Source organism: Pantherophis guttatus, chromosome 7 (assembly GCF_059756535.1).
Source record: "Pantherophis guttatus breed Tessera chromosome 7, ASM5975653v1, whole genome shotgun sequence".
NCBI classification, from domain to species: domain Eukaryota; kingdom Metazoa; phylum Chordata; class Lepidosauria; order Squamata; family Colubridae; genus Pantherophis; species Pantherophis guttatus.
This window is the reverse complement of record NC_142069.1, coordinates 5,645,710-5,703,877: the sequence shown is the minus strand read 5'-3', so window position 1 is coordinate 5,703,877 and position 58,168 is coordinate 5,645,710. Positions and strand designations below refer to the sequence as shown.

Below are 58,168 nucleotides of genomic sequence, written 5' to 3'. Positions count from 1 at the left end.
CAATCAATACAAACTTAAAGTAAACCACTCCAAACTCGATTGCAGAAAATACGACTTCAGCAACAGAGTGGTCAATGTCTGGAATGCACTACCTGACTCTGTTGTTATGTCCTCAAACCCCCCAAACTTTAACCTTAAACTGTCTACTGTGGACCTCACCCCATTCCTAAGAGGTCCGTAAAGGGAGCGTGCATAAGCGCACCAGCGTGCCTTCCGTCCCTGTCCTACTGTCCCCATTTATTCGTACTCATTTCCTGTGTTCATGTCCATAAGTTTATACTTACACCTGTTTTCTTGTACATGTTTGGCAAACTAGATTTATATATATATATATAAAATTTATATTTTGCTGATAAAGAAATAGGTGTCTTGATAGAAAAACACTTAATATACTGTATATATATATTAAGTGTTTTTCTGGCCTTGGAAAAGATCCTGGCGGAGGCCAAAAGCAAATCAGTTTCACACTGTTGCTTAAAAAAGGCATTGATTTGCCCATATCCTCAGCTGAGGGCTTTATATCCCTCTCCGAGCTGATTTACAGAATCAGCATCTTGCCTCCACAATCTGGGTCCTCATTTTACTGACCTCAGAAGGATGGAAGGCCGAGTCAACCTTGAGCCGGTCAGGATTGAACTCCTGGCAGTGGGCAGAATTAACCTACAATACTGCATTCTAACCACTGCCCCACCAGGAAGAAGAATGAGAAAGGGAATAGGAGAAGAAGGAAGGAAGATAAGGAAGATAAGGAAGGAAGGAAGGAAGGAAGGAAGGAAGGAAGGAAGGAAGGAAGGAAGGAAGGAAGGAGATGGAAGGAAGAAAGGAAGATAGGGCAATAGCTCTTAGACTTATCGACTGCTTTTCAGTACTTTCCAACTCTCTATAAGCAGCTTGGAGAGTCAGCCTATTGCCCCTAACAATCTGGCTCCTCATTCTACCAACCTTGGAAGGATGGAAGGCTGAGTCAACCTTGAGCCTGGTTAGATTCGATCTGCCAAACTGCTGGCAGATCAGTGATCAGCAGAAGTAGCCGGCAGTACTGCACTCTTAACGACTGCGCCACCGCAGCTCTTTTATAAATATCAACCTGGTGGGACCGGAAGAAGAAATGACTGGAAGATTGAACTGCAGTAAAAGCAGTTTCTAGTTTTTGTTAAACATTCATGAAATGGAGGTGAACTTAGAGGAGCTATCAGAGGTGAGGAAATATGGCAAGATGGTGAAGTTAAGAATTATTTGCACTTTATTAGTTCCAGTCTTCAATAAGAGCTAGACTATAAGAATTTTGTTGGCCTCATTGTTGACTGCACCTTATATTATATTTCCCCTATTTTTGGTTTTTATTTCGCTCTTGGAAATTGTCTTTTCTTTAGGTTTGCTCTTTGCAACAAGGCCTGATTTCCAAAACCCCTTGCTGATATTTGCTGTCCCCTTCTCTGGAATTGAACGGGACGGGGGCCAAATGTCGAGAATCTGTGGGCTACTTTTTAGTTTCGAGTTGTTGGCTTCCAAAACTGTAACATGAACTGCTTCCTCCATTTACAGACAGAGGCAGTTCCACAGAAATGGCCCTCTAGATCAAGTATCTCTCAAGCCATCAAAAGTTTATCTCGAGTATCTGTCAAGCCATCCAAAAACAGTCAAGGGTTCATTTCTTTAGAAAGGTAACAGGAAATAGCCAAAATATAAATCTTGGAGCAGGGGCCTCGATCTGCATTGTGACTCTCCTCTGTCTACCTGACTTCTTCTGGTCTACAAGCAAGAGACTGGTTTCAATTGTGAGTATTTTGCAGGGTAGGTTACTATGTGATGTTTTTTTTATGGGCTGCAGCCAGTGGTGGGATTCAGCCAGTTCGCACCACTTCCGGAGAACCGGTTGTTAACCTTCTGAGCAGTTTGGTGAACTGATTGTTGGAAAAAAATCATTAGGTCAGAGAACCAGTTGTTAAATTACTTGAATCCCACCATTGGCTCTAGCCACTGTAGAAGCCATCTTGTGCAAATGCTTGAATTACGCTCTTCCCATCCTGGATATCGTCACCTGTTGTTTGCATCTTTGGGTTACTACAACTCGACCTTTGGTCAGAAGCACAAGGATTGTTAAATTAATGATGGTTAACGTAGGCAAAGAGGTTTAAGATTTGTTGGAAGGAAAATCCCTCTGGTTCAGTTCCAAGCTGGGAGAAAGACATTGGAAATAAAATAGAGGCTGGAGGCTGATTGGAAAGAGGGTCCGTGAATTGATGAAGCAGAACAAACCAACGACATGTAATTCTGGGAGAGCTGACAAAATGGAGTTTAGACTGGGTAGGTTTTTATACCTTCTGGATTCCTATGGGGTCATGTAGGGGTCACGAGCCTTCCCTTCCCTGCCCTTCCTTCTCTTCTATCTAGAAATGTAAACAATCTGGTTGGCCTCCATCTGAACATGTGGAAAAGCTGGTCTTTATTAGCCATTGGCTATATTCAACCTCAAACTAATTCTTTGCTAAATTAAAGTGTTTCTTCTTCTTCTTCTTCTTCTTCTTCTTCTTCTTCTTCTTCTTCTTCTTCTTCTTCTTCTTCTTCTTCTTCTTCTTCTTCTTCTTCTTCTTCTTCTTCTCCTTCTTCTTCTTCTCCTCCTCCTCCCCCTCCTCCTCCTCCTCCTCCTCCTCCTTCCCCTTCCTCCTCTTCCTCCTCTTCCTCCTTCTCTCTCTCTCTCTCTCTCAGCAGAAAAGTTCTACTTGAAGGACCAACCGACCAATTGCACAGCCATGTTGCTGCTATGGATCCTCTCCCTGGCTGCCTCCTTTCTCCTGCCTGCAACTGGGGAGGTGGTACAAAGTTTCAGTACATGCAGTCAGTTCTTTTTGGATGAAAAGCCCCCTAACCTGGAGCCAGAGAATTTGGCCAGAATCTGCCAGAGGTATAACAACAGGTATCATTTTGCCACAATGTACGACACAGATCGGCGCATCCCCGTGTTCTCAGCGTATAAATATCAGCCTGGTAAGGCTCCAAGATGGGACGAGTGGATGATTGAACCGCAGGTAAGAGAAGTTCCTATCCTGAAGCTAAACATTCATCAAATGGGGGCCACCTTAAAGGAACAGTCAGTAGTTAGGAAATAAAGCAAGACAGTGCATTTAAGAATTATTTGTATATAATTATTTCCAGGATTCATCCGGTGCTAGGCTGGAAGGATTCTGTTCACCTCATTGTCTACCTTGGCAAGGTCTTACTTCCATCTGATTCTTTCCAAAAATGTTGTGGCCCGTCAGCGGCCAGTGCAGCTAGTAGCTGATTCTGACAGTGAGGAGGTTGGTGTGGTGCTGCGCCAGCAGCCTGTGCAGCTGGCACTCGAATCGGACAATGAGGAGGTTGGAGAAGATGTGGTGCCAGAGGCAGGGATTCAGCCAGGGCCTTCATAACCTCCAGAAGTTCCCTTAAGTGAAGAGGACGAAGAGGAGGAGCCTCTTCTCGATGCACGGGTGCGCAGAGCTGCCAAAAGGCAGGAGTGGCGCCTCAGGAGGAGGTCTCCTCGAGAGTAAGGCTTGGGGCTAATTGGCCACTCCCTTAGCCTATTTAAGGAGGAACGCCGACTGGAAGCAATTTGCAGGGAACAACTCAGTTTACATACCTTCGTGTCTTGTCTTGCTTATCTTATCAGCTTCCTGCAAATTGCTTCTGGGCATTCTGCCAACCACAGTAAGCTTTCAGTATTATTCTTTGAATTCTTGGCGGCTTTTAATGCAGTTAATTAACAGCCGTTGTTGTACAAAACTGGTTTATTTAGTAAACTAAGGTTGGAACGGACTTCGTGTGTGCTGCGTTCTTTGGGGTCCGTAGCTGGGGCAGAACAGAAAAGAATCAAGTTCAGAGATCACCCCAAACCCAATATTTCACGCTCAATCAATGTGTGCTCTCTACTAGAAGATGGTTTAAAGTGGGCTTCTCAAGAGCATCAATCTGGGGTTTCAATTTCCAGAATCCTTACAAACTTCCCTGTGGGCTCGGATGCCTGGAAGATGCCATCCAACCTGCCTTTGCAGAGTATCCCACACCCCATTCCCTGGCTGACTCACTGTAGATCTTTCCCCAGATTCAAGATCTTTGACTCAGTGTTGTGTAAATGCTAACCAGTCACGTTGCTTGTCTTTTCTTATTCCTAGCTTGCCCTGCCTGGGGATGATAATCGAAAGAGCATGGAACTAGAAGCCGATTGCGGAATCGACATCAATGTCCTTGAAAACAGCCAGGCTGTTGAACGGGATTACAAAGACGGCGTTCTTTACGACAAGGGACACTTAACACCACCGTCCCATCAACCGGACCAGGCTAGCAAAGATGCAACCTTCACTTTAACCAACATTGTGCCCCAGTTACGCCAACTCAATACTGGAGAATGGAGATTATATGAGGAAAGTATGAAGAAATCTACTAAAGGGTGCCTTGATACATATGTCATTGTGGGTGTGGTGCCCGGCAATAAATCCATCAATGACAGAGTGAATGTACCCAGTCATATCTGGGCTGCAGCTTGTTGTGTGTTAAAAAACAATGAGAGAAAGTCCTGGGCAGTCCTTGCACAAAATGATAAGAATAAGGTAGTCCATCATAGCTTGGTGGACCTGCAAGCACAACTTGCTAATCTCTATGGGAAGGAAGTTGATCTTTTCGATAATGCTTGTAATGCACCGGATGTCTCGCAAAACTGAACTCACACAGCAAATAAAAGCAAAGTACAAATGTAGTAGCTTACTTGTTCAGCCTATGGAATGAAAGCGGTTAATTGTAATCCTGGCTTGTTCTGTGTGATTGTATTCCTCAGGGTGGCAAAAATCCAGGCCGTTTGATTAGTTTACGGTAATGATTATTATGGGAATCCAGCAAATAAATTAATCCAGTAGCCAGATTAAGGGTCTAGAGTTGACAGAGCTAAAATGGTTATCTCAATTTACAGGTTGTATAGGATTGATCATTTCAACACATGTACAATATAACCAGTGGTGGGTTGCTCCTGGTTTGGTCCGGTTCTATAGAACTGGTGGTAAAACCGATGGGAGGCTCCGCCCACCCACCATGATGTCATCATGGGGGAATCTGCGCATGCCCGCATGTGCTCCCTTTGCGAACTGGTAATAAAGGTACCTGAGTATAAATTGTGAAAAAGGGAAGTGCAGTGAGAAGGAATGAGCACTGATGCTGAACAGGAGTTATGCTTGATACAGATAATCCTCGAATTATGACTGTTAAATGAGTGTTCTGACAGTGCTGAAAAAAAGTAATTTACAACCAGTTCTTGCACTTAAGGACCATCGCAGTGTCAACACAGTCAGCTCAAAATTGGGGTGATTGGCAACTGGCATGTGTTTACGATGGCTGCAGTGCAGAGGTAGGTTTCAGCAGGTTCTGACCAGTTCTGGAGAACCAGTAGCGGAAATTTTGAGTAGTTCGGAGAACCGGTAGTGAAAATTCTGACTGGCCCCGGCCCCATCTATTCTCTGCCTCCCGAGTCCCAGCTGATCGGGAGAAAATGGGGATTTTGCAGTAACCTTCCCCTGGAGGGGGGTGGGAATGGAGATTTTACAGTATCCGTCCCCTGCCACGCCCACCAAGCCACACCCACAGAACCAGTAGTAAAAAATTTTGAAACCCACCACTGCTGCAGTGTCCAAAGATCACCATTTGCAACCATCCCGGGGGGCTCCTGATAGGTAAAGTCAAAAGGGGGAGCTGGTTTTGTTTAATGACCTCAACAACAAAGGTTGTAAAAGCAGGTCTGACTCACTTAATGGTTACATTGCTTAGTGACAGAGATTCTGGTCGCAATTGTGATTGCAAATTGATGCCTTCCTGTATTTACCTGCTTCTGATGCTTTGTCAATAAATGCTTTTTCTTAGTTCTTGCAATAAACTTGCTTATCAAAGATCTGTGTCCTTGTGTCACTTTCAGTAAATCAACCTGGAAAAGCTTGATCATTCTGTTTTATCAGTCAAACGAGTATGGGGCAGGGAGAAGGCGTATTGCTAAATAATTTCATTCCTCCCCCACTATTTTGTCCTTGTTGATTGATTGATTAACTGCCATTAAGTGCCATCAATTTTTTTTTATGGACAAAGGATGGATGTTTGGTGTTGTAATTTAGGTCCAACAGTCCTGAATTCTTGAGTTCTTCACTTAAAAGCCTCTGGATCCAATATGGCTTAATTCTAAATAAGTATTAATTAATTAATTAATTGATTGATTGATTTTTAATTAATTAATTTTTAATTAATTTTAAATTAATTAATTCTAAATTCATTCTAAATAAATAAATAAACATCGAATTGTTAACTAGGGCATACAAAACCTTTGCCAGACCAATTCTCGAATACAGCTCGTCTGCCTGGAATCCACACTGCATAACAGACATTAATACAATTGAGCGAGTCCAGAGGTATTTCACGAGAAGAGTACTCCACTCCTCTGCTCACCATAGAATCCCTTATGCCTCCAGGCTCAAAATTTTAGGCTTGGACAACCTAGAACTACGCTGACTACGGTCTGACTTAAGCGTAGTACACAAAATTGTCTGCTACAACATCCTACCTGTCAATGACTACTTCAGCTTCAACCTCAATAAGACACGGGCAAACAATCAATACAAACTTAAAGTAAACCACTCCAAACTCGATTGCAGAAAATACGACTTCAGCAACAGAGTGGTCAATGTCTGGAATGCACTACCTGACTCTGTTGTTATGTCCTCAAACCCCCCAAACTTTAACCTTAAACTGTCTACTGTGGACCTCACCCCATTCCTAAGAGGTCCGTAAAGGGAGCGTGCATAAGCGCACCAGCGTGCCTTCCGTCCCTGTCCTACTGTCCCCATTTATTCGTACTCATTTCCTGTGTTCATGTCCATAAGTTTATACTTACACCTGTTTTCTTGTACATGTTTGGCAAACTAGATTTATATATATATATATAAAATTTATATTTTGCTGATAAAGAAATAGGTGTCTTGATAGAAAAACACTTAATATACTGTATATATATATTAAGTGTTTTTCTGGCCTTGGAAAAGATCCTGGCGGAGGCCAAAAGCAAATCAGTTTCACACTGTTGCTTAAAAAAGGCATTGATTTGCCCATATCCTCAGCTGAGGGCTTTATATCCCTCTCCGAGCTGATTTACAGAATCAGCATCTTGCCTCCACAATCTGGGTCCTCATTTTACTGACCTCAGAAGGATGGAAGGCCGAGTCAACCTTGAGCCGGTCAGGATTGAACTCCTGGCAGTGGGCAGAATTAACCTACAATACTGCATTCTAACCACTGCCCCACCAGGAAGAAGAATGAGAAAGGGAATAGGAGAAGAAGGAAGGAAGATAAGGAAGATAAGGAAGGAAGGAAGGAAGGAAGGAAGGAAGGAAGGAAGGAAGGAAGGAAGGAGATGGAAGGAAGAAAGGAAGATAGGGCAATAGCTCTTAGACTTATCGACTGCTTTTCAGTACTTTCCAACTCTCTATAAGCAGCTTGGAGAGTCAGCCTATTGCCCCTAACAATCTGGCTCCTCATTCTACCAACCTTGGAAGGATGGAAGGCTGAGTCAACCTTGAGCCTGGTTAGATTCGATCTGCCAAACTGCTGGCAGATCAGTGATCAGCAGAAGTAGCCGGCAGTACTGCACTCTTAACGACTGCGCCACCGCAGCTCTTTTATAAATATCAACCTGGTGGGACCGGAAGAAGAAATGACTGGAAGATTGAACTGCAGTAAAAGCAGTTTCTAGTTTTTGTTAAACATTCATGAAATGGAGGTGAACTTAGAGGAGCTATCAGAGGTGAGGAAATATGGCAAGATGGTGAAGTTAAGAATTATTTGCACTTTATTAGTTCCAGTCTTCAATAAGAGCTAGACTATAAGAATTTTGTTGGCCTCATTGTTGACTGCACCTTATATTATATTTCCCCTATTTTTGGTTTTTATTTCGCTCTTGGAAATTGTCTTTTCTTTAGGTTTGCTCTTTGCAACAAGGCCTGATTTCCAAAACCCCTTGCTGATATTTGCTGTCCCCTTCTCTGGAATTGAACGGGACGGGGGCCAAATGTCGAGAATCTGTGGGCTACTTTTTAGTTTCGAGTTGTTGGCTTCCAAAACTGTAACATGAACTGCTTCCTCCATTTACAGACAGAGGCAGTTCCACAGAAATGGCCCTCTAGATCAAGTATCTCTCAAGCCATCAAAAGTTTATCTCGAGTATCTGTCAAGCCATCCAAAAACAGTCAAGGGTTCATTTCTTTAGAAAGGTAACAGGAAATAGCCAAAATATAAATCTTGGAGCAGGGGCCTCGATCTGCATTGTGACTCTCCTCTGTCTACCTGACTTCTTCTGGTCTACAAGCAAGAGACTGGTTTCAATTGTGAGTATTTTGCAGGGTAGGTTACTATGTGATGTTTTTTTTATGGGCTGCAGCCAGTGGTGGGATTCAGCCAGTTCGCACCACTTCCGGAGAACCGGTTGTTAACCTTCTGAGCAGTTTGGTGAACTGATTGTTGGAAAAAAATCATTAGGTCAGAGAACCAGTTGTTAAATTACTTGAATCCCACCATTGGCTCTAGCCACTGTAGAAGCCATCTTGTGCAAATGCTTGAATTACGCTCTTCCCATCCTGGATATCGTCACCTGTTGTTTGCATCTTTGGGTTACTACAACTCGACCTTTGGTCAGAAGCACAAGGATTGTTAAATTAATGATGGTTAACGTAGGCAAAGAGGTTTAAGATTTGTTGGAAGGAAAATCCCTCTGGTTCAGTTCCAAGCTGGGAGAAAGACATTGGAAATAAAATAGAGGCTGGAGGCTGATTGGAAAGAGGGTCCGTGAATTGATGAAGCAGAACAAACCAACGACATGTAATTCTGGGAGAGCTGACAAAATGGAGTTTAGACTGGGTAGGTTTTTATACCTTCTGGATTCCTATGGGGTCATGTAGGGGTCACGAGCCTTCCCTTCCCTGCCCTTCCTTCTCTTCTATCTAGAAATGTAAACAATCTGGTTGGCCTCCATCTGAACATGTGGAAAAGCTGGTCTTTATTAGCCATTGGCTATATTCAACCTCAAACTAATTCTTTGCTAAATTAAAGTGTTTCTTCTTCTTCTTCTTCTTCTTCTTCTTCTTCTTCTTCTTCTTCTTCTTCTTCTTCTTCTTCTTCTTCTTCTTCTTCTTCTTCTTCTCCTTCTTCTTCTTCTCCTCCTCCTCCCCCTCCTCCTCCTCCTCCTCCTCCTCCTTCCCCTTCCTCCTCTTCCTCCTCTTCCTCCTTCTCTCTCTCTCTCTCTCTCAGCAGAAAAGTTCTACTTGAAGGACCAACCGACCAATTGCACAGCCATGTTGCTGCTATGGATCCTCTCCCTGGCTGCCTCCTTTCTCCTGCCTGCAACTGGGGAGGTGGTACAAAGTTTCAGTACATGCAGTCAGTTCTTTTTGGATGAAAAGCCCCCTAACCTGGAGCCAGAGAATTTGGCCAGAATCTGCCAGAGGTATAACAACAGGTATCATTTTGCCACAATGTACGACACAGATCGGCGCATCCCCGTGTTCTCAGCGTATAAATATCAGCCTGGTAAGGCTCCAAGATGGGACGAGTGGATGATTGAACCGCAGGTAAGAGAAGTTCCTATCCTGAAGCTAAACATTCATCAAATGGGGGCCACCTTAAAGGAACAGTCAGTAGTTAGGAAATAAAGCAAGACAGTGCATTTAAGAATTATTTGTATATAATTATTTCCAGGATTCATCCGGTGCTAGGCTGGAAGGATTCTGTTCACCTCATTGTCTACCTTGGCAAGGTCTTACTTCCATCTGATTCTTTCCCAAAATGTTGTGGCCCGTCAGCGGCCAGTGCAGCTAGTAGCTGATTCTGACAGTGAGGAGGTTGGTGTGGTGCTGCGCCAGCAGCCTGTGCAGCTGGCACTCGAATCGGACAATGAGGAGGTTGGAGAAGATGTGGTGCCAGAGGCAGGGATTCAGCCAGGGCCTTCATAACCTCCAGAAGTTCCCTTAAGTGAAGAGGACGAAGAGGAGGAGCCTCTTCTCGATGCACGGGTGCGCAGAGCTGCCAAAAGGCAGGAGTGGCGCCTCAGGAGGAGGTCTCCTCGAGAGTAAGGCTTGGGGCTAATTGGCCACTCCCTTAGCCTATTTAAGGAGGAACGCCGACTGGAAGCAATTTGCAGGGAACAACTCAGTTTACATACCTTCGTGTCTTGTCTTGCTTATCTTATCAGCTTCCTGCAAATTGCTTCTGGGCATTCTGCCAACCACAGTAAGCTTTCAGTATTATTCTTTGAATTCTTGGCGGCTTTTAATGCAGTTAATTAACAGCCGTTGTTGTACAAAACTGGTTTATTTAGTAAACTAAGGTTGGAACGGACTTCGTGTGTGCTGCGTTCTTTGGGGTCCGTAGCTGGGGCAGAACAGAAAAGAATCAAGTTCAGAGATCACCCCAAACCCAATATTTCACGCTCAATCAATGTGTGCTCTCTACTAGAAGATGGTTTAAAGTGGGCTTCTCAAGAGCATCAATCTGGGGTTTCAATTTCCAGAATCCTTACAAACTTCCCTGTGGGCTCGGATGCCTGGAAGATGCCATCCAACCTGCCTTTGCAGAGTATCCCACACCCCATTCCCTGGCTGACTCACTGTAGATCTTTCCCCAGATTCAAGATCTTTGACTCAGTGTTGTGTAAATGCTAACCAGTCACGTTGCTTGTCTTTTCTTATTCCTAGCTTGCCCTGCCTGGGGATGATAATCGAAAGAGCATGGAACTAGAAGCCGATTGCGGAATCGACATCAATGTCCTTGAAAACAGCCAGGCTGTTGAACGGGATTACAAAGACGGCGTTCTTTACGACAAGGGACACTTAACACCACCGTCCCATCAACCGGACCAGGCTAGCAAAGATGCAACCTTCACTTTAACCAACATTGTGCCCCAGTTACGCCAACTCAATACTGGAGAATGGAGATTATATGAGGAAAGTATGAAGAAATCTACTAAAGGGTGCCTTGATACATATGTCATTGTGGGTGTGGTGCCCGGCAATAAATCCATCAATGACAGAGTGAATGTACCCAGTCATATCTGGGCTGCAGCTTGTTGTGTGTTAAAAAACAATGAGAGAAAGTCCTGGGCAGTCCTTGCACAAAATGATAAGAATAAGGTAGTCCATCATAGCTTGGTGGACCTGCAAGCACAACTTGCTAATCTCTATGGGAAGGAAGTTGATCTTTTCGATAATGCTTGTAATGCACCGGATGTCTCGCAAAACTGAACTCACACAGCAAATAAAAGCAAAGTACAAATGTAGTAGCTTACTTGTTCAGCCTATGGAATGAAAGCGGTTAATTGTAATCCTGGCTTGTTCTGTGTGATTGTATTCCTCAGGGTGGCAAAAATCCAGGCCGTTTGATTAGTTTACGGTAATGATTATTATGGGAATCCAGCAAATAAATTAATCCAGTAGCCAGATTAAGGGTCTAGAGTTGACAGAGCTAAAATGGTTATCTCAATTTACAGGTTGTATAGGATTGATCATTTCAACACATGTACAATATAACCAGTGGTGGGTTGCTCCTGGTTTGGTCCGGTTCTATAGAACTGGTGGTAAAACCGATGGGAGGCTCCGCCCACCCACCATGATGTCATCATGGGGGAATCTGCGCATGCCCGCATGTGCTCCCTTTGCGAACTGGTAATAAAGGTACCTGAGTATAAATTGTGAAAAAGGGAAGTGCAGTGAGAAGGAATGAGCACTGATGCTGAACAGGAGTTATGCTTGATACAGATAATCCTCGAATTATGACTGTTAAATGAGTGTTCTGACAGTGCTGAAAAAAAGTAATTTACAACCAGTTCTTGCACTTAAGGACCATCGCAGTGTCAACACAGTCAGCTCAAAATTGGGGTGATTGGCAACTGGCATGTGTTTACGATGGCTGCAGTGCAGAGGTAGGTTTCAGCAGGTTCTGACCAGTTCTGGAGAACCAGTAGCGGAAATTTTGAGTAGTTCGGAGAACCGGTAGTGAAAATTCTGACTGGCCCCGGCCCCATCTATTCTCTGCCTCCCGAGTCCCAGCTGATCGGGAGGAAATGGGGATTTTGCAGTAACCTTCCCCTGGAGGGGGGTGGGAATGGAGATTTTACAGTATCCGTCCCCTGCCACGCCCACCAAGCCACACCCACAGAACCAGTAGTAAAAAATTTTGAAACCCACCACTGCTGCAGTGTCCAAAGATCACCATTTGCAACCATCCCGGGGGGCTCCTGATAGGTAAAGTCAAAAGGGGGAGCTGGTTTTGTTTAATGACCTCAACAACAAAGGTTGTAAAAGCAGGTCTGACTCACTTAATGGTTACATTGCTTAGTGACAGAGATTCTGGTCGCAATTGTGATTGCAAATTGATGCCTTCCTGTATTTACCTGCTTCTGATGCTTTGTCAATAAATGCTTTTTCTTAGTTCTTGCAATAAACTTGCTTATCAAAGATCTGTGTCCTTGTGTCACTTTCAGTAAATCAACCTGGAAAAGCTTGATCATTCTGTTTTATCAGTCAAACGAGTATGGGGCAGGGAGAAGGCGTATTGCTAAATAATTTCATTCCTCCCCCACTATTTTGTCCTTGTTGATTGATTGATTAACTGCCATTAAGTGCCATCAATTTTTTTTTATGGACAAAGGATGGATGTTTGGTGTTGTAATTTAGGTCCAACAGTCCTGAATTCTTGAGTTCTTCACTTAAAAGCCTCTGGATCCAATATGACTTAATTCTAAATAAGTATTAATTAATTAATTGATTGATTGATTTTTAATTAATTAATTTTTAATTAATTTTAAATTAATTAATTCTAAATTCATTCTAAATAAATAAATAAACATCGAATTGTTAACTAGGGCATACAAAACCTTTGCCAGACCAATTCTCGAATACAGCTCGTCTGCCTGGAATCCACACTGTATAACAGACATTAATACAATTGAGCGAGTCCAGAGGTATTTCACGAGAAGAGTACTCCACTCCTCTGCTCACCATAGAATCCCTTATGCCTCCAGGCTCAAAATTTTAGGCTTGGACAACCTAGAACTACGCTGACTACGGTCTGACTTAAGCGTAGTACACAAAATTGTCTGCTACAACATCCTACCTGTCAATGACTACTTCAGCTTCAACCTCAATAAGACACGGGCAAACAATCAATACAAACTTAAAGTAAACCACTCCAAACTCGATTGCAGAAAATACGACTTCAGCAACAGAGTGGTCAATGTCTGGAATGCACTACCTGACTCTGTTGTTATGTCCTCAAACCCCCCAAACTTTAACCTTAAACTGTCTACTGTGGACCTCACCCCATTCCTAAGAGGTCCGTAAAGGGAGCGTGCATAAGCGCACCAGCGTGCCTTCCGTCCCTGTCCTACTGTCCCCATTTATTCGTACTCATTTCCTGTGTTCATGTCCATAAGTTTATACTTACACCTGTTTTCTTGTACATGTTTGGCAAACTAGATTTATATATATATATATAAAATTTATATTTTGCTGATAAAGAAATAGGTGTCTTGATAGAAAAACACTTAATATACTGTATATATATATTAAGTGTTTTTCTGGCCTTGGAAAAGATCCTGGCGGAGGCCAAAAGCAAATCAGTTTCACACTGTTGCTTAAAAAAGGCATTGATTTGCCCATATCCTCAGCTGAGGGCTTTATATCCCTCTCCGAGCTGATTTACAGAATCAGCATCTTGCCTCCACAATCTGGGTCCTCATTTTACTGACCTCAGAAGGATGGAAGGCCGAGTCAACCTTGAGCCGGTCAGGATCGAACTCCTGGCAGTGGGCAGAATTAACCTACAATACTGCATTCTAACCACTGCCCCACCAGGAAGAAGAATGAGAAAGGGAATAGGAGAAGAAGGAAGGAAGATAAGGAAGATAAGGAAGGAAGGAAGGAAGGAAGGAAGGAAGGAAGGAAGGAAGGAAGGAAGGAGATGGAAGGAAGGAAGGAAGATAGGGCAATAGCTCTTAGACTTATCGACTGCTTTTCAGTACTTTCCAACTCTCTATAAGCAGCTTGGAGAGTCAGCCTATTGCCCCTAACAATCTGGCTCCTCATTCTACCAACCTTGGAAGGATGGAAGGCTGAGTCAACCTTGAGCCTGGTTAGATTCGATCTGCCAAACTGCTGGCAGATCAGTGATCAGCAGAAGTAGCCGGCAGTACTGCACTCTTAACAACTGCGCCACCGCAGCTCTTTTATAAATATCAACCTGGTGGGACCGGAAGAAGAAATGACTGGAAGATTGAACTGCAGTAAAAGCAGTTTCTAGTTTATGTTAAACATTCATGAAATGGAGGTGAACTTAGAGGAGCTATCAGAGGTGAGGAAATATGGCAAGATGGTGAAGTTAAGAATTATTTGCACTTTATTAATTCCAGTCTTCAATAAGAGCTAGACTAAAAGAATTTTGTTGGCCTCATTGTTGACTGCACCTTATATTATATTTCCCCTATTTTTGGTTTTTATTTCGCTCTTGGAAATTGTCTTTTCTTTAGGTTTGCTCTTTGCAACATGGCTGATATCCAAAACACCTTGCTGATATTTGCTGTCCCCTTCTCTGGAATTGAACGGGACGGGGGCCAAATGTCGAGAATCTGTGGGCTACTTTTTAGTTTCGAGTTGTTGGCTTCCAAAACTGTAACATGAACTGCTTCCTCCATTTACAGACAGAGGCAGTTCCACAGAAATGGCCCTCTAGATCAAGTATCTCTCAAGCCATCAAAAGTTTATCTTGAGTATCTGTCAAGCCATCCAAAAACGGTCAAGGGTTCATTTCTTTAGAAAGGTAACAGGAAATAGCCAAAATATAAATCTTGGAGCAGGGGCCTCGATCTGCATTGTGACTCTCCTCTGTCTACCTGACTTCTTCTGGTCTACAAGTAAGACACTGGTTTCAATTGTGAGTATTTTGCAGGGTAAGTTACTATGTGATGTTTTGTTATGGGCTGCAGCCAGTGGTGGGATTCAGCCAGTTCGCACCACTTCCGGAGAACCAGTTGTTAACCTTCTGAGCAGTTTGGTGAACTGATTGTTGGAAAAAAATCATTAGGTCAGAGAACCAGTTGTTAAATTACTTGAATCCCACCATTGGCTCTAGCCACTGTAGAAGCCATCTTGTGCAAATGCTTGAATTACGCTCTTCCCATCCTGGATATCGTCACCTGTTGTTTGCATCTTTGGGTTACTACAACTCGACCTTTGGTCAGAAGCACAAGGATTGTTAAATTAATGATGGTTAACGTAGGCAAAGAGGTTTAAGATTTGTTGGAAGGAAAATCCCTCTGGTTCAGTTCCAAGCTGGGAGAAAGACATTGGAAATAAAATAGAGGCTGGAGGCTGATTGGAAAGAGGGTCCGTGAATTGATGAAGCAGAACAAACCAACCACATGTAATTCTGGGAGAGCTGACAAAATGGAGTTTAGACTGGGTAGGTTTTTATACCTTCTGGATTCCTATGGGGTCATGTAGGGGTCACGAGCCTTCCCTTCCCTGCCCTTCCTTCTCTTCTATCTAGAAATGTAAACAATCTGGTTGGCCTCCATCTGAACATGTGGAAAAGCTGGTCTTTGTTAGCCATTGGCTATATTCAACCTCAAACTAATTCTTTGCTAAATTAAAGTGTTTCTTCTTCTTCTTCTTCTTCTTCTTCTTCTTCTTCTTCTTCTTCTTCTTCTTCTTCTTCTTCTTCTTCTTCTTCTTCTTCTTCTTCTTCTCCTCCTCCTCCTCCTCCTCCTCCTCCCCCTTCCTCCTCTTCCTCCTCTTCCTCCTTCTCTCTCTCTCTCTCTCTCTCAGCAGAAAAGTTCTACTTGAAGGACCAACCGACCAATTGCACAGCCATGTTGCTGCTATGGATCCTCTCCCTGGCTGCCTCCTTTCTCCTGCCTGCAACTGGGGAGGTGGTACAAAGTTTCAGTACATGCAGTCAGTTCTTTTTGGATGAAAAGCCCCCTAACCTGGAGCCAGAGAATTTGGCCAGAATCTGCCAGAGGTATAACAACAGGTATCATTTTGCCACAATGTACGACACAGATCGGCGCATCCCCGTGTTCTCAGCGTATAAATATCAGCCTGGTAAGGCTCCAAGATGGGACGAGTGGATGATTGAACCGCAGGTAAGAGAAGTTCCTATCCTGAAGCTAAACATTCATCAAATGGGGGCCACCTTAAAGGAACAGTCAGTAGTTAGGAAATAAAGCAAGACAGTGCATTTAAGAATTATTTGTATATAATTATTTCCAGGATTCATCCGGTGCTAGGCTGGAAGGATTCTGTTCACCTCATTGTCTACCTTGGCAAGGTCTTACTTCCATCTGATTCTTTCCCAAAATGTTGTGGCCCATCAGCGGCCAGTGCAGCTAGTAGCTGATTCCGACAGCGAGGAGGCTGGTGTGGTGCTGCGCCAGCAGCCTGTGCAGCTGGCACTCGAATCGGACAATGAGGAGGTTGGAGAAGATGTGGTGCCAGAGGCAGGGATTCAGCCAGGGCCTTCATAACCTCCAGAAGTTCCCTTAAGTGAAGAGGACGAAGAGGAGGAGCCTCTTCTCGATGCACGGGTGCGCAGAGCTGCCAAAAGGCAGGAGTGGTGCCTCAGGAGGAGGTCTCCTCGAGAGTAAGGCTTGGGGCTAATTGGCCACTCCCTTAGCCTATTTAAGGAGGAACGCTGACTGGAAGCAATTTGCAGGGAACAACTCAGTTCACATACCTTCGTGTCTTGTCTTGCTTATCTTATCAGCTTCCTGCAAATTGCTTCTGGGCATTCTGCCAACCACAGTAAGCTTTCAGTATTATTCTTTGAATTCTTGGCGGCTTTTAATGCAGTTAATTAACAGCCGTTGTTGTACAAAACTGGTTTATTTAGTAAACTAAGGTTGGAACGGACTTCGTGTGTGCTGCGTTCTTTGGGGTCCGTAGCTGGGGCAGAACAGAAAAGAATCAAGTTCAGAGATCACCCCAAACCCAATATTTCACGCTCAATCAATGTGTGCTCTCTACTAGAAGATGGTTTAAAGTGGGCTTCTCAAGAGCATCAATCTGGGGTTTCAATTTCCAGAATCCTTACAAACTTCCCTGTGGGCTCGGATGCCTGGAAGATGCCATCCAACCTGCCATTGCAGAGTATCCCACACCCCATTCCCTGGCTGACTCACTGTAGATCTTTCCCCAGATTCAAGATCTTTGACTCAGTGTTGTGTAAATGCTAACCAGTCACGTTGCTTGTCTTTTCTTATTCCTAGCTTGCCCTGCCTGGGGATGATAATCGAAAGAGCATGGAACTAGAAGCCGATTGCGGAATCGACATCAATGTCCTTGAAAACAGCCAGGCTGTTGAACGGGATTACAAAGACGGCGTTCTTTACGACAAGGGACACTTAACACCACCGTCCCATCAACCGGACCAGGCTAGCAAAGATGCAACCTTCACTTTAACCAACATTGTGCCCCAGTTACGCCAACTCAATACTGGAGAATGGAGATTATATGAGGAAAGTATGAAGAAATCTACTAAAGGGTGCCTTGATACATATGTCATTGTGGGTGTGGTGCCCGGCAATAAATCCATCAATGACAGAGTGAATGTACCCAGTCATATCTGGGCTGCAGCTTGTTGTGTGTTAAAAAACAATGAGAGAAAGTCCTGGGCAGTCCTTGCACAAAATGATAAGAATAAGGTAGTCCATCATAGCTTGGTGGACCTGCAAGCACAACTTGCTAATCTCTATGGGAAGGAAGTTGATCTTTTCGATAATGCTTGTAATGCACCGGATGTCTCGCAAAACTGAACTCACACAGCAAATAAAAGCAAAGTACAAATGTAGTAGCTTACTTGTTCAGCCTATGGAATGAAAGCGGTTAATTGTAATCCTGGCTTGTTCTGTGTGATTGTATTCCTCAGGGTGGCAAAAATCCAGGCCGTTTGATTAGTTTACGGTAATGATTATTATGGGAATCCAGCAAATAAATTAATCCAGTAGCCAGATTAAGGGTCTAGAGTTGACAGAGCTAAAATGGTTATCTCAATTTACAGGTTGTATAGGATTGATCATTTCAACACATGTACAATATAACCAGTGGTGGGTTGCTCCTGGTTTGGTCCGGTTCTATAGAACTGGTGGTAAAACCGATGGGAGGCTCCGCCCACCCACCATGATGTCATCATGGGGGAATCTGCGCATGCCCGCATGTGCTCCCTTTGCGAACTGGTAATAAAGGTACCTGAGTATAAATTGTGAAAAAGGGAAGTGCAGTGAGAAGGAATGAGCACTGATGCTGAACAGGAGTTATGCTTGATACAGATAATCCTCGAATTATGACTGTTAAATGAGTGTTCTGACAGTGCTGAAAAAAAGTAATTTACAACCAGTTCTTGCACTTAAGGACCATCGCAGTGTCAACACAGTCAGCTCAAAATTGGGGTGATTGGCAACTGGCATGTGTTTACGATGGCTGCAGTGCAGAGGTAGGTTTCAGCAGGTTCTAACCAGTTCTGGAGAACCAGTAGCGGAAATTTTGAGTAGTTCGGAGAACCGGTAGTGAAAATTCTGACTGGCCCCGGCCCCATCTATTCTCTGCCTCCCGAGTCCCAGCTGATCGGGAGGAAATGGGGATTTCGCAGTAACCTTCCCCTGGAGGGGGGTGGGAATGGAGATTTTACAGTATCCGTCCCCTGCCACGCCCACCAAGCCACACCCACAGAACCAGTAGTAAAAAATGTTGAAACCCACCACTGCTGCAGTGTCCGAAGATCACCATTTGCAACCATCCCGGGGGGCTCCTGATAGGTAAAGTCAAAAGGGGGAGCTGGTTTTGTTTAATGACCTCAACAACAAAGGTTGTAAAAGCAGGTCTGACTCACTTAATGGTTACATTGCTTAGTGACAGAGATTCTGGTCGCAATTGTGATTGCAAATTGATGCCTTCCTGTATTTACCTGCTTCTGATGCTTTGTCAATAAATGCTTTTTCTTAGTTCTTGCAATAAACTTGCTTATCAAAGATCTGTGTCCTTGTGTCACTTTCAGTAAATCAACCTGGAAAAGCTTGATCATTCTGTTTTATCAGTCAAACGAGTATGGGGCAGGGAGAAGGCGTATTGCTAAATAATTTCATTCCTCCCCCACTATTTTGTCCTTTTTGATTGATTGATTAACTGCCATTAAGTGCCATCAATTTTTTTTTATGGACAAAGGATGGATGTTTGGTGTTGTAATTTAGGTCCAACAGTCCTGAATTCTTGAGTTCTTCACTTAAAAGCCTCTGGATCCAATATGGCTTAATTCTAAATAAGTATTAATTAATTAATTGATTGATTGATTTTTAATTAATTAATTTTTAATTAATTTTAAATTAATTAATTCTAAATTCATTCTAAATAAATAAATAAACATCGAATTGTTAACTAGGGCATACAAAACCTTTGCCAGACCAATTCTCGAATACAGCTCGTCTGCCTGGAATCCACACTTTATATCGGACATTAATACAATTGAGTGAGTCCAGAGGTATTTCACGAGAAGAGTACTCCACTCCTCTGCTCACCATAGAATCCCTTATGCCTCCAGGCTCAAAATTTTAGGCTTGGACAACCTAGAACTACGCTGACTACGGTCTGACTTAAGCGTAGTACACAAAATTGTCTGCTACAACATCCTACCTGTCAATGACTACTTCAGCTTCAACCTCAATAAGACACGGGCAAACAATCAATACAAACTTAAAGTAAACCACTCCAAACTCGATTGCAGAAAATACGACTTCAGCAACAGAGTGGTCAATGTCTGGAATGCACTACCTGACTCTGTTGTTATGTCCTCAAACCCCCCAAACTTTAACCTTAAACTGTCTACTGTGGACCTCACCCCATTCCTAAGAGGTCCGTAAAGGGAGCGTGCATAAGCGCACCAGCGTGCCTTCCGTCCCTGTCCTACTGTCCCCATTTATTCGTACTCATTTCCTGTGTTCATGTCCATAAGTTTATACTTACACCTGTTTTCTTGTACATGTTTGGCAAACTAGATTTATATATATATATATATAAAATTTATATTTTGCTGATAAAGAAATAGGTGTCTTGATAGAAAAACACTTAATATACTGTATATATATATTAAGTGTTTTTCTGGCCTTGGAAAAGATCCTGGCGGAGGCCAAAAGCAAATCAGTTTCACACTGTTGCTTAAAAAAGGCATTGATTTGCCCATATCCTCAGCTGAGGGCTTTATATCCCTCTCCGAGCTGATTTACAGAATCAGCATCTTGCCTCCACAATCTGGGTCCTCATTTTACTGACCTCAGAAGGATGGAAGGCCGAGTCAACCTTGAGCCGGTCAGGATTGAACTCCTGGCAGTGGGCAGAATTAACCTACAATACTGCATTCTAACCACTGCCCCACCAGGAAGAAGAATGAGAAAGGGAATAGGAGAAGAAGGAAGGAAGGAAGGAAGGAAGGAAGGAAGGAAGGAAGGAAGGAAGGAAGGAGATGGAAGGAAGAAAGGAAGATAGGGCAATAGCTCTTAGACTTATCGACTGCTTTTCAGTACTTTCCAACTCTCTATAAGCAGCTTGGAGAGTCAGCCTATTGCCCCTAACAATCTGGCTCCTCATTCTACCAACCTTGGAAGGATGGAAGGCTGAGTCAACCTTGAGCCTGGTTAGATTCGATCTGCCAAACTGCTGGCAGATCAGTGATCAGCAGAAGTAGCCGGCAGTACTGCACTCTTAACAACTGCGCCACCGCAGCTCTTTTATAAATATCAACCTGGTGGGACCGGAAGAAGAAATGACTGGAAGATTGAACTGCAGTAAAAGCAGTTTCTAGTTTATGTTAAACATTCATGAAATGGAGGTGAACTTAGAGGAGCTATCAGAGGTGAGGAAATATGGCAAGATGGTGAAGTTAAGAATTATTTGCACTTTATTAATTCCAGTCTTCAATAAGAGCTAGACTAAAAGAATTTTGTTGGCCTCATTGTTGACTGCACCTTATATTATATTTCCCCTATTTTTGGTTTTTATTTCGCTCTTGGAAATTGTCTTTTCTTTAGGTTTGCTCTTTGCAACATGGCTGATATCCAAAACACCTTGCTGATATTTGCTGTCCCCTTCTCTGGAATTGAACGGGACGGGGGCCAAATGTCGAGAATCTGTGGGCTACTTTTTAGTTTCGAGTTGTTGGCTTCCAAAACTGTAACATGAACTGCTTCCTCCATTTACAGACAGAGGCAGTTCCACAGAAATGGCCCTCTAGATCAAGTATCTCTCAAGCCATCAAAAGTTTATCTTGAGTATCTGTCAAGCCATCCAAAAACGGTCAAGGGTTCATTTCTTTAGAAAGGTAACAGGAAATAGCCAAAATATAAATCTTGGAGCAGGGGCCTCGATCTGCATTGTGACTCTCCTCTGTCTACCTGACTTCTTCTGGTCTACAAGTAAGACACTGGTTTCAATTGTGAGTATTTTGCAGGGTAAGTTACTATGTGATGTTTTGTTATGGGCTGCAGCCAGTGGTGGGATTCAGCCAGTTCGCACCACTTCCGGAGAACCAGTTGTTAACCTTCTGAGCAGTTTGGTGAACTGATTGTTGGAAAAAAATCATTAGGTCAGAGAACCAGTTGTTAAATTACTTGAATCCCACCATTGGCTCTAGCCACTGTAGAAGCCATCTTGTGCAAATGCTTGAATTACGCTCTTCCCATCCTGGATATCGTCACCTGTTGTTTGCATCTTTGGGTTACTACAACTCGACCTTTGGTCAGAAGCACAAGGATTGTTAAATTAATGATGGTTAACGTAGGCAAAGAGGTTTAAGATTTGTTGGAAGGAAAATCCCTCTGGTTCAGTTCCAAGCTGGGAGAAAGACATTGGAAATAAATAAAATAGAGGCTGGAGGCTGATTGGAAAGAGGGTCCGTGAATTGATGAAGCAGAACAAACCAACCACATGTAATTCTGGGAGAGCTGACAAAATGGAGTTTAGACTGGGTAGGTTTTTATACCTTCTGGATTCCTATGGGGTCATGTAGGGGTCACGAGCCTTCCCTTCCCTGCCCTTCCTTCTCTTCTATCTAGAAATGTAAACAATCTGGTTGGCCTCCATCTGAACATGTGGAAAAGCTGGTCTTTGTTAGCCATTGGCTATATTCAACCTCAAACTAATTCTTTGCTAAATTAAAGTGTTTCTTCTTCTTCTTCTTCTTCTTCTTCTTCTTCTTCTTCTTCTTCTTCTTCTTCTTCTTCTTCTTCTTCTTCTTCTTCTCCTCCTCCTCCTCCTCCTCCTCCTCCTCCTCCCCCTTCCTCCTCTTCCTCCTCTTCCTCCTTCTCTCTCTCTCTCTCTCTCTCTCAGCAGAAAAGTTCTACTTGAAGGACCAACCGACCAATTGCACAGCCATGTTGCTGCTATGGATCCTCTCCCTGGCTGCCTCCTTTCTCCTGCCTGCAACTGGGGAGGTGGTACAAAGTTTCAGTACATGCAGTCAGTTCTTTTTGGATGAAAAGCCCCCTAACCTGGAGCCAGAGAATTTGGCCAGAATCTGCCAGAGGTATAACAACAGGTATCATTTTGCCACAATGTACGACACAGATCGGCGCATCCCCGTGTTCTCAGCGTATAAATATCAGCCTGGTAAGGCTCCAAGATGGGACGAGTGGATGATTGAACCGCAGGTAAGAGAAGTTCCTATCCTGAAGCTAAACATTCATCAAATGGGGGCCACCTTAAAGGAACAGTCAGTAGTTAGGAAATAAAGCAAGACAGTGCATTTAAGAATTATTTGTATATAATTATTTCCAGGATTCATCCGGTGCTAGGCTGGAAGGATTCTGTTCACCTCATTGTCTACCTTGGCAAGGTCTTACTTCCATCTGATTCTTTCCCAAAATGTTGTGGCCCGTCAGCGGCCAGTGCAGCTAGTAGCTGATTCCGACAGCGAGGAGGCTGGTGTGGTGCTGCGCCAGCAGCCTGTGCAGCTGGCACTCGAATCGGACAATGAGGAGGTTGGAGAAGATGTGGTGCCAGAGGCAGGGATTCAGCCAGGGCCTTCATAACCTCCAGAAGTTCCCTTAAGTGAAGAGGACGAAGAGGAGGAGCCTCTTCTCGATGCACGGGTGCGCAGAGCTGCCAAAAGGCAGGAGTGGCGCCTCAAGAGGAGGTCTCCTCGAGAGTAAGGCTTGGGGCTAATTGGCCACTCCCTTAGCCTATTTAAGGAGGAACGCCAACTGGAAGCAATTTGCAGGGAACAACTCAGTTCACATACCTTCGTGTCTTGTCTTGCTTATCTTATCAGCTTCCTGCAAATTGCTTCTGGGCATTCTGCCAACCACAGTAAGCTTTCAGTATTATTCTTTGAATTCTTGGCGGCTTTTAATGCAGTTAATTAACAGCCGTTGTTGTACAAAACTGGTTTATTTAGAAAACGAAGGTTGGAACGGACTTCGTGTGTGCTGCGTTCTTTGGGGTCCGTAGCTGGGGCAGAACAGAAAAGAATCAAGTTCAGAGATCACCCCAAACCCAATATTTCACGCTCAATCAATGTGTGCTCTCTACTAGAAGATGGTTTAAAGTGGGCTTCTCAAGAGCATCAATCTGGGGTTTCAATTTCCAGAATCCTTACAAACTTCCCTGTGGGCTCGGATGCCTGGAAGATGCCATCCAACCTGCCTTTGCAGAGTATCCCACACCCCATTCCCTGGCTGACTCACTGTAGATCTTTCCCCAGATTCAAGATCTTTGACTCAGTGTTGTGTAAATGCTAACCAGTCACGTTGCTTGTCTTTTCTTATTCCTAGCTTGCCCTGCCTGGGGATGATAATCGAAAGAGCATGGAACTAGAAGCCGATTGCGGAATCGACATCAATGTCCTTGAAAACAGCCAGGCTGTTGAACGGGATTACAAAGACGGCGTTCTTTACGACAAGGGACACTTAACACCACCGTCCCATCAACCGGACCAGGCTAGCAAAGATGCAACCTTCACTTTAACCAACATTGTGCCCCAGTTACGCCAACTCAATACTGGAGAATGGAGATTATATGAGGAAAGTATGAAGAAATCTACTAAAGGGTGCCTTGATACATATGTCATTGTGGGTGTGGTGCCCGGCAATAAATCCATCAATGACAGAGTGAATGTACCCAGTCATATCTGGGCTGCAGCTTGTTGTGTGTTAAAAAACAATGAGAGAAAGTCCTGGGCAGTCCTTGCACAAAATGATAAGAATAAGGTAGTCCATCATAGCTTGGTGGACCTGCAAGCACAACTTGCTAATCTCTATGGGAAGGAAGTTGATCTTTTCGATAATGCTTGTAATGCACCGGATGTCTCGCAAAACTGAACTCACACAGCAAATAAAAGCAAAGTACAAATGTAGTAGCTTACTTGTTCAGCCTATGGAATGAAAGCGGTTAATTGTAATCCTGGCTTGTTCTGTGTGATTGTATTCCTCAGGGTGGCAAAAATCCAGGCCGTTTGATTAGTTTACGGTAATGATTATTATGGGAATCCAGCAAATAAATTAATCCAGTAGCCAGATTAAGGGTCTAGAGTTGACAGAGCTAAAATGGTTATCTCAATTTACAGGTTGTATAGGATTGATCATTTCAACACATGTACAATATAACCAGTGGTGGGTTGCTCCTGGTTTGGTCCGGTTCTATAGAACTGGTGGTAAAACCGATGGGAGGCTCCGCCCACCCACCATGATGTCATCATGGGGGAATCTGCGCATGCCCGCATGTGCTCCCTTTGCGAACTGGTAATAAAGGTACCTGAGTATAAATTGTGAAAAAGGGAAGTGCAGTGAGAAGGAATGAGCACTGATGCTGAACAGGAGTTATGCTTGATACAGATAATCCTCGAATTATGACTGTTAAATGAGTGTTCTGACAGTGCTGAAAAAAAGTAATTTACAACCAGTTCTTGCACTTAAGGACCATCGCAGTGTCAACACAGTCAGCTCAAAATTGGGGTGATTGGCAACTGGCATGTGTTTACGATGGCTGCAGTGCAGAGGTAGGTTTCAGCAGGTTCTGACCAGTTCTGGAGAACCGGTAGCGGAAATTTTGAGTAGTTCGGAGAACCGGTAGTGAAAATTCTGACTGGCCCCGGCCCCATCTATTCTCTGCCTCCCGAGTCCCAGCTGATCGGGAGGAAATGGGGATTTTGCAGTAACCTTCCCCTGGAGGGGGGTGGGAATGGAGATTTTACAGTATCCGTCCCCTGCCACGCCCACCAAGCCACACCCACAGAACCAGTAGTAAAAAATTTTGAAACCCACCACTGCTGCAGTGTCCGAAGATCACCATTTGCAACCATCCCGGGAGGCTCCTGATAGGTAAAGTCAAAAGGGGGAGCTGGTTTTGTTTAATGACCTCAACAACAAAGGTTGTAAAAGCAGGTCTGACTCACTTAATGGTTACATTGCTTAGTGACAGAGATTCTGGTCGCAATTGTGATTGCAAATTGATGCCTTCCTGTATTTACCTGCTTCTGATGCTTTGTCAATAAATGCTTTTTCTTAGTTCTTGCAATAAACTTGCTTATCAAAGATCTGTGTCCTTGTGTCACTTTCAGTAAATCAACCTGGAAAAGCTTGATCATTCTGTTTTATCAGTCAAACGAGTATGGGGCAGGGAGAAGGCGTATTGCTAAATAATTTCATTCCTCCCCCACTATTTTGTCCTTGTTGATTGATTGATTAACTGCCATTAAGTGCCATCAATTTTTTTTTATGGACAAAGGATGGATGTTTGGTGTTGTAATTTAGGTCTAACAGTCCTGAATTCTTGAGTTCTTCACTTAAAAGCCTCTGGATCCAATATGGCTTAATTCTAAATAAGTATTAATTAATTAATTGATTGATTGATTTTTAATTAATTAATTTTTAATTAATTTTAAATTAATTAATTCTAAATTCATTCTAAATAAATAAATAAACATCGAATTGTTAACTAGGGCATACAAAACCTTTGCCAGACCAATTCTCGAATACAGCTCGTCTGCCTGGAATCCACACTGTATAACAGACATTAATACAATTGAGCGAGTCCAGAGGTATTTCACGAGAAGAGTACTCCACTCCTCTGCTCACCATAGAATCCCTTATGCCTCCAGGCTCAAAATTTTAGGCTTGGACAACCTAGAACTACGCTGACTACGGTCTGACTTAAGCGTAGTACACAAAATTGTCTGCTACAACATCCTACCTGTCAATGACTACTTCAGCTTCAACCTCAATAAGACACGGGCAAACAATCAATACAAACTTAAAGTAAACCACTCCAAACTCGATTGCAGAAAATACGACTTCAGCAACAGAGTGGTCAATGTCTGGAATGCACTACCTGACTCTGTTGTTATGTCCTCAAACCCCCCAAACTTTAACCTTAAACTGTCTACTGTGGACCTCACCCCATTCCTAAGAGGTCCGTAAAGGGAGCGTGCATAAGCGCACCAGCGTGCCTTCCGTCCCTGTCCTACTGTCCCCATTTATTCGTACTCATTTCCTGTGTTCATGTCCATAAGTTTATACTTACACCTGTTTTCTTGTACATGTTTGGCAAACTAGATTTATATATATATATATAAAATTTATATTTTGCTGATAAAGAAATAGGTGTCTTGATAGAAAAACACTTAATATACTGTATATATATATTAAGTGTTTTTCTGGCCTTGGAAAAGATCCTGGCGGAGGCCAAAAGCAAATCAGTTTCACACTGTTGCTTAAAAAAGGCATTGATTTGCCCATATCCTCAGCTGAGGGCTTTATATCCCTCTCCGAGCTGATTTACAGAATCAGCATCTTGCCTCCACAATCTGGGTCCTCATTTTACTGACCTCAGAAGGATGGAAGGCCGAGTCAACCTTGAGCCGGTCAGGATTGAACTCCTGGCAGTGGGCAGAATTAACCTACAATACTGCATTCTAACCACTGCCCCACCAGGAAGAAGAATGAGAAAGGGAATAGGAGAAGAAGGAAGGAAGATAAGGAAGATAAGGAAGATAAGGAAGGAAAGAAGGAAGGAAGGAAGAAAGGAGATGGAAGGAAGAAAGGAAGATAGGGCAATAGCTCTTAGACTTATCGACTGCTTTTCAGTACTTTCCAACTCTCTATAAGCAGCTTGGAGAGTCAGCCTATTGCCCCTAACAATCTGGCTCCTCATTCTACCAACCTTGGAAGGATGGAAGGCTGAGTCAACCTTGAGCCTGGTTAGATTCGATCTGCCAAACTGCTGGCAGATCAGTGATCAGCAGAAGTAGCCGGCAGTACTGCACTCTTAACGTCTGCGCCACTGCAGCTCTTTTATAAATATCAACCTGGTGGGACCGGAAGAAGAAATGACTGGAAGATTGAACTGCAGTAAAAGCAGTTTCTAGTTTTTGTTAAACATTCATGAAATGGAGATGAACTTAGAGGAGCTATCAGAGGTGAGGAAATATGGCAAGATGGTGAAGTTAAGAATTATTTGCACTTTATTAATTCCAGTCTTCAATAAGAGCTAGACTATAAGAATTTTGTTGGCCTATTGTTGACTGCACCTTATATTATATTTCCCCTATTTTTGGTTTTTATTTCGCTCTTGGAAATTGTCTTTTCTTTAGGTTTGCTCTTTGCAACAAGGCCTGATATCCAAAACCCCTTCCTGATATTTGCTGTCCCCTTCTCTGGAATTGAACGGGACGGGGGCCAAATGTCGAGAATCTGTGGGCTACTTTTTAGTTTCGAGTTGTTGGCTTCCAAAACTGTAACATGAACTGCTTCCTCCATTTACAGACAGAGGCAGTTCCACTGAAATGGCCCTCTAGATCAAGTATCTCTCAAGCCATCAAAAGTTTATCTCGAGTATCTGTCAAGCCATCCAAAAACAGTCAAGGGTTCATTTCTTTAGAAAGGTAACAGGAAATAGCCAAAATATAAATCTTGGAGCAGGGGCCTCGATCTGCATTGTGACTCTCCTCTGTCTACCTGACTTCTTCTGGTCTACAAGTAAGACACTGGTTTCAATTGTGAGTATGTTGCAGGGTAAGTTACTATGTGATGTTTTGTTATGGGCTGCAGCCAGTGGTGGGATTCAGCCAGTTCGCACCACTTCCGGAGAACCAGTTGTTAACCTTCTGAGCAGTTTGGTGAACTGATTGTTGGAAAAAAATCATTAGGTCAGAGAACCAGTTGTTAAATTACTTGAATCCCACCATTGGCTCTAGCCACTGTAGAAGCCATCTTGTGCAAATGCTTGAATTACGCTCTTCCCATCCTGGATATCGTCACCTGTTGTTTGCATCTTTGGGTTACTACAACTCAACCTTTGGTCAGAAGCACAAGGATTGTTAAATTAATAATGGTTAATGTAGGCAAAGAGGTTTAAGATTTGTTGGAAGGAAAATCCCTCTGGTTCAGTTCCAAGCTGGGAGAAAGACATTGGAAATAAATAAAATAGAGGCTGGAGGCTGATTGGAAAGAGGGTCCGTGAATTGATGAAGCAGAACAAACCAACCACATGTAATTCTGGGAGAGCTGACAAAATGGAGTTTAGACTGGGTAGGTTTTTATACCTTCTGGATTCCTATGGGGTCATGTAGGGGTCACGAGCCTTCCCTTCCCTGCCCTTCCTTCTCTTCTATCTAGAAATGTAAACAATCTGGTTGGCCTCCATCTGAACATGTGGAAAAGCTGGTCTTTATTAGCCATTGGCTATATTCAACCTCAAACTAATTCTTTGCTAAATTAAAGTGTTTCTTCTTCTTCTTCTTCTTCTTCTTCTTCTTCTTCTTCTTCTTCTTCTTCTTCTTCTTCTTCTTCTTCTTCTTCTTCTCCTCCTCCTCCCCCTTCCTCCTCTTCCTCCTCTTCCTCCTTCTCTCTCTCTCTCTCTCTCAGCAGAAAAGTTCTACTTGAAGGACCAACCGACCAATTGCACAGCCATGTTGCTGCTATGGATCCTCTCCCTGGCTGCCTCCCTTCTCCTGCCTGCAACTGGGGAGGTGGTACAAAGTTTCAGTACATGCAGTCAGTTCTTTTTGGATGAAAAGCCCCCTAACCTGGAGCCAGAGAATTTGGCCAGAATCTGCCAGAGGTATAACAACAGGTATCATTTTGCCACAATGTACGACACAGATCGGCGCATCCCCGTGTTCTCAGCGTATAAATATCAGCCTGGTAAGGCTCCAAGATGGGACGAGTGGATGATTGAACCGCAGGTAAGAGAAGTTCCTATCCTGAAGCTAAACATTCATCAAATGGGGGCCACCTTAAAGGAACAGTCAGTAGTTAGGAAATAAAGCAAGACAGTGCATTTAAGAATTATTTGTATATAATTATTTCCAGGATTCATCCGGTGCTAGGCTGGAAGGATTCTGTTCACCTCATTGTCTACCTTGGCAAGGTCTTACTTCCATCTGATTCTTTCCCAAAATGTTGTGGCCCGTCAGCGGCCAGTGCAGCTAGTAGCTGATTCCGACAGCGAGGAGGCTGGTGTGGTGCTGCGCCAGCAGCCTGTGCAGCTGGCACTCGAATCGGACAATGAGGAGGTTGGAGAAGATGTGGTGCCAGAGGCAGGGATTCAGCCAGGGCCTTCATAACCTCCAGAAGTTCCCTTAAGTGAAGAGGACGAAGAGGAGGAGCCTCTTCTCGATGCACGGGTGCGCAGAGCTGCCAAAAGGCAGGAGTGGCGCCTCAAGAGGAGGTCTCCTCGAGAGTAAGGCTTGGGGCTAATTGGCCACTCCCTTAGCCTATTTAAGGAGGAACGCCAACTGGAAGCAATTTGCAGGGAACAACTCAGTTCACATACCTTCGTGTCTTGTCTTGCTTATCTTATCAGCTTCCTGCAAATTGCTTCTGGGCATTCTGCCAACCACAGTAAGCTTTCAGTATTATTCTTTGAATTCTTGGCGGCTTTTAATGCAGTTAATTAACAGCCGTTGTTGTACAAAACTGGTTTATTTAGTAAACTAAGGTTGGAACGGACTTCGTGTGTGCTGCGTTCTTTGGGGTCCGTAGCTGGGGCAGAACAGAAAAGAATCAAGTTCAGAGATCACCCCAAACCCAATATTTCACGCTCAATCAATGTGTGCTCTCTACTAGAAGATGGTTTAAAGTGGGCTTCTCAAGAGCATCAATCTGGGGTTTCAATTTCCAGAATCCTTACAAACTTCCCTGTGGGCTCGGATGCCTGGAAGATGCCATCCAACCTGCCATTGCAGAGTATCCCACACCCCATTCCCTGGCTGACTCACTGTAGATCTTTCCCCAGATTCAAGATCTTTGACTCAGTGTTGTGTAAATGCTAACCAGTCACGTTGCTTGTCTTTTCTTATTCCTAGCTTGCCCTGCCTGGGGATGATAATCGAAAGAGCATGGAACTAGAAGCCGATTGCGGAATCGACATCAATGTCCTTGAAAACAGCCAGGCTGTTGAACGGGATTACAAAGACGGCGTTCTTTACGACAAGGGACACTTAACACCACCGTCCCATCAACCGGACCAGGCTAGCAAAGATGCAACCTTCACTTTAACCAACATTGTGCCCCAGTTACGCCAACTCAATACTGGAGAATGGAGATTATATGAGGAAAGTATGAAGAAATCTACTAAAGGGTGCCTTGATACATATGTCATTGTGGGTGCGGTGCCCGGCAATAAATCCATCAATGACAGAGTGAATGTACCCAGTCATATCTGGGCTGCAGCTTGTTGTGTGTTAAAAAACAATGAGAGAAAGTCCTGGGCAGTCCTTGCACAAAATGATAAGAATAAGGTAGTCCATCATAGCTTGGTGGACCTGCAAGCACAACTTGCTAATCTCTATGGGAAGGAAGTTGATCTTTTCGATAATGCTTGTAATGCACCGGATGTCTCGCAAAACTGAACTCACACAGCAAATAAAAGCAAAGTACAAATGTAGTAGCTTACTTGTTCAGCCTATGGAATGAAAGCGGTTAATTGTAATCCTGGCTTGTTCTGTGTGATTGTATTCCTCAGGGTGGCAAAAATCCAGGCCGTTTGATTAGTTTACGGTAATGATTATTATGGGAATCCAGCAAATAAATTAATCCAGTAGCCAGATTAAAGGTCTAGAGTTGACAGAGCTAAAATGGCTATCTCAATTTACAGGTTGTATAGGATTGATCATTTCAACACATGTACAATATAACCAGTGGTGGGTTGCTCCTGGTTTGGTCCGGTTCTATAGAACTGGTGGTAAAACCGATGGGAGGCTCCGCCCACCCACCATGATGTCATCATGGGGGAATCTGCGCATGCCCGCATGTGCTCCCTTTGCGAACTGGTAATAAAGGTACCTGAGTATAAATTGTGAAAAAGGGAAGTGCAGTGAGAAGGAATGAGCACTGATGCTGAACAGGAGTTATGCTTGATACAGATAATCCTCGAATTATGACTGTTAAATGAGTGTTCTGACAGTGCTGAAAAAAAGTAATTTACAACCAGTTCTTGCACTTAAGGACCATCGCAGTGTCAACACAGTCAGCTCAAAATTGGGGTGATTGGCAACTGGCATGTGTTTACGATGGCTGCAGTGCAGAGGTAGGTTTCAGCAGGTTCTGACCAGTTCTGGAGAACCAGTAGCGGAAATTTTGAGTAGTTCGGAGAACCGGTAGTGAAAATTCTGACTGGCCCCGGCCCCATCTATTCTCTGCCTCCCGAGTCCCAGCTGATCGGGAGGAAATGGGGATTTTGCAGTAACCTTCCCCTGGAGGGGGGTGGGAATGGAGATTTTACAGTATCCGTCCCCTGCCACGCCCACCAAGCCACACCCACAGAACCAGTAGTAAAAAATTTTGAAACCCACCACTGCTGCAGTGTCCGAAGATCACCATTTGCAACCATCCCGGGGGGCTCCTGATAGGTAAAGTCAAAAGGGGGAGCTGGTTTTGTTTAATGACCTCAACAACAAAGGTTGTAAAAGCAGGTCTGACTCACTTAATGGTTACATTGCTTAGTGACAGAGATTCTGGTCGCAATTGTGATTGCAAATTGATGCCTTCCTGTATTTACCTGCTTCTGATGCTTTGTCAATAAATGCTTTTTCTTAGTTCTTGCAATAAACTTGCTTATCAAAGATCTGTGTCCTTGTGTCACTTTCAGTAAATCAACCTGGAAAAGCTTGATCATTCTGTTTTATCAGTCAAACGAGTATGGGGCAGGGAGAAGGCGTATTGCTAAATAATTTCATTCCTCCCCCACTATTTTGTCCTTGTTGATTGATTGATTAACTGCCATTAAGTGCCATCAATTTTTTTTTATGGACAAAGGATGGATGTTTGGTGTTGTAATTTAGGTCCAACAGTCCTGAATTCTTGAGTTCTTCACTTAAAAGCCTCTGGATCCAATATGGCTTAATTCTAAATAAGTATTAATTAATTAATTGATTGATTGATTTTTAATTAATTAATTTTAATTAATTTTAAATTAATTAATTCTAAATTCATTCTAAATAAATAAATAAACATCGAATTGTTAACTAGGGCATACAAAACCTTTGCCAGACCAATTCTCGAATACAGCTCGTCTGCCTGGAATCCACACTGTATAACAGACATTAATACAATTGAGCGAGTCCAGAGGTATTTCACGAGAAGAGTACTCCACTCCTCTGCTCACCATAGAATCCCTTATGCCTCCAGGCTCAAAATTTTAGGCTTGGACAACCTAGAACTACGCTGACTACGGTCTGACTTAAGCGTAGTACACAAAATTGTCTGCTACAACATCCTACCTGTCAATGACTACTTCAGCTTCAACCTCAATAAGACACGGGCAAACAATCAATACAAACTTAAAGTAAACCACTCCAAACTCGATTGCAGAAAATACGACTTCAGCAACAGAGTGGTCAATGTCTGGAATGCACTACCTGACTCTGTTGTTATGTCCTCAAACCCCCCAAACTTTAACCTTAAACTGTCTACTGTGGACCTCACCCCATTCCTAAGAGGTCCGTAAAGGGAGCGTGCATAAGCGCACCAGCGTGCCTTCCGTCCCTGTCCTACTGTCCCCATTTATTCGTACTCATTTCCTGTGTTCATGTCCATAAGTTTATACTTACACCTGTTTTCTTGTACATGTTTGGCAAACTAGATTTATATATATATATATATAAAATTTATATTTTGCTGATAAAGAAATAGGTGTCTTGATAGAAAAACACTTAATATACTGTATATATATATTAAGTGTTTTTCTGGCCTTGGAAAAGATCCTGGCGGAGGCCAAAAGCAAATCAGTTTCACACTGTTGCTTAAAAAAGGCATTGATTTGCCCATATCCTCAGCTGAGGGCTTTATATCCCTCTCCGAGCTGATTTACAGAATCAGCATCTTGCCTCCACAATCTGGGTCCTCATTTTACTGACCTCAGAAGGATGGAAGGCCGAGTCAACCTTGAGCCGGTCAGGATTGAACTCCTGGCAGTGGGCAGAATTAACCTACAATACTGCATTCTAACCACTGCCCCACCAGGAAGAAGAATGAGAAAGGGAATAGGAGAAGAAGGAAGGAAGGAAGGAAGGAAGGAAGGAAGGAAGGAAGGAAGGAAGGAAGGAAGGAAGGAAGGAAGGAAGGAGATGGAAGGAAGAAAGGAAGATAGGGCAATAGCTCTTAGACTTATCGACTGCTTTTCAGTACTTTCCAACTCTCTATAAGCAGCTTGGAGAGTCAGCCTATTGCCCCTAACAATCTGGCTCCTCATTCTACCAACCTTGGAAGGATGGAAGGCTGAGTCAACCTTGAGCCTGGTTAGATTCGATCTGCCAAACTGCTGGCAGATCAGTGATCAGCAGAAGTAGCCGGCAGTACTGCACTCTTAACAACTGCGCCACCGCAGCTCTTTTATAAATATCAACCTGGTGGGACCGGAAGAAGAAATGACTGGAAGATTGAACTGCAGTAAAAGCAGTTTCTAGTTTATGTTAAACATTCATGAAATGGAGGTGAACTTAGAGGAGCTATCAGAGGTGAGGAAATATGGCAAGATGGTGAAGTTAAGAATTATTTGCACTTTATTAATTCCAGTCTTCAATAAGAGCTAGACTAAAAGAATTTTGTTGGCCTCATTGTTGACTGCACCTTATATTATATTTCCCCTATTTTTGGTTTTTATTTCGCTCTTGGAAATTGTCTTTTCTTTAGGTTTGCTCTTTGCAACATGGCTGATATCCAAAACACCTTGCTGATATTTGCTGTCCCCTTCTCTGGAATTGAACGGGACGGGGGCCAAATGTCGAGAATCTGTGGGCTACTTTTTAGTTTCGAGTTGTTGGCTTCCAAAACTGTAACATGAACTGCTTCCTCCATTTACAGACAGAGGCAGTTCCACAGAAATGGCCCTCTAGATCAAGTATCTCTCAAGCCATCAAAAGTTTATCTTGAGTATCTGTCAAGCCATCCAAAAACGGTCAAGGGTTCATTTCTTTAGAAAGGTAACAGGAAATAGCCAAAATATAAATCTTGGAGCAGGGGCCTCGATCTGCATTGTGACTCTCCTCTGTCTACCTGACTTCTTCTGGTCTACAAGTAAGACACTGGTTTCAATTGTGAGTATTTTGCAGGGTAAGTTACTATGTGATGTTTTGTTATGGGCTGCAGCCAGTGGTGGGATTCAGCCAGTTCGCACCACTTCCGGAGAACCAGTTGTTAACCTTCTGAGCAGTTTGGTGAACTGATTGTTGGAAAAAAATCATTAGGTCAGAGAACCAGTTGTTAAATTACTTGAATCCCACCATTGGCTCTAGCCACTGTAGAAGCCATCTTGTGCAAATGCTTGAATTACGCTCTTCCCATCCTGGATATCGTCACCTGTTGTTTGCATCTTTGGGTTACTACAACTCGACCTTTGGTCAGAAGCACAAGGATTGTTAAATTAATGATGGTTAACGTAGGCAAAGAGGTTTAAGATTTGTTGGAAGGAAAATCCCTCTGGTTCAGTTCCAAGCTGGGAGAAAGACATTGGAAATAAATAAAATAGAGGCTGGAGGCTGATTGGAAAGAGGGTCCGTGAATTGATGAAGCAGAACAAACCAACCACATGTAATTCTGGGAGAGCTGACAAAATGGAGTTTAGACTGGGTAGGTTTTTATACCTTCTGGATTCCTATGGGGTCATGTAGGGGTCACGAGCCTTCCCTTCCCTGCCCTTCCTTCTCTTCTATCTAGAAATGTAAACAATCTGGTTGGCCTCCATCTGAACATGTGGAAAAGCTGGTCTTTGTTAGCCATTGGCTATATTCAACCTCAAACTAATTCTTTGCTAAATTAAAGTGTTTCTTCTTCTTCTTCTTCTTCTTCTTCTTCTTCTTCTTCTTCTTCTTCTTCTTCTTCTTCTTCTTCTTCTTCTTCTCCTCCTCCTCCTCCTCCTCCTCCTCCTCCTCCTCCTCCTCCCCCTTCCTCCTCTTCCTCCTCTTCCTCCTTCTCTCTCTCTCTCTCTCTCTCAGCAGAAAAGTTCTACTTGAAGGACCAACCGACCAATTGCACAGCCATGTTGCTGCTATGGATCCTCTCCCTGGCTGCCTCCTTTCTCCTGCCTGCAACTGGGGAGGTGGTACAAAGTTTCAGTACATGCAGTCAGTTCTTTTTGGATGAAAAGCCCCCTAACCTGGAGCCAGAGAATTTGGCCAGAATCTGCCAGAGGTATAACAACAGGTATCATTTTGCCACAATGTACGACACAGATCGGCGCATCCCCGTGTTCTCAGCGTATAAATATCAGCCTGGTAAGGCTCCAAGATGGGACGAGTGGATGATTGAACCGCAGGTAAGAGAAGTTCCTATCCTGAAGCTAAACATTCATCAAATGGGGGCCACCTTAAAGGAACAGTCAGTAGTTAGGAAATAAAGCAAGACAGTGCATTTAAGAATTATTTGTATATAATTATTTCCAGGATTCATCCGGTGCTAGGCTGGAAGGATTCTGTTCACCTCATTGTCTACCTTGGCAAGGTCTTACTTCCATCTGATTCTTTCCCAAAATGTTGTGGCCCGTCAGCGGCCAGTGCAGCTAGTAGCTGATTCCGACAGCGAGGAGGCTGGTGTGGTGCTGCGCCAGCAGCCTGTGCAGCTGGCACTCGAATCGGACAATGAGGAGGTTGGAGAAGATGTGGTGCCAGAGGCAGGGATTCAGCCAGGGCCTTCATAACCTCCAGAAGTTCCCTTAAGTGAAGAGGACGAAGAGGAGGAGCCTCTTCTCGATGCACGGGTGCGCAGAGCTGCCAAAAGGCAGGAGTGGCGCCTCAAGAGGAGGTCTCCTCGAGAGTAAGGCTTGGGGCTAATTGGCCACTCCCTTAGCCTATTTAAGGAGGAACGCCAACTGGAAGCAATTTGCAGGGAACAACTCAGTTCACATACCTTCGTGTCTTGTCTTGCTTATCTTATCAGCTTCCTGCAAATTGCTTCTGGGCATTCTGCCAACCACAGTAAGCTTTCAGTATTATTCTTTGAATTCTTGGCGGCTTTTAATGCAGTTAATTAACAGCCGTTGTTGTACAAAACTGGTTTATTTAGAAAACGAAGGTTGGAACGGACTTCGTGTGTGCTGCGTTCTTTGGGGTCCGTAGCTGGGGCAGAACAGAAAAGAATCAAGTTCAGAGATCACCCCAAACCCAATATTTCACGCTCAATCAATGTGTGCTCTCTACTAGAAGATGGTTTAAAGTGGGCTTCTCAAGAGCATCAATCTGGGGTTTCAATTTCCAGAATCCTTACAAACTTCCCTGTGGGCTCGGATGCCTGGAAGATGCCATCCAACCTGCCTTTGCAGAGTATCCCACACCCCATTCCCTGGCTGACTCACTGTAGATCTTTCCCCAGATTCAAGATCTTTGACTCAGTGTTGTGTAAATGCTAACCAGTCACGTTGCTTGTCTTTTCTTATTCCTAGCTTGCCCTGCCTGGGGATGATAATCGAAAGAGCATGGAACTAGAAGCCGATTGCGGAATCGACATCAATGTCCTTGAAAACAGCCAGGCTGTTGAACGGGATTACAAAGACGGCGTTCTTTACGACAAGGGACACTTAACACCACCGTCCCATCAACCGGACCAGGCTAGCAAAGATGCAACCTTCACTTTAACCAACATTGTGCCCCAGTTACGCCAACTCAATACTGGAGAATGGAGATTATATGAGGAAAGTATGAAGAAATCTACTAAAGGGTGCCTTGATACATATGTCATTGTGGGTGTGGTGCCCGGCAATAAATCCATCAATGACAGAGTGAATGTACCCAGTCATATCTGGGCTGCAGCTTGTTGTGTGTTAAAAAACAATGAGAGAAAGTCCTGGGCAGTCCTTGCACAAAATGATAAGAATAAGGTAGTCCATCATAGCTTGGTGGACCTGCAAGCACAACTTGCTAATCTCTATGGGAAGGAAGTTGATCTTTTCGATAATGCTTGTAATGCACCGGATGTCTCGCAAAACTGAACTCACACAGCAAATAAAAGCAAAGTACAAATGTAGTAGCTTACTTGTTCAGCCTATGGAATGAAAGCGGTTAATTGTAATCCTGGCTTGTTCTGTGTGATTGTATTCCTCAGGGTGGCAAAAATCCAGGCCGTTTGATTAGTTTACGGTAATGATTATTATGGGAATCCAGCAAATAAATTAATCCAGTAGCCAGATTAAGGGTCTAGAGTTGACAGAGCTAAAATGGTTATCTCAATTTACAGGTTGTATAGGATTGATCATTTCAACACATGTACAATATAACCAGTGGTGGGTTGCTCCTGGTTTGGTCCGGTTCTATAGAACTGGTGGTAAAACCGATGGGAGGCTCCGCCCACCCACCATGATGTCATCATGGGGGAATCTGCGCATGCCCGCATGTGCTCCCTTTGCGAACTGGTAATAAAGGTACCTGAGTATAAATTGTGAAAAAGGGAAGTGCAGTGAGAAGGAATGAGCACTGATGCTGAACAGGAGTTATGCTTGATACAGATAATCCTCGAATTATGACTGTTAAATGAGTGTTCTGACAGTGCTGAAAAAAAGTAATTTACAACCAGTTCTTGCACTTAAGGACCATCGCAGTGTCAACACAGTCAGCTCAAAATTGGGGTGATTGGCAACTGGCATGTGTTTACGATGGCTGCAGTGCAGAGGTAGGTTTCAGCAGGTTCTGACCAGTTCTGGAGAACCGGTAGCGGAAATTTTGAGTAGTTCGGAGAACCGGTAGTGAAAATTCTGACTGGCCCCGGCCCCATCTATTCTCTGCCTCCCGAGTCCCAGCTGATCGGGAGGAAATGGGGATTTTGCAGTAACCTTCCCCTGGAGGGGGGTGGGAATGGAGATTTTACAGTATCCGTCCCCTGCCACGCCCACCAAGCCACACCCACAGAACCAGTAGTAAAAAATTTTGAAACCCACCACTGCTGCAGTGTCCGAAGATCACCATTTGCAACCATCCCGGGAGGCTCCTGATAGGTAAAGTCAAAAGGGGGAGCTGGTTTTGTTTAATGACCTCAACAACAAAGGTTGTAAAAGCAGGTCTGACTCACTTAATGGTTACATTGCTTAGTGACAGAGATTCTGGTCGCAATTGTGATTGCAAATTGATGCCTTCCTGTATTTACCTGCTTCTGATGCTTTGTCAATAAATGCTTTTTCTTAGTTCTTGCAATAAACTTGCTTATCAAAGATCTGTGTCCTTGTGTCACTTTCAGTAAATCAACCTGGAAAAGCTTGATCATTCTGTTTTATCAGTCAAACGAGTATGGGGCAGGGAGAAGGCGTATTGCTAAATAATTTCATTCCTCCCCCACTATTTTGTCCTTGTTGATTGATTGATTAACTGCCATTAAGTGCCATCAATTTTTTTTTATGGACAAAGGATGGATGTTTGGTGTTGTAATTTAGGTCCAACAGTCCTGAATTCTTGAGTTCTTCACTTAAAAGCCTCTGGATCCAATATGGCTTAATTCTAAATAAGTATTAATTAATTAATTGATTGATTGTTTTTTAATTAATTAATTTTAAATTAATTTTAAATTAATTAATTCTAAATTCATTCTAAATAAATAAATAAACATCGAATTGTTAACTAGGGCATACAAAACCTTTGCCAGACCAATTCTCGAATACAGCTCGTCTGCCTGGAATCCACACTGTATAACAGACATTAATACAATTGAGCGAGTCCAGAGGTATTTCACGAGAAGAGTACTCCACTCCTCTGCTCACCATAGAATCCCTTATGCCTCCAGGCTCAAAATTTTAGGCTTGGACAACCTAGAACTACGCTGACTACGGTCTGACTTAAGCGTAGTACACAAAATTGTCTGCTACAACATCCTACCTGTCAATGACTACTTCAGCTTCAACCTCAATAAGACACGGGCAAACAATCAATACAAACTTAAAGTAAACCACTCCAAACTCGATTGCAGAAAATACGACTTCAGCAACAGAGTGGTCAATGTCTGGAATGCACTACCTGACTCTGTTGTTATGTCCTCAAACCCCCCAAACTTTAACCTTAAACTGTCTACTGTGGACCTCACCCCATTCCTAAGAGGTCCGTAAAGGGAGCGTGCATAAGCGCACCAGCGTGCCTTCCGTCCCTGTCCTACTGTCCCCATTTATTCGTACTCATTTCCTGTGTTCATGTCCATAAGTTTATACTTACACCTGTTTTCTTGTACATGTTTGGCAAACTAGATTTATATATATATATATATATATATATATATATATAATTTATATTTTGCTGATAAAGAAATAGGTGTCTTGATAGAAAAACACTTAATATACTGTATATATATATTAAGTGTTTTTCTGGCCTTGGAAAAGATCCTGGCGGAGGCCAAAAGCAAATCAGTTTCACACTGTTGCTTAAAAAAGGCATTGATTTGCCCATATCCTCAGCTGAGGGCTTTATATCCCTCTCCGAGCTGATTTACAGAATCAGCATCTTGCCTCCACAATCTGGGTCCTCATTTTACTGACCTCAGACGGATGGAAGGCCGAGTCAACCTTGAGCCGGTCAGGATTGAACTCCTGGCAGTGGGCAGAATTAACCTACAATACTGCATTCTAACCACTGCCCCACCAGGAAGAAGAATGAGAAAGGGAATAGGAGAAGAAGGAAGGAAGATAAGGAAGATAAGGAAGGAAGGAAGGAAGGAAGGAAGGAAGGAAGGAAGGAAGGAAGATAGGGCAATAGCTCTTAGACTTATCGACTGCTTTTCAGTACTTTCCAACTCTCTATAAGCAGCTTGGAGAGTCAGCCTATTGCCCCTAACAATCTGGCTCCTCATTCTACCAACCTTGGAAGGATGGAAGGCTGAGTCAACCTTGAGCCTGGTTAGATTCGATCTGCCAAACTGCTGGCAGATCAGTGATCAGCAGAAGTAGCCGGCAGTACTGCACTCTTAACGTCTGCGCCACTGCAGCTCTTTTATAAATATCAACCTGGTGGGACCGGAAGAAGAAATGACTGGAAGATTGAACTGCAGTAAAAGCAGTTTCTAGTTTTTGTTAAACATTCATGAAATGGAGATGAACTTAGAGGAGCTATCAGAGGTGAGGAAATATGGCAAGATGGTGAAGTTAAGAATTATTTGCACTTTATTAATTCCAGTCTTCAATAAGAGCTAGACTATAAGAATTTTGTTGGCCTCATTGTTGACTGCACCTTATATTATATTTCCCCTATTTTTGGTTTTTATTTCGCTCTTGGAAATTGTCTTTTCTTTAGGTTGAGTGTTCTAACACTCACTCAAAGTGAGTGTTAGAACAAAAATATAGATGTTATTATAGGTAAATGTATGTTTAAGAACTGTATGTTTATATGAGTACTAATATTATTGTAAAGTGACGGAAGATGTTTGGCACCAGTGATGTCATATCTATGTCCAATGTTTTTTAAATTTTGTATTATTAACAAAAAACTTTTTAAAAATAAAAAATATATTAAAAAAGAACAAATTGTAGAATTACTACTAAAATGTTTATTAGATGATAATTTCTTATTATCCCGCCTTCTTCTTTAGTGAAAATGTATAAAGCTTTCTTAATCCTTTATTCTGGGCTCTTGGCCAGGAGCTCTCTTCCTTGGGGTACCCCAATAAAAAGCAATAAAAAACCTGCACCTCATGTCTGGCGTCCTTCATTGGCACACGCATCATGTTTCCGCACGAGTGCCAAAGAGGTTCGCCATCACTGGTCTAGGTGCTGATTCTATGGTGACACTTGAGGTGTGTGTATGTGAGTGAGTGAGTGAGTGAGTATGTGTGTGTGTATTGTTCCCAATTTGGGCCTGAGCCTGGTGCCGAAGCCAATGAAGGACGCCAGACATGAGGTGCAGGTTTTTTATTGCTTGAATCAGCTGGCTGGCGCGCATGCGCACATCGGTTTTCGGCACTGCCGCAATCGTGAAGGACAGCTGATCTTCATGTGTGTATGCATGCCAAAAACCCAGAAGACAAACAGGCAAGGCCACGTGTGCAGGGTGACGTGGCTTAGCATGCCACTTTGGGCACAGGTGGCATAGGTTTGCCATCACGGATCTAGACGCTTCCATACCAAGACAAACTCCCCTAAAAAAGTCTCTTGCTGTACCCCATTTCTTTGCTGTAAGGCCAACTGTTTGCTGTTAGGAACAAATATTTCTTCTTTCCTCACAGCTGCCTGGATCTCATTTTTATTTATTCTTGCACAACCCCGGCTCAAGTTGGAACTCCTAATTATTCTTCTGAAGCAGTTCATTTCCTCAGAAAGACCAAAAAAAAAAAAAAAAGCCAAAATATAAAGGGACAGGTGCCAAATACCCAAAGAGTCAAATCCACAGAAATCTCAGCCTAAATCAAATGTCTTTTAAGCCATCAAAACAACAGTTTCATTTTCGTTTCCTCAGAAAGACAACACAAAACAGCCAAAATCTAAAGGGACAGGTGCCAAATACCCAAATTGGCAATTCCACCGAAACCTCGCCATAAATTAAATGTCTTTTAAGCCATCAAAATAAAGAGTTTCATTTTTCTTTCTCTGGAAAGGTAACAGGAAATAGATAGAATATAAATCTTGGAGCTAGGACCTTCGTCTGCATTGTGACTCTTCTCTGACTACGTGACTTCATTCTAGTCTAGGTGCAAGAGACTGGTTGCCCTTGTGAATATTCTGGTGGGTAAGCCAATGTGTTATGTTTTGTTACTGGCTGCTGAATAGCAATATGTCTTTATGTCTTTATATTTTGTTGTAAAGGGAAAGGAAGGGGTTTCCAGAAAGAAAGATAAAAAGAATAGAATAGAATAGGACAGAGTTGGAAGGGACCTTGGAGGTCTTCTAGTCCAACCCCCTGCCCAGGCAGGAAACCCTACACCACTTCAGACAAATGGTTATCCAACATCTTCTTAAAAATTTCCAGTGTTGGAGCATTCACAACTTCTGGAGGCAAGTTGTTCCACTGATTAATTGTTCTCACTGTCAGGAGATTTCTCCTTAGTTTTAGGTTGTTTCTCTTCTTGATGAGTTTCCACCCATTGCTTCTTGTCCTGCCCTCACGTGCTTTGGAGAATAGCTTGACTCCCTCTTCTTTGGGGCAGCCCCTGAGATATTGGAACACTGCTATCATGTCCCCCTTAGTTAAGGTGACCAGATTTTAACATTGGTAAAGAGGGACATTGTGGGCGTGGCTTATTGTGTGGGCGTGGCTTGGAGGCCATGTGACTGGGTGGGCGTGGCTACCTGGTCATGTGACCGGGTGGCCATGGCTATGTGTATAGGGACTACTCAGAGGGCTGAAAAGTCATTTCTGACAGGTCCTCACACTTTTGACTGGTCCTCACACTTATGACCATCCTCACATTTATGCCCGTGCAGCATTCTTAACAACCATGTCACTCATTTCACAACTGCTTCTCTTCAACAAGGTGACAAGATAGGGCAAAAATGTAAAATGTGAGGACAGTCGTAAGTTCGAGGACTGGTCAAAAGTGTGAGGACCAGTCAAAAATAACTTTTTCAGCCCTCTGAGTAGTCCATATGCATTAAAGGATTACAGCAATAGAGAGGGATGAAGGAATGGAAATTAGAGTAGGAGTGAGGGTAAGAGAGGGAGGAAGAGAGGAGGAGAAGGAGAAAGAAAGAGGAAGTAGGGAGGAGAAAAAGAGGGTGGGGGGAAGAGAAAGTAAGAAGGAAAGAAAAGAGAGAGGTGGTAGGTTTGAGGAGAAAGATTGCTGTACAATAAAAAAGATGAAAGGGAAGAAAGCCAACCCCAAGCAAATATAAAGATATTAAGATAAAGAATGAATTGTTAAACTTTAAAGAATAAAAGAGAACAAATATGAATAAATAGCAATAATTAGAAACACACATACAAACATACAATGTATTTTCTTTGAACAGAATATTTGGCTGGTTCACAAATTTAAACAGCATTTAGTCATTTCAATTAAATTTACAATTTCTATATTTCCTTTTTGCCATATTTATTCCTCATCTATTTTTTAAAAAAACCAATATTACCCTTCATCCTCATCTCTAATCTTAATCAAATTCAATTTTTCCCTTCTATTCTATATTATACCCCTTCCCATTGTCATCTATTTTTATATCCATCCTCACATTGTTTAATTATGTAATTATGTAATACAGTTGTTTAATACAAATTCAACATTTTAATATAAATCAATTAGTTATAAAACTATCTTTTTTGTATATTAATCAATATGAACATGAATATTCCAATTATTTCCATGCAATCCAATTTCTTACAAATCAATTATATTTACCAATAATAATAAACCAAATAATTTCTCCCATATATTCCTCCGAACCACAACTTAACCATTTCTGCTTTCAACACAATATACAATTAATAGTATCTCAATTATTACAATTCCCTAGTTAAATACAGCTTTTTTTCCTTTGTGTTTTAAAATCTTGAGCTCTCCTCCTAAATTTCCCATTGTTTGCAGTTTTTCACCTACCTTTTTTGGGGAGGAAAAATAAAAATAAAAATAAATCTCTGCCTCATTTTGTCACGCTGCACCAAAGACCCTGGTTTCGTTTCTGAAGCTTAGCTAGGGGAAAAAAAAACTGCTTTACACTGATTGCCTGTAGGGTGGCCCTTTGAAGCCCCGGGCAAGAGTTTAAACAGTTTTTTTTTCTTCTAGCCATCAGCTGGGGCTCAAGAAAAATCGGGACTTTTTTGAAACGCCGCGGGACGCGGGACAAATTGCTCAAAAGCGGGACTGTCCCGCCAAAAGCGGGACGTCTGGTCACCTTACCCTTAGTCCTTGTTTTCATTAAACTAGAAATACCCAGTTCCTGCAACCCTTCTTCATATGTTTTAGTCTCCAGTCCCCTAATCCTCTTTGTTGCCCTTCTCTGCACTCTTTCTAGAGTCTTCACATCTTTTTTATATCGTGGCGACCAAAACTGAATGCAGGATTCCAAGTGTGGCCTTACCAAGGCCTTATAAAGTGGTATTAACCCTTCACGTGATCTTGATTCTATCCCTCTGTTTATGCAGCCCAGAACTGTGTTGGCTTTTTTGGCAGCTGCTGCAACACTGCTGGCTCCTATTTAAACGGTTGTCCACTAGGACTCCAAGATCCCTCTCACAGCTACTACTGTTGAGCGAGGTATCACATATACGGTACCTGTGCATTTTGTTTTTCTTCCCTAAATATAGAACCTTACTATAGAAGGTGACTTGCAAGTGAATGATGGAGGAAAACCCTCCAGGTCTCCTCCAGGATAATGGATATTAGATGATGGGCCATTAGATCAACCAGGTTCTGCCAGGGCTTATGTGATTCTCTTAAAACCCAGGACAGCATCACCTGCTGATTCCATATAAGGCAGTTTTTTAAACGATATTTCCTTCTTTTCTTTTCTTTTTTGCAAAAACTTTTTTATTTTTTTCCCCAAACATACAAATTACATCTTTTCAGAACATAGCTGTGATCCGGTCATCAATTTGTTCAATTTTTTGTCATCTTTAACAAAATTTTATCTGTTCTATTTTGGCATAACACTTATTTCTTAATCTTAAATCACATATTCAACTAATACCATCTTTAAAAAAAAAATTAACACATATTTACTTAATCAAAACAGTTACCCTTCTATTATCCCCCTTAAATCTTAATTCAATTAATAACTCATAATTCATTTCAATACAGTTCAAACATATTTAGATTTCATGATGCTCATTAAATCTTTATTCCATAATTACTTTATCAAATTTAAATCTTATCTTTAATCTTTAAAATATAAAAATTTAACATTTAAATATAGTTCTTAGTTCAAATAATGCTATTTAATGCAATTTCCCAAATGTCCCAAATTCTATCTATTAATCCATACCATTTATATAACACCAATTAAGTAATTTTTATTTTAAAATCATCATCATATATTGTTTCAATTTTCTTTTCTTTTTTACTTAAGTAAAGAATGTTCAAATTATTACAATTGTTATACATATTTAAGCAATATCCCAATTATTGTAGCTGTCAATTTTCTAATTTAACCTTTTCTTTTATCCTTTCACTGTTAATCCCAGTGAAGGAAACGATGAACAGATGAACAGATCCTCAGCTTGACTTGGAAATTGTCTTTTCTTTAGGTTTGCTCTTTGCAACAAGGCCTGATATCCAAAACACTTTGCTGATATTTGCTGTCCCCTTCTCTGGAATTGAACGGGACAGGGGCCAAATGTCGAGAATCTGTGGGCTACTTTGTTTCCTGTAACAAAGTAGTTTCGAGTTGTTGGCTTCCAAAACTGTAACATGAACTGCTTCCTCCATTTCCTCCTCCTACTCCTCTTTCTCCTCTTCCTCCTCTTCCTCCTTCTCTCTCTCTCTCTCTCTCAGCAGAAAAGTTCTATTTGAAGGACCAACCAACCAATTGCACGGCCATGTTGCTGCTATGGATCTTCTCCCTGGCTGCCTCCTTTCTCCTGCCTGCAACTGGGGAGGTGGTGCACAATTTCAGTACATGCAGTGATTTCTTTTTGGATGGAACCCCCCCGCAACTGGAGCGAGAGAATACAAGCAGAATCTGCCAGATGTATAAGAACCAGTATCGATTTGCCACTTTGTATGACAGAAAGGGGCGTATCCCCGTATTCTCAGCATATAAATATCAACCTGGTAAAGGCAAAAGAATAAACAACTGGAAGATCGAACCACAGGTAAAAGTAGTTCCTATTTTGAGGCTAAGCATTCCTGAAATGGAGGTAACCTTAAAGGAACAGTCATAGGTTAGGAAATAAGGCAAGATAGTAAATTTAAGAATTATTTGTACATAATTAATTCTAGGACTCATCAGGAATTAAGCTAGGAGAATTCTGTTGGCCACATGGTCTACATTGACAAGGTCATATTTCCATTCAATTCTTTCCCCAAACAACCAAATTCAGAGATCACCCAGAACACAGTCAAGCTCAACCAACCAACCAACCAACCCTTCCCAACTAAAGAATAGTTTAAAGTGAGTGTCAGGTTCTGATGTCATCTCAAATAAATTGCACTCCCAAACAATTAATCTTTGCTGAAATATTCCATTTATTGAGTACGACAGATCTAACCCTGACTTCGTCGTAGCCGATACTAACCCTCTGACCCCCAAACCCTTCCCTTTCCGTTCCCCAATTCTCATCTTCTCATTGGTCATCTTCCAAGTCAGTCTCCCCAGCTTCTGACCTCACCCCACAGGAATGTTCCCCCCATCATCCCATCTCCTAGGGGATATTATCTACAGAGAAATAAGTAGGTGAAAAGTTAAGCCTCGTCTTTTTATGGCAGCATCAGAATGCTGACAGTGAGCTTCCTAAGAGCGTCAATCTGGGGTCTCAATTTCCAGAATTCCCAGAAACTGCCCTGTTGAGTGAGAAGCTTGGAATTATTATTCAAATCTCTCTGAAAGTCACAATAGAATCACAAGGCTGGGAGGGACCTTGGAGGTCTTCTATTCCAACCTTTGCTCAAGGCAGGAGCCTTATACCATCCCAAATCAAATGGCTGTCCAGTCTAGACAAAAAGTCCCAAAGGTGTTTTTTTTTCAGGACGCGACTGGACTTTCTTGTTTTTTCTTTGAAGACATTTCGCTTCTCATCCAAGAAGCTTCTTCAGCTCTGACTGGAGAGGAATGGAAGGATTTATATTCCTTCCTGCAGACAGCTGGTCATTTGCATCCTTTTAGAGCAGCAGTTCTCAACCTGGGGGTTGCGACCCCTTTGGGGGTCCAACGGCCATTTCACAGGGGTTGCCAAAGCCCTCTCTCGCCCCCCCCCATGCCTTCACTCACCCTCACCCTCTGCCTCTGTTGGATCACCGGTCGCCGGTTGCTTACCCCACCCACTCCCAATCTATTGCTGCCTCCTGAGTCCCAGCTGATGGCTAGAGAGAAACAAACCGTTTAAATTCTTGCCGCGGGGCTTCAAAGGGCCGCCCTACAGCTGATCAGTGTTAAAAGAAAACAAATGAGAAGACTGGTGCCTGCAAAAATAGAAAAAAACAGCCCCTTTCAGCTTCAGCATAGGTTAATTACCATAAGTTGATTTGATCAGCCTCCGGACTCTCAGCTGATTTGCTCTCAGCTGTTTTGCGGAGGGCTCTGTTGCTAGCTGCAAAGAGAGGAGCAGTTTTTTTCCCCCTAGCTATGCTGAAAAAACGAAACTGAAAGTAAAGCAGGGTCTTTGCTGCAACGTGACAAAATGAGGCAGAGAGAGATTTCTTTTTCTTTTTCCTCACCAAAAAAGGTAGGTGCAAAACTGCAAACAATGGGAAATTTAGGGCAAAAGAGGAGGTTCAAGATTTTAAAACACAAAAGAAAAAAAGCTCTATTTAACTAGGGAATTGTAATAAGATACTATTAATTGTATATTGTGTTGAAAGCAGAAATGGTTAAGTTGTGGTTTGGAGGAATATATGGGGGAAATTATTTGGTTTATTATTATTGGTAAATATAATTAATTGATTTGTAAGAAATTGGATTGCATGGAAATAATTGGAATATTCATGTTCATATTGATTGATATACAAAAAAGATAGTTATATAACTAATTGATTTATATTAAAATGTTGAATTTGTATTAAACAACTGTATTACATAATTAACCAATGTGAGGATGGATATAAAAATAGATGAAAATGGGAAGGGGTATAATATAGAAAAGAAGGGAAAAATTTAATTTGATTAAGATTAGAGATGAGGATGAAGGGTAATATTGTTTTTTTTAAAAAAATAGATGAGGAATAAATATGGCAAAAAGAAAATATAGAAATTGTAAATTTAATTGAAATGACTAAACGCTGTTTAAATTTGTGAACCGGCCAAATACTCTGTTCAAAGAAAATACATTGTATGTTTGTATGTGTGTTTCTAATTATTGCTATTTATTCATATTTGTTCTCTTTTATTCTTTAAAGTTTAACAATTCATTCTTTATCTTAATATCTTTATATTTGTTTGGGGTTGGTTTTCTTCCCTTTCATCTTTTTTATTGTACAGCAATCTTTCTCCTCAAACCTACCACCTCTCTCTTTTCTTTCCTTCTTACTTTCTCTTCCCCCCTTCTTCTCCTTCCTCCTTCCTCTTCCTTTCTCCTTCTCCTCCTCTCTTCCTCCCTCTCTTACCCTCACTCCTACTCTAATTTCCCTTTCCTTCCTTCATCCCTCTCTATTGCTGTATCCTTTTATGCATATGGACTACTCAGAGGGCTGAAAAAGTTATTTTTGACTGGTCCTCGCACTTTTGACCAGTCCTCGAACTTACGACTGTCCTCACATTTTACATTTTTGCCCTATCTTGTCACCATGGTGAAGAGAAGCAGTTGTGAAATGAGTGACACGGTTGTTAAGAATGCTACAATGGGCATGATGACCAGTCATAAGTGTGAAGACTGGTCAAAAGTGCGAGGACCTGTCAGAAATCACTTTTTTCAGCCCTCTGGGTAGTCCTTTTGTGCACATGGACTACTCAGAGGGCTGAAAAAGTTATTTTTGACTGGTCCTCGCACTTTTGACCAGTCCCCGAATTTACGACTGCCCTCACATTTTACGTTTTTTGCCCTATGTTATCACCATGGTGAAGAGAAGCAGTTGTGAAATGAGTGACATGGTTGTTAAGAATGCTGCACGGGCATAAATGTGAGGATGGTCATAAGTGTGAGGACCAGTCAAAAGTGTGAGGACCTGTCAGAAATGACTTTTTTCAGCCCTCTGAGTAGTCCCTATACACATAGCCATGGCCACCCGGTCACATGACCAGCTAGCCACGCCCACCCAGTCACATGACCTCCAAGCTACACCCACAAAATAAGCCACACCCACAGAACCGATAGTAAAAAATTTCAGAACCTACCCCTGGTTGGGGGTCACCACAACACGAGGAACTGTATTAAAGGGTCGCGGCATTAGGAAGGTTGAGAACCACTGTTTTAGAGGGTCGTTGTAGCCCTTGGAGTTTTATCTGTGTTCTCAAGGTCATCTTTGAGACAACCATGATCTGGATGACTGAGAATCTTTACAGACTTTAAATCTAGACAAAAATATTCAATGTGCAAACTGTTATGGTAGAGTATCCTACATCCCATTCCCTGGCTGATTCATAGTAGACCTTTCCCTAGGTCCAAGGTATCTGACTCAGTGTTGTGCGAATGCTAATCAGGATCATTGCTTGTCCTTTCTTATTCATAGCTTGCACTACCTGAGAATCAGCAACGAAGAAGCATGGAGTCAGAAAAGACTTGTAATATCAGCGAAGAAATCCTTAAGAAAAGCCAAGCTGTTGTGAAGGATTACAAAAACTGTGCCAATTTTGACAGAGGACATTTGCTCCCTGTGTCTCATCAAGGCGATCAGGATAGCAAAGATGCAACATTCACCTTAACTAACATCGTGCCCAGTTTTGTCACCTCAATAAAAATAAATGGGCGGAATATGAAAACAATATGAAAAATTATACTAGAGGGTGCCTTAATACGTATGTCATTGTGGGTGTGGTGCCCGGGAATAACGTTCTCAATAGGAGAGTGAATATACCCAGTTATATCTGGGCTGCAGCTTGTTGTGTGCTTCAAAACAATCAGAGAAAATCCTGGGCAGTCCTTGCACAAAATAATGTGGATAAGGTAGACTATCATACCTTGGAGGAGCTGCAAGCACAACTTTCTAATCTCTATGGGAACAGAACTGATCTTTTCAATAATGCTTGTAATGCAACCAGTGGCCTACAAAACTGAGCTCACAGAACAAATAAAAGCAAAAGAGAAACCTAGCAACTTACTTGTTCAACAGATAGAATGAATATGGTTAATTGTAATCCTGGCTTGTTCTGTGTGATTGTATTCTTCAGGGTGGTAAAAATCCAGGCTGTTGATTAGTTTACGGTAAAGATCATTATGGAAATCCAGCAAATAAATTAATCCAGTAACCAGATTAAGGGTCTAGTGTTGAAATAGATAAAATCGTTATCTCAATTTGCAGGTTGTATAGGATTGATTTGATTGTGTTGATTATAATGTTGATAGATTTCAACACATGTACGGTATAACTTGTGAGAAAAGGAAGTGCAGTGAGAAGGAATGAGCACTGATGCTGAACAGGAGTTTTGCTTGATACAGAGAGTCCTCAATTTTTGACTGTTAAATGACTGTTCTGATGGTGCTGAAAAAAGTCACTTTCAACCAGTTCTTGCACTTAAGGACCATCGCAGTGTCAGCACAGTCAAGTCAAAATTTGGGTAATTAGAAACTGGCATGCATTGATGATGGCTGCAAACTTCCCAGGTGGCTCCTGATAGGTAAAGTCAAAAGAGGAAGCTAATTTTGTTTAATGACCTCAGCAACACAGGTTGTAAAAGCAGATGTGACTGTCTCAATGATTGCATTGCTTAGGGACAGAGGTTATAGTTGCAATCGTGGTTGCAAGTCAAGGACTTCCTGTATAGAACTGTTAGAATTCTTTCTCAAAAGCTTTCTTAGTTCTTGCAATAAACTTACTTGTCAAAGATGCATGTCTTTGTGTGACCTTCAGTTTATCAACCTCGAAAAATGTGTCCATTCCATTTTGCACAACGTTATCAACCAATCAAGTATGGGGCAAGGAGAAGGCCTACTGCTAAATAGTTTCATTCCCCCCCACCCCTATTTTGGCCTTGTTGATTGATTAATTGCCATTAAGCGCCATCAATTCTTTATGCACAAAGGATGGATGTTTGGTGTTGTAATTTAGGTCCAACAGTCCTGAATTCTTGAGTTCTTCACTTAAAACCCTCTGGATCCAACATGGCTTAATTCTAAATAAATGTATATAGAGTTGGGACCTTAATACATTTTGCATTCAGAGTCAAATTCCACCTTCCAAACTGATCTTGAAAAAGCAGAATCTAAACTGGAGCATGACTGGGAGGTGGTGAGCAGTTTCAGACCCTGCAGTTGGTTCTTCTTGGGTGAAAAAGCCCCCAAATTGGTGCCAATGAATCCAGCAAAAATCTGCCAGTTCTGTAACAATGAGTATCAGTTTGCCACAATATGCGACAAAGATCGGTGCAATCTCCATATTCTCAATGTATAAATATCAACCCGGTAAGGGTGAAAGAATAGAGAACTGGATGACTGACCACAGGTCAAAGGAGTTCCTATTTTGAAGTTAAACATTCATCAAATAGAGGTGGCATTTGATTTTGCACAATATTATTGATCGATTGATCAATTGATCGATCGATCGATGGATTGATTGATCGAGCCATCAATCCATCAATTGATCTATCTATCAATCAATCCATCAATCAATCCATCAATCAATCCATCGATTGATCGATCCATCGATCGATCGATTGATCCATCCATCCATCCATCCATCCATCCATCCATCCATCCATCCAGAGTGAATATAGCCAGTCAAATCTGGGCTGCAGCTTGTTGCTTCCAAAGCAAAAGAAAAAATCTTGGGCGGTCATTGCTGAAAATGATAAGGATAGGCAGTGGTGGGTTTCAAAATTTTTTACTACCGGTTCTGTGGGTGTGGCTTGGTGGGTGTGGCATGGCTTGGTGGGCGTGGCAGGGGAAGGACACTGTAAAATCTCCATTCCACCCCACTCCAAGGGAAGGTTACCGTAAAATCCCCATTTCCTTCTGATCAGCTGGGACTCAGGAGGCAGAGAATAGATGGGGGCGGGGCCAGTCAGAGGTGGTATTTACCGGTTCTCTGAACTACTCAAAATTTCTGCTACCGCTTCTCCAGAACTGGTCAGAACCTGCTGAAACCCACCTCTGAGGGTAGGGTAGACTGACTTAGGCTGAGGGAGCTGGAAATTAGACTTCATGAGAAATACAGGAAGAAGGAAATTAATATTTTCAGTGGGCGCTTGTTGTACACGATTAATAATTAATAATGAAATTCTCTGTCCGTAAAACAAAGTTTACAGAACAAATAAAAGCATAGATAAACATAGCAGGTTAGTCATTCAGCATATGTAAAGAATGCACTTATTATAATTCTGCTTTGATCTGTATCAACCTTCCCAAGCCTCTGACAAGGGATAGGATAGGATAGGATAGGATAGGATAGGATAGGATAGGATAGGATAGGATAGAATAGAATAGAATAGAATAGAATAGAATAGAATAGAATAGAATTTTTTATTGGCCAAGTGTGATTGGACACACAAGGAATTTGTCTTGGTGCATACAATCTCAGTGTACATAAAAGAAAAGATACGTTCATCAAGAAACATAAGGTACAACACTTAATGATAGTCATAGGGTACAATAAGCAATCAGGAAACAATATCAATATCAATAATCAAATAATCAATAATCAATTAATCAGGATAATCAAGCTTAATGTTTTGCTTTATGTCCAAACATTAAAAAGGTCATAAAATCAGGTGTGACTCGCTTAATGATTATGTTGCTTAGCGACAGAGGTTCAAGATCCAATTGTGGTTATAAGTCAGGGAGTATCTGCACATAACTACTAGAATTCTTTCTGAATAGCTTTCTTACTTCTTTCAATAAATTTTCTAATCAAAGATCTGTGTCATTGTGTGACTTTTGGGACGAGGGCCTGGAAAAGCGTGACCATTCCATTTTGCACAATATCAATCAATCAATCAATCAATCAATCAATCAATCAATCAAGGTATGTGTATGCGGGGAGGAACAGGGATAAGATATATTGCTAAATTGTTCCAGTTTTTTCCCCTATTTTGGCATTGATTAATGATTGTGTTGTGGCCCGTCAGCGGCCTGTGCGGCTGGTGGCTGATTCCGACAACGAGGAAGCTGGTGTGGTGCTGCGCCAGCAGCCTGTGCAACTGGCGCTCGAGTCAAACAGTGAGGAGGCTGGAGAAGATGTGGTGCCACATGCAGGGATTCAGCCAGGGCCTTCAGAACCTCCAGAAGCTCCCATAAGTGAAGAGGACGAAGAGGAGGAGCCTCTTCTCGATGCACGGGTGCGCAGAGCTGCCAAAAGGCAGGAGTGGCTCCTCAGGAGGAGGGCTCCTCGAGAGTAAGGCTTGGGGCTAATTGGCCACTCCCTTAGCCTATTTAAGGAGGAACGCCGATTGCAGCAAGCTGTAGGGAACAACTTTAGTTCACTCTCCTTTGCGTCTGGATTCTCTGCAAAATCGCTTCTGGGCTTTCTGCCAACCTTAGTAAGATTGTGATTACTTTATCTTTGGTTTCTTGTAGGCTGTTAAGAAAGTTTATTAACAGCCTTAGTTTGAAAAAGACTGAGTTATTTTAGTAAATTAAGTTTCGTACAGACTTTGTGTGTGCTGCGTTCTTTGGGGTCCGTAGCTGGGGCAGAACAACTCTTTGGATTAGGGTTGAATCTGGAATTCCCTGGTTCTACTCTGACACTCAATCCAGAATATCAAACTTGTGCAATGTAGTGCCATCAGATGTCGTTGGACCCAAGATCCTATAGTCTGACACTTTCAGACACCATGGCTTTATCATGGAGGAGCTAGGGAGACTACAGCATACCTATAGCAACACATTGGAGAAAGTAGTATTCTATTGCACTAGTTTTTATTACAGATGACAGTATAGAACATAGACCATAGAATATTAGGGATGGAAGGGAACTTGAAGGAACTTGCTCAAGCTGGAGACCCTATACCCGTGATGGCAAACTTATGGCACATGTGCCACGGGTGGCACATTTAGCCATATTGGTGGGCATGCGAGCTCAGCTCTGGGCCAGCTAATTTTCAGACTTTCTGGGCTCACTGGAAATAGGGAAACAGGCTGTTAGCAAGTGGGCCATTTCCGGCCTCCAGGGGGCCTCCGGGGGGTGGGGGTGGGAGAGGCCATTTCCGCCCTCCCCAGGCTCCTAGAAAGGCTCTGGAGCAAAAAACAGGCCTTCCGGTCCCACCGGAAGCTGGCAAATGGGCCGTTTCTGGCCTCCGGAGGGCCTCGGGGTGGGGAAGGCTGTTTTCGCCCTCACCAAGCTGCTAGAAAGGTTTTGGAGCCTGGGGAGAGAGAAACACGGGCCGAAGAGGACGAAGAGGAGGAGCCTCTTCTCGATGCACGGGTGCGCAGAGCTGCCAAAAGGCAGGAGTGGCTCCTCAGGAGGAGGGCTCCTCGAGAGTAAGGCTTGGGGCTAATTGGCCACTCCCTTAGCCTATTTAAGGAGGAACACCACTTGCAGCAAGCTGTAGGGAACAACTTTACTTCACTCTCCTTCGTGTCTGGATTGCTTCTGGGCTTTCTGCCAACTCTAGTAAGACTGTGATTACCTTATCTTAGAATTCTTGTAGGCTGTTAAGACAGTTTATTAACAGCCTTTGGTTGATAAAGACTGAGTTATTTGAGTAAAATACGCTTGGTATAGAGTTTGTGTGTGCTGCGTTCTTTGGGGTCCGTAGCTGGGGTAGAACAGATTGATTAAATATCATTAAGTTGGTGTCAAAATTTAGCAAAGGAAGATGATGGCATGGACAGCTAGATCCAAAAGTCCTGAATTCTGATGAATTCATTGGATCCAACATGGATTAATTCTAAAAAATGAATCCTAGCAGTAACATTGATAAACTCAAATTCAATTGAGTATAATCTGATTATATTCAGATTACAGACTCTTCCCATCTAGAAAAGGGGGTTGTTTTGCTAACTAACATGGAGAGCTGTCGAAGTTGCCCATCATTTGTAGCAAAACCTTCCCAGCAAGCTGAATTGACGCAGACTGGTCAAGGGGGAGGACTCAGATAGAACCAGTGACTCAATAAACCCACGTCTGAAGTGAAACGGAAAGAAGGATAGGGCTGATTTAGTAGGAAGTGGTAAATGATAAAGTCAGCTGGATGGTTTTATCAGAAACATTGCAACTTCATGGCAAAACATTGCAATTGTCCTGCTGTAATTTATGCACTCTTTTTTTTGTCTTGTCTTGTTTTTTGTTGTTGTTGTTGTTTTTTTTGAAATGCAGCGGGTCAAAGATACCAACTCAGTTACTACTGAGTAACCCCTGTGCTTTTTGCTCACGGTTATTCAGCAAGCTTGCAATGCTTTGCTGGATGAGTGTAGTACCACTGTAGTTGCTTGCATGCTTAATAAATTGTAGGTTGTGTCTTCAAAATGATTTGGTTCATTGAATGCAAATGAGGTTTTGGCCACAACACTTAATAAGACTACTTATCATCCATCCATCCATCCATCCACCTATCCGTCTGCCTACCTAACCTTTTTCAAAAGGGCTTTTATGTCACTTCAGTTAAAATTCCAATCTAGATTGAAGGAAGATAATGGGCCCAAAGTCCCCATAGGGAACATCAGTGCCTGAAGAGTCTTGAACCCAGATATCGTTCCTCCTACACCTTCACCACTACCTTGGCTCTTGGGCTGAGAGGAAGGGATCACCCAAATCTTCCAGGGAACTTTTAGGAGTGAGAAGGGACTAGGACTTGGGCCATCCCTTTCTTAACCCAGCATCTTCACCACTATCCTATCTCAGCTCTTGGGCTGAGAGAGAGAGAGAGAGAGAGAGAGTGGTTAGCCAAAAGTCTCCCAGAAAGCTTCTGGGTTTCGGAATGGACAGGAATATGGGTCTCTCAGCTGTTAGTTTGATGTATTCACCACTGCATCCTCTTGGCTCATGGGCTGAGCGAAAGAGACTGGCCCAAAGTCATCCCACTACTTTGCATGCAAAAGAGAAGCCTATAACTTTGAATTCCCTGCTTTGAATTACAAGGAGGAGGAGGAGGAGGAGGAGGAGGAGGAGGAGGAGGAGGAGGAGGAGGAGGAGGAGGAGGAGGAGGAGGAGGAGGAGAAGAGGAAGAAGAAGAAGAAGGAGGAGGAGGAGGAGGAGGAGGAGAAGGAGGAGGAGGAGAAGGAGGAGGAGGAGGAGGAGGAGGAGGAGGAGGAGGAGGAGGAGGTGAAGAAGAAGAAGAAGAAGAAGAAGAAGAAGAAGAAGAAGAAGAAGAAGAAGAAGGAGGAGGAGGAGGAGGAGGAGGAGGAGGAGGAGGAGGAGAAGAAACAACTTCCTTGGTGCTCTCTGAGCTTGGTGGTTTTCTTGAAGGCATTTCATGACCCAACTAGGTAGCATAATCAGTGCTACAGCGTCAAGGACCCCCACAGAAGGGAGTTCACTCAGTGCCATCTGAAAGGGTTGACTTGGACTTGGGGGCTTAAAGAAGAGGGGCCCGTCCTTATGGCAGTGGCATAGAGATGACTCAATAACCATTTGGAGGTGGCCTTTAGGGTGGCCTCCATCTCATCTTCAACCTGCTGTGAAGGCAGTCTAGAGGAACTTCTAATGGTACTGGTTTTCTCCCAACTGAAAATGTCCCCATATAGATAATCTAGGATATCTCCGTCATGAGCCTGAAAAGTGGCACACTCCAGCTCCTATTGACCCTGGAAATTCCTTGGCACCAATAGAAGAGAACATCTGTAGCTCAGGATTGAACTGTGGAGTCGTTGGTGCTCTCTGAGCTTGGTGGTTTTCTTGCAGATGTTTCATGACCCAACTAGGTAACATCATCAGTGTTCTAGCTCAGAAAGTAACAAGGATCCCCACAAATGCTTGGCAATTGTCAGGCATATACATTTAATAAGTCAGTAAAATAAAGTTGTGATCCTGTGGCTATTTTGTCTGCCCTTGAGAGAGACCACATGCTTCTGTTGGAAGAAATATCGTTCTAGGTTCAGTTCCAAGTGGGGGAAAAAGACACTGGATTCATGGAAGTTGCTTGGAAAGAAGGTTTGTTGATGAACAGAATTACAGGGTTTGAGTTCCTGGGCAGAAAAAAGGGGCAGAGATGCTGAGAGTGCCTGGATTTTATGCCCTCTGTTGGGCTTTGAATTTGAGCTTGTATTCTGATTGGTTGTCAGACTCCCATGGGGCCATGCAGGGATAACTTTGTAGGTTGTCTGTGTCCCAGGCTTGGTTGACTCTTGCTAGGTGATGATGTAATGAAAGGGCTTTGGGCAATTCCTACTATGGCTCTGCCTGAAGGAGGGAGATCTTTGTTATGTAGAATAGACTGGCCCAGGCTTTAATAGCCCATTGACAAAAGCGGCGGGGGGGGGGGGGCTGAGTTCCTACCTCCCTTTTAGGGGAAATATTCTGCCCTTTTAATATTTCCTAACATATCTCATTTTCCTAGGAGAGGGGTGGGTGCTAACTTCCTACACTTCTTTACCCCTATTCTGATTTCCCCGTATCTCAAAACAGGAAACGAAATACTGATGGAATTCCTCTGGCTAACACTTTCACATTGACTATTTCCCCTTTAAAAATAATAATGTCTATTGAACTCCTTATCGAACACCATCAGTTTCAGTTGCCACCTCTTCAGAATAATATTCTGATCTTCAGATTGGAGGTGATGATTTCTCTTTCGTTTCACTGGTTTTGGCGAGGCAGGATAATGCAACTTGAATGCGCGAGGTACTTCCTGGCTCTGTAAATCGCATGTTCTTCTATTATTGCAATTGTGATTGGTGATATGTCATCAAATCGGTGTCAAATCTGAGCAGCCACAGATAGACTGGCTTTCCGGGCTTTTCGACTGTCCTCTTTTCATCTCTTTTGCTACCAGTCATCTTCTGATCTTTCTTTGCTTCCACCAGCGCTGTAGACATTCCAAGACAGTTAGATCTTCACTCCAGTAAATTTCTGAACAGG

The 58,168-nt window shown here is 42.7% G+C and overlaps 6 protein-coding genes and 1 pseudogene across 7 annotated transcripts; all 7 read left to right on the top strand.

The window, feature by feature from the left end:
* Positions 1–2,715: 2,715 nt before the first annotated feature.
* Positions 2,716–5,633, top strand: LOC148112757 (endonuclease domain-containing 1 protein-like). The gene is made up of 2 exons (XM_087873200.1): positions 2,716–3,029; positions 4,152–5,633. Exons 1-2 carry the CDS (start codon positions 2,754–2,756, stop codon positions 4,695–4,697), a joined length of 822 nt encoding a protein of 273 aa, XP_087729326.1. The 5' UTR covers positions 2,716–2,753; the 3' UTR covers positions 4,698–5,633.
* Positions 5,634–9,312: 3,679 nt separating this feature from the next.
* LOC148112756 (endonuclease domain-containing 1 protein-like) lies at positions 9,313–12,460 on the top strand. Its single transcript, XM_087873199.1, has 2 exons — positions 9,313–9,626; positions 10,749–12,460. Exons 1-2 carry the CDS (start codon positions 9,351–9,353, stop codon positions 11,292–11,294), a joined length of 822 nt encoding a protein of 273 aa, XP_087729325.1. The 5' UTR covers positions 9,313–9,350; the 3' UTR covers positions 11,295–12,460.
* A 2,484-nt stretch (positions 12,461–14,944) lies between these two features.
* Positions 14,945–19,026, top strand: LOC148112755 (endonuclease domain-containing 1 protein-like). The gene is made up of 3 exons (XM_087873198.1): positions 14,945–14,995; positions 15,876–16,192; positions 17,315–19,026. Exons 2-3 carry the CDS (start codon positions 15,917–15,919, stop codon positions 17,858–17,860), a joined length of 822 nt encoding a protein of 273 aa, XP_087729324.1. The 5' UTR covers positions 14,945–14,995; positions 15,876–15,916; the 3' UTR covers positions 17,861–19,026.
* Positions 19,027–21,490: 2,464 nt separating this feature from the next.
* LOC148112754 (endonuclease domain-containing 1 protein-like) lies at positions 21,491–25,110 on the top strand. The gene is made up of 3 exons (XM_087873197.1): positions 21,491–21,541; positions 22,422–22,738; positions 23,861–25,110. The coding sequence occupies exons 2-3, from the start codon at positions 22,463–22,465 to the stop codon at positions 24,404–24,406; spliced, it is 822 nt and encodes a 273-aa protein (XP_087729323.1). The 5' UTR covers positions 21,491–21,541; positions 22,422–22,462; the 3' UTR covers positions 24,407–25,110.
* A 3,938-nt stretch (positions 25,111–29,048) lies between these two features.
* On the top strand, positions 29,049–31,119 carry LOC148112753 (endonuclease domain-containing 1 protein-like). The gene is made up of 2 exons (XM_087873196.1): positions 29,049–29,268; positions 30,391–31,119. Exons 1-2 carry the CDS (start codon positions 29,173–29,175, stop codon positions 30,934–30,936), a joined length of 642 nt encoding a protein of 213 aa, XP_087729322.1. The 5' UTR covers positions 29,049–29,172; the 3' UTR covers positions 30,937–31,119.
* Positions 31,120–34,585: 3,466 nt separating this feature from the next.
* On the top strand, positions 34,586–38,209 carry LOC148112752 (endonuclease domain-containing 1 protein-like). The gene is made up of 3 exons (XM_087873195.1): positions 34,586–34,636; positions 35,521–35,837; positions 36,960–38,209. Exons 2-3 carry the CDS (start codon positions 35,562–35,564, stop codon positions 37,503–37,505), a joined length of 822 nt encoding a protein of 273 aa, XP_087729321.1. The 5' UTR covers positions 34,586–34,636; positions 35,521–35,561; the 3' UTR covers positions 37,506–38,209.
* Positions 38,210–42,138: 3,929 nt separating this feature from the next.
* LOC117676827 (endonuclease domain-containing 1 protein-like) lies at positions 42,139–51,043 on the top strand (annotated as a pseudogene). Its single transcript, XR_015728747.1, has 3 exons — positions 42,139–42,200; positions 45,905–46,221; positions 49,730–51,043. The product of XR_015728747.1 is annotated as an endonuclease domain-containing 1 protein-like (transcript).
* Positions 51,044–58,168: the final 7,125 nt, after the last annotated feature.

Bases quoted from the DNA above. Each gene is read 5' to 3' on its own strand.
- LOC148112752 (XM_087873195.1), top strand. From the start codon at position 35,562: ATGTTGCTGCTATGGATCCTCTCCCTGGCTGCCTCCTTTCTCCTGCCT. The intron at 35,838-36,959 runs GTAAGAGAAGTT...TCTTATTCCTAG, and splicing joins AGTGGATGATTGAACCGCAG to CTTGCCCTGCCTGGGGATGA.
- LOC148112753 (XM_087873196.1), top strand. From the start codon at position 29,173: ATGTACGACACAGATCGGCGCATCCCCGTGTTCTCAGCGTATAAATAT. The intron at 29,269-30,390 runs GTAAGAGAAGTT...TCTTATTCCTAG, and splicing joins AGTGGATGATTGAACCGCAG to CTTGCCCTGCCTGGGGATGA.
- LOC148112757 (XM_087873200.1), top strand. From the start codon at position 2,754: ATGTTGCTGCTATGGATCCTCTCCCTGGCTGCCTCCTTTCTCCTGCCT. The intron at 3,030-4,151 runs GTAAGAGAAGTT...TCTTATTCCTAG, and splicing joins AGTGGATGATTGAACCGCAG to CTTGCCCTGCCTGGGGATGA.
- LOC148112754 (XM_087873197.1), top strand. From the start codon at position 22,463: ATGTTGCTGCTATGGATCCTCTCCCTGGCTGCCTCCTTTCTCCTGCCT. The intron at 22,739-23,860 runs GTAAGAGAAGTT...TCTTATTCCTAG, and splicing joins AGTGGATGATTGAACCGCAG to CTTGCCCTGCCTGGGGATGA.
- LOC148112756 (XM_087873199.1), top strand. From the start codon at position 9,351: ATGTTGCTGCTATGGATCCTCTCCCTGGCTGCCTCCTTTCTCCTGCCT. The intron at 9,627-10,748 runs GTAAGAGAAGTT...TCTTATTCCTAG, and splicing joins AGTGGATGATTGAACCGCAG to CTTGCCCTGCCTGGGGATGA.
- LOC148112755 (XM_087873198.1), top strand. From the start codon at position 15,917: ATGTTGCTGCTATGGATCCTCTCCCTGGCTGCCTCCTTTCTCCTGCCT. The intron at 16,193-17,314 runs GTAAGAGAAGTT...TCTTATTCCTAG, and splicing joins AGTGGATGATTGAACCGCAG to CTTGCCCTGCCTGGGGATGA.